The sequence below is a fragment of the Triplophysa rosa genome, linkage group LG6, assembly GCF_024868665.1.
Source record: "Triplophysa rosa linkage group LG6, Trosa_1v2, whole genome shotgun sequence".
Taxonomy (NCBI): Eukaryota; Metazoa; Chordata; class Actinopteri; order Cypriniformes; family Nemacheilidae; genus Triplophysa; species Triplophysa rosa.
Window position 1 is genome coordinate 18,323,927 of NC_079895.1, and position 72,089 is coordinate 18,396,015.

The 72,089-nt window shown below is 38.8% G+C and overlaps 1 long non-coding RNA gene across 1 annotated transcript; it reads left to right on the plus strand.

Moving 5' to 3' along the window:
- The first annotated feature begins 17,433 nt into the window (after positions 1-17,433).
- Positions 17,434-34,331, plus strand: LOC130555243 (uncharacterized). The gene is made up of 3 exons (XR_008963102.1): positions 17,434-17,570; positions 17,647-17,849; positions 33,861-34,331. It is a non-coding gene; the product is annotated as an uncharacterized LOC130555243 (long non-coding RNA).
- Positions 34,332-72,089: the final 37,758 nt, after the last annotated feature.

Consider the following 72,089-nt stretch of genomic DNA (forward strand, 5'->3'; position numbering starts at 1 on the left):
CCACGAGAACCGTGACAACAAACAATAATGAAAATGATTATCTTAGAATAGAAGATATGCTGTCTCTTGCGTCACATAAATTATCAATAGTTAAGTATGTGGTCTTGTAGTCATGATTTTTTTCTGTCTCTGTCTTGACTGTCTCAATTGGACTCGGTCTTGACTTGGACTCGAACCTCTCTGGACTTGGACTTGACTTGGACTCGAACCTCTCTGGTCTTGGACTTGTCTTGGACTCGACAATGGTGGACTTGACTACAGCCCTAGTGTGTGTGTGTGTGTGTGTGTGCGCGCCTGCCCGTGCTCGTGCGCATTTGACAGAGGAGCTGCCAGAAAGAGCAGAGGCCCCACGGCTCGTTTAAAAGCACGTTTCGGTGCCCATACTTAAATATCATGTTCATATCGCAATGACAATAAAAATACGATCAAACTTATCTTTAAGCCCTACTTTCTAAACTCCTAACTACTTTCTAAAAATACTCAAATGCAATGCTAACTCTGAAACATGGCATTAACTTACCTCTCTTTGTGATGCCTTTGCAGGTTTCTTACAAAATTGGATGTTGTCCCACAGGTTTCGGAGAAAGTTTTGTTGCAAAAAGTTTCCTTTTAAGCGCACTGTCGATAAATTCTTTATGGTTTGTAAAACCAAATTTTAATATGCCGCTGCTCGCTGACATCGTGCCTGATGAATGATTGATGCTGTTCAGTTCGCGCCGCGGACGAATCATTCATTTGAACTGGTTCATTCTTTTAAGTGAACCGGTCGAACCAGTTCACCTGAATTGTTCGCGTTTAGCGTCTCCCGTAAACGATTAATATTACCCACAAATTAATTCAGTTCTTCACTTTCTGGCGTGCATGACAGTCCCGAGGACTTGAACCAATATACAGGAGTTATTTAGTTACAGCAACAGCACACACTGAACTGAACTGCTGTGTGAAGAGAGAACTTATGAACACGCGCGACACTCGTTCTTGAGTCGAGAGTCGGCAACAGTTTTCGGATCACAAGAAGCATGCTCTGTCAATGTTTTGTTTTGAAGGAGAATATATATATATATATATATATATATATATATATCTGGACTCGGTCGAGGAAGTGCAGACCTATAGGGCACTAGGCACGAGTCCACAAGGGTACATGGGAGTGCATTTTGGGACAGACTTGAGGTCATCACACCGGAAAGAGCAACCGGTGCTGTCTAATCACTCTATCGCGGTACTTTGGTGTCATATGCTCACTGATCAGTCTGTGCAGCGCCGCGTGAAGTCGACCACACTTGTTGTCCTATTGCTGTTATTTGGGACTTTTTATAGTTCTATATTTCATATGTTGATATGCCACCCGAGCATAATGCAATACATACTAATGTTTGTAATGCAACTGCTTATGTATTTATTTGTATACACTATACTTAATGTGCATAATGTGTTCTTAATATGCATATATGTTGTTATTTAATATTTCTCTATAATACAGAAGCCGTGTTCTTCAGCTTTACAGAACCCAGAGACAACTAGATATAAATCTGTAACATGGCTTATTACCTTAAGTAAGAAAATGCACTGCATTAAAAGTTTGTATTCTTGAATAGCTGGCTTAATAGAAAATAAATAAGCAATAATTTGAATAAGAAAGTAATTAATTAATTCATTTAGAATTTTATCAAAACATACATTTAAAAATGTATCCGTCATGTTTACGTATATGTCTGACATCCACTACACTCCTCCCATCCGTTCTGTGATTAGGCGTTCGCAAGGATTCCTGGGTGGGTAACTTCAGTGGCATCTGCATCAATGCGTGCTTCGCCGAAGACCGCATCACGGGCACAGAGGAGGCACTCGCGAGCAGACTTCTGAGTGCCAAAAAGACAAATGGGACACTCTACGGACTCGTAGACTTGGCGAGCACTAGCAATTTAAGTCCATGAGACCGCAAGTCCACAGTGCACCATTTGAGACAGGGCCACTATCTTGAATACCGCTTCCGAGCAGTATTCAGGGATAAGTGTATCCCATCATGCATCACGTTCTGAATATATCATGAGACATTTTGTCCAGGTCTCGCGAGATGTTATGGAAAGCTTTCCAGTGAAAGTTCCACAAACACTTTTTAAGGTTATATCTATTTATTCTATGTTTGGGTAACATGTGTTTATCTTTTGTTTTTTTGGGTACAACTTTGACAAAATAAATAAAGCGCTATAAAAATAAATCTGAGTTGACTATATAATTAGATATTACATTTACATTTAGCAGACGCTTTTATCCAAAGGGACTTACAGAGAGTTCAGGGAGCAATAAAGCGATATATCATAAAGGAGCAATAATACAATAGGTGCTAATACCAAGTTACTTGTTTCCACAAAAGTCATACCTGTTGAGAGAAACAGAGGGCACATAGGCGGCACTCGCGAGCAGATTTATGAGTGACGAATGAGTATGGAGCGATTTTAGTCTCATTAATTATTCACGCGTAAAACAAGATACACACATGCGTAAACAGTTTCACATGAACAAAACCTAATTTACGTGCACAACGTATACATATACATTTACAAAAAGCAATTCACGTGCGTAAAACAAAACTATTTTCTCATAAAGTACGTTTCGCAAACATACGACTGTGCACAAATATTTCGAAAGTTTAAAATGTACACGTTTATTGTGTTATGTGAATGTGCAAATCGTCACTCACGTGTGAATCAGCTTGGATGTGTGTGTGTGTTTTTTGAGACTCTCCTGGCAGCGCAACCCCTCCCACGTGGGTTGTCGTACTCTTTAGCCAATCAGATTCAACCTTACCATTCAACGAATCATAAACGCGGAGAGAACAGGACTCAAGGAGCTCTAATGTTAGCACCCGTCAAGTCCCCCGGGGCCCAGCGCTCTTGGGTGCCACCCCGGACGGTTACTCCCTCTTGGTCTAAGACATTTCCCCCTATGAACTCTGGCTTGGCCCCACCCCCCCTCCCTTGTTTGTTATTTTTGTTATCCCATCCCAACCCTGTCATTGTGTTTTCCTGTTTGCCCTTGATATTATTTGCCATGTTTTGCCTTGTTTTGTCTGTCACCCAGTCTGTCTTGTCGCATCCGTCTACCGCTTGGTGAGCACCTGGAGGTAACTGAACAATACTAGGCAAATGCAAAATAACAGACTTACAAAACTCGACTTTGACTTGGAGGATATACTGAACACTGGTACGGACAGGAACAAGCACATACAATCCACGAGCACTGGACAAAGAAACATGAGGGCATTTATAGGAGAGACAAACGAGGGATAATGACACAGGGCAGGTGGGAAACATTAGACACGGCAGGGAAGCAATACATGAAACGAGAGGGGCGGGGCCAAAGACAAGACACGAGAAAACACATGGAGTGTCAAAAGATAAACACCCCATGGTTTTCTCACACAAAACCAAAGGCTTTGTCATGACTCTGCCACAGGACCAAGAAAAACATGACTAAGTGAGGCAGAGCCATGACATGAAATGGCTTATTTAATTCATTCAAATAAATAATATAAAACTACACAAAGTAGTATTATTAACTGGCAAATGTATAACAAAATGTGATAATTATACATTAAAGCACGGATTTTAAAGTTAGACTCTGAATTTTGATGCAAATTCCACTATTGCACAAACAGTACATATATTACACAAAGTATTTAGTTTAATTACATCATAAGTAACTGTAATTACATTACAGAAAAATAAGAGTAATCCCTTACTTTACTTTTTCAAGGGAAAAGTAATCAAATTACAGTAACTAATTACTTAGTAACTAGTTACACCCAACACTGGCCATATCTGCTTGTTATATGTTGTGTTTTATATTGCATAATACACAAACTATTAGGTTTAGGGGTGGGGTTGGGTTACGTGCTCAAACGAGTCTAAATTGAAATAATAAATGTGCACAAAATATGATGACCGATCAAAACAACAATCACATTACTTCATGATGGAAAAATTACACCACAATATAAATTTACAGTATCCAGGACGCTCAGTATGAGGAAGGACATTCATATGTTATACAGAGCATATTCATTGATTAACGTTCAAAGGCCACATTTTGTTAATAAAGTTAAAACGGGCTCATCTTGGATTAGGAGTAGATGCGTGTCCGGTGTGCTACTGTTTCACACTGGATGCATGAGCAGAGCCTTCGCGTTGCATGAGCACTAAGCACCTACCATCCACAATTGTTTTCCCCTCACATGATACATACAATATAAGCATATAACATGATATGTACTTTTATCTGTGTCTCTGCGGGTTATGGTGAGAGAGTGGCTGACAACATGACCCGATCATTTGTTTTCCCTTAATAAACTCAAGCTTATATCAAGACACACACAACTGTAGCTGTCTATTGTTTTTGTTTAATTAATTAGTTATTTTGATTCCAACTTTTATTTATCTAAAGATAACATTAAGTTTAAAATGGCAATGTTAGATTCATGTTAAAACTGTCTGTCATGTGTAGACGCTTCATTGACTTGTTGAAAAAAAAATTGTTGTTTTCTTGTGAATGATTTGTTCACACAATTTGGGCATGATTGGGCTCTATGGCTCAGTTCCGGGAGTTCTGGTTAAAATCTGGTATTAATATGGTTTACTTATGGCAGAGATAAACCTGTTCTGGCCCAGTTCAGTGCCAGTTACAGCTTATTAACTGGCTGAGTCTCGGCCCAGTAGTGGCCCATATGTGGCCCTCCACTGTAATACAGATTCTGGGCCACCCTAGGGCTGTCATTCTTTGTTGTATGTGGACCGAGGGAAAAGGATTTGTGTGGACCGGAGCTGGCCCAAAACAAAATTGCTATGTGGGCACCTGTGTCTCATTACAGTGAGTGGCGCAAGGAGAGCAGTGAAAAGCAGCAGGGAAACAGAGAGCGAACGGAGAGAGAGAGAGCTGCCTTGACGACTTGTGTTCCAAGGACTGTTTATTTCTTTTATTTTCATGAAGTGTTGCAGAGGCACCGTGGGCACGGATTTCTGTGTAGACCCTCGAGGTTAATTTAATTTTGTTTTATCAATAAATAAATGCACGAGCCTCATAAAGCCAATCCTGTCTTTCCCTTCATTAGTTCTAACCGGGTTACACTGGTGCCAAAACCCGGGATAAGGTGAAGAACAAATTCCGCCGCTGTTATGCAGTCCCCCTCCAGTTCGCCGTTTGCAGAGGTAATCCAGTCCCTCGTGGGACTTCACCAAGAACAGCATCAGGCGCTGTTGGACATGAGGGAAGATCACGAGCAGTGTTTCTGCGCCCTGGTCCAAACACAACAGGAGGACCGCTCTTTCGGAGCTGGTTAGACCGAGAGGCACTGGCGGGAGTAGCCCCATTGCTGGGCACAGGGACACCTACCCACATGCCGCTGATGAAAATGGGGATGCAGGACGACCCTGAGGCCTTCGTGGACTTATTTGAAAAAACGTTTTGAGTGGCCATGGGACCACTGGCCGGTGCGCCTCACTCCCTGCTGTCGGGGGAAGCCCAGGTTGCAGCTCAACAACTCCCCGTTCAGAATCTCCTGTCCTACGACAACCTGAAAAGAGCCATTCTGCAACGGGTCGGCCTGAGCCCAGAGCAGCATCGCCAGTGGCTTCGCTCGCTGGGTCTGGGCGAGATGGTGGCGTGCCCTGGAATCGATGAACCTCTCTCTGCTGTTTCTCTCTCCCTGATTTCGTCTCCTTCTCGTTCTGTCCCTTTACCTAGGTCCCATCCCAATGTTCCTCCACGTGTTCCGCCCCGAGGACGGGGTGGACCGCTTGCTGAATCCCCGTGGGCCCGAGAGCCCCACCCGGCTCTGGCACCGCCGTGAGCCTGTTTCCTCTGCCGGGGAAACCGGGGCCGGCCTGTTGCTGCTGTGGGGACCCAGGGCATTTTATGGATAGATGTCCGGACAGAAGGCAGTCGCGCTTTGCCGCATCTCCGCAAAAAAAGCGTGGTGGACGCCCTGTTTCGTTTAATATCCCGCGTGGGAATCCCGAAGGAAATCCTCATGGATCAAGGGACAGCGTTTATGTCACGAATGTTGCGCGAGCTCTACGAATTATTAGGCATTAAATCGATTCGTACCAGCATCTATCATCCGCAAACATACGGTTTGGTCGAACGTTTTAACCGAACGTTAAAAACATTGATTCAGAAATTTGTTCAAGACGCCAAAAATTGGGATTAATGGCTGGAATCTCTCCTGTTTGTGGTGCGCGGGGTCCCGCAAGCCTCCACAGGGTTTTCCCCCTTTGAGATTCTGTACGGTCGTCAACCCCGTGGGGTGTTGTACTTCCTGTGAGAAGCTTGGGAAGACAGGCCGTCAGATAGCCGTAAGGAAATTCAATATGTGCTGGACCTGAGAGCCAAATTCCATACTTTGGGGTGCCTATCGATGGAAAATTTGCTACAGGCCAAAGACAAACAGAGTAGCTTATATAACAGGGGAACTAAACTGTGTGAATTTGTACCAGGAGATAAAGTGCTCGTCTTATTTCCCATGTCTAGCTCTAAATTACTTGCTAAGTGGCAAGGACCCTTTGAGATCACAGGACGAGTGAGGGATCTCAATTATGAAGTAGTGCGTACGGACAGGAGCGGGACATGGCAAATATATCACCTCAAGGCAGAGCTGGTGATGTTGGCGACAATAACAAACGCAGAAGAAGATCTCGGGTCAGAGGTAAACACCAAAGTTCAACCCCTCGGCCGCGCAGCTCGCTGATATAGCTCAGTTACAAGCAGACATTGCAGACGTGTTCTCGCCCCTGCCCGGTCGAACAAATCTTATCCAACATCATATTGAGACTGAACCGGGTGTGGTGGTGAGTAGCCGGCCATATCGTCTGCCTAAACTCAAAAAAAGGTGGTTCAGGCAGAATTAGAAGCGATGCTAAACATGGGCGTAATAGAAGAATCCCACAGCGATTGGGCGAGCCTGATAGTGTTAGTGCCCAAGACGGACGGCTCAGTTCGATTCTGTGTGGATTATCGAAAAGTGAATGCGGTGTCCAAGTGTGAAGCATACCCAATGCCGCGAATTGCTGGATCGGTTGGGAGCGGCTCGGTTTTATTCTATGCTCGATTTAACCAAAGGGTACTGGCAGATCCCCTTTTTGCCGATGTCAAAACAAAAGACAGCCTTTACAACACCGTTTGGGCTACACCAATTTGTTACGCTCCCATTCGGGTTGTTCGGGGCTCCTGCCACGTTTCAGCACCTCATGGATATGCCGCAGCCTATTTGGATGACATCATTGTCTTTAGTAATGACTGGCAGCGTCATATGCAGCATGTGCGTATGGTTCTGGGAGCGCTGAGGTTGGCTGGGCTGACGGACAACCTGAAAAAGTGTGCAATCGGGCGTGTAGAGGTCCGGTATCTGGGCTTCCACTTGGGTCATGGTCAGGTACGTCTCCAAATTATTAAGACCGCAACAATTGCTACCCAATTGCAAGACTAAAAAGGAGGTAAGACAGTTCCTGGGGCTGGTGGTATATAACAGATGGTTCATGATGAGTTATTCAGATCTCACCAGCCCGCTGACTGACCTCACTAAGTAGGAGGCGCCGGAGCCACTCCAGTGGAAGGAGCTGTGACAACAAGCCTCCACACAGGTAATGGCTGCCCTGTGTGGTGGACCATTATTGCATTCCCCTGACTTTTCTCTTCCCTTTTTGTTGCAAACTGACGCATCGGACAGGGGCTTGGGAGCGGTTCTGTCTCAGGATATTGAGGGAGAACAGCAGCCAGTGCTGTACATCAGGCGTAAGCTCTCTAACAGGGAGACGAAGTACAGCACCATAGAAAATGAGTGTTTGGCAATTTGGTGGGCTGTTCTTTGGGGGGCTCGGCACTGGCCGGTTGGCTCCCCAGTCTGAGTCGGGCGGTGGGGGTATGTGGCGAGGCTCAACCAGGGGACGGGGATTTCTTTGTAGACCCTCTGGGTTAATTTTAAATAAATAAATAAACACACGAGCCTCTTTCCCTTCATTAGTTCGAACCGGGTTACACATAGTATTATTGTTGCTAGATTGTGAAGATTAACACGGTTAATTTTTCAACGAAAATATATACAAAATATATGTAGGGTATGGTCGGATCAAAGTTTACCATCTGTGATCGTAAAACACAGTAACCTCTCAGCAGGACTACGACCAGGCACCAACATGTCTGGTGTCCTATTCTCAACACCTTCATCACTGACTAGGACAGATTCGGATACTCTCCCCTAGACTTCAAAGGTGGTTCTTGGGGGAGAACAGGACTGTTCACCAAAGTGAGAAAAGCCATGTGGCCCCCAGGGACTGAGAGCCTCAAATTCTTCCAAAAGAATGTCTCTTTCTCTTTCCTTAGCCACAAAAGACTGGTTTAAAGTGTATACACATGAATCTCCACATTGTATGCTTGTCTCTATGTTATTCTCCTTCACCTGTAACCTCAAAGGCACATGTGCTTAGTGGTATTCTGTGTATATTTACATTCTTGTCCAAACTAAAGGTCAATGTAATTGTAACCCCTTTATGTTTCATATCTACGTGTTTCCCTTTTCATGTCTTAGAATATGGTGTATAGCACAGTAATGTATTTTATACCATACTCATTTTATTCTATTCTAAGTCTATTCCTTCTCCAAACTACCAGGCGACCATAAATGCAAATGAGTTAGTGTGCCGGACAAAGAAACATGTTTTCGCGCCCAAAACTATCTCATCACATTGGATCGCCCACCTTGGAGGGGCGTGACGCCCTCTGTGTTAAAACATCTGAACACGTATGTTCGTTCGCTCGTGCGCGTTCACTTGTTCGTGTTCTTTCAACCTCTCGAGACCTGTCTCTCCTCAGAGATAGCCTCTTCCTGCAGTTTGTGTCAGCTAAATCCAACGGACTCACGGCTCGCTCTGAACGCATCAGGACCCTTTGATACGTGCGCCAGCACGTGTCCCGAGAAACAAAGAAGCCAATGCAAGTATCTGAACTAATGCTAACCAGTTGCGTATAAGCTTTACCCCTTTTAAATAAGGAGATTTGTCCTTGATGGTTCGTGCAGATGTGAATAGCTGATTTAATACTGCCATTTTCTTTGCTTTATCTATTTCTTTCATTCTCTACTGTTTTACGTTTTTATGTTTGTTTGTTAATGTTTGGTTTGTGTTAGCTAGTTGATTTTAGTTCCCCCGTAGTGTAGATAAATAAACCGCATGTGTATCCACGCTCGATTTGTTTCTGTGTTTATTTATCACATATCAACGTCACTTAAACTGCTTGATTTCGTTAAGATTTCTGAAGTGGTACTGTACTACAGTAAGAATATTGTTTTTCCAGGCCAGGGGAGTAATATTTCTTAGAGTTGATATACGATCTGCTGATCACTCGGTGGACGAGTGTATTTAGTTTGTCACTGTTATTAGCTCTGCTGCATCAGGTAAAGTGTATAAAATAATTAATGGTTAATCACCATTAATTATTTGTAGGTTACTGCGTTTAAACTCATAGTTTTCCCCGAAATACACTACATATATAAAGCCTCGTCTCCGAGGAACACACAGCATGGTTTCGTTTCTAAATGAATACCTTTCTTGAGCGAATCAATTAATTAGTGGCTCATTCATAAAGACTCATTTACTGTATTCCTGAACAAATTAAGTGAATCTAATGAATTAATGGCATTTATTCACCACCTACTGGCAGTTTTTATTTCTTCAAAGAATTTTGACAGTATTAAAACGAAAAAGTTAAATAATAACAATTCTAAGAAATTGATGATAGTTTGCCCCCCATAAAATGCGTATTTACATTTACCCTTATGTCATTTCAAATTTGAATTACTATTTCTTTGGGGAAAAGGAAGATATTTCTTAAGAATGTTAGTAACCAAACTGTTTTGGTCTTTAATTATAATAATTCAGCTTCTTGAATAAAAATTATGGCCGTTTTAACTTCTGAACATCTGAAGCTAATTACTGTATTGTCTTATTATGGCTTTAAATTAATTTTGGCCCCAAATGTGATGTGTGATTAAGTTGCGATTAATTAGATTAATTAATTGCAAAATGTAATTTAGATACAAAATTTTAATCGCTTCACAGGCCTACGGAAACGCAATTCCGCTCAACATTTCAGTGTCGAGGAACACCTGATTGCTTTGTAAAAAACGCAAACCCCTGCTGCAAAGTTGGTCTCTGCGTTCCAACTCTGACCTGCGAATTTGCATCACGTGAAGACGTGGAACCAGATGGATTCGCCACGGCTTGACCTTTCTCTCCTCAGGGCGTAACCCTCCTCCATTTTGGCACTAGTTTCCTCCTAACCTGCTCCCCGACCATATTCACAGCTGCATACGACAAATGTTTGTGTGCTCAAACTGCAATATGACTGGGGCTTACTGTAAGTCGTAAGGTAGTTGTAAGGATCACGGTCGAGTCCAGCTGCTTGCAATTTCAGCAAATAATTGCGTTTTTGTCCCGGTTTCTTTGTTTCTCTTATTCTCCTCAGCCATTTTGCTGGGTGTTTTGCCATCCAGGGGAGCATGTCCCAGGGCGTGTTCCAACATGTTCAAGTGGGAAAGTGACGTCAATACACACAGAAGCGTTGTTAACCACTACGCAAACCACGCAAATGCGTAGGGCCCCGCAAGCTTGGGGCCCCCTAGTTGCTACAAGCTGTAAAATCATTTGACGCTTGATTTAGACACTCAGATATATGCAATGAAGTGCATGTATCAAAGCGGTGCTCAAAAACAAAAGAAAGCAAAAGAAAATAAATCTAATACTAATTTTACGAATATAGCCAAACAATGCTATGAAAAGAAGCATGAAAAGAAGAATCTTGCACCTACTTTCTTATACTGTATCTAAAAGAATTCTGTATTATTCTGAATAAAACAAATGACACTTTTTCATCCCAAAACCAAGAAGGTTTACTCTTATAACAAACTGTAGAGAATTTTGTGCTGTAATGTGGTTCAACGTAAAATAAATCCAGTTTATATATGTATGTTTATACACTCACCTAAAGGATTATTAGGAACACCTGTTCAATTTCTCATTAATGCAATTATCTAATCAACCAATCACATGGCAGTTGCTTCAATGCATTTAGGGGTGTGGTCCTGGTCAAGACAATCTCCTGAACTCCAAACTGAATGTCAGAATGGGAAAGAAAGGTGATTTAAGCAATTTTGAGCGTGGCATGGTTGTTGGTGCCAGACGGGCCGGTCTGAGTATTTCACAATCTGCTCAGTTACTGGGATTTTCACGCACAACCATTTCTAGGGTTTACAAAGAATGGTGTGAAAAGGGAAAAACATCCAGTATGCGGCAGTCCTGTGGGCGAAAATGCCTTGTTGATGCTAGAGGTCAGAGGAGAATGGGCCGACTGATTCAAGCTGATAGAAGAGCAACTTTGACTGAAATAACCACTCGTTACAACCGAGGTATGCAGCAAAGCATTTGTGAAGCCACAACACGCACAACCTTGAGGCAGATGGGCTACAACAGCAGAAGACCCCACCGGGTACCACTCATCTCCACTACAAATAGGAAAAAGAGGCTACAATTTGCACGAGCTCACCAAAATTGGACAGTTGAAGACTGGAAAAATGTTGCCTGGTCTGATGAGTCTCGATTTCTGTTGAGACATTCAAATGGTAGAGTCAGAATTTGGCGTAAACAGAATGAGAACATGGATCCATCATGCCTTGTTACCACTGTGCAGGCTGGTGGTGGTGGTGTAATGGTGTGGGGGATGTTTTCTTGGCACACTTTAGGCCCCTTAGTGCCAATTGGGCATCGTTTAAATGCCACGGCCTACCTGAGCATTGTTTCTGACCATGTCCATCCCTTTATGACCACCACGTACCCATCCTCTAATGGCTACTTCCAGCAGGATAATGCACCATGTCACAAAGCTCGAATCATTTCAAATTGGTTTCTTGAACATGACAATGAGTTCACTGTACTAGAATGGCCCCCACAGTCACCAGATCTCAACCCGATAGAACATCTTTGGGATGTGGTGGAACGGGAGCTTCGTGCCCTGGATGTGCATCCCACAAATCTCCATCAACTGCAAGATGCTATCCTATCAATATGGGCCAACATTTCTAAAGAATGCTTTCAGCACCTTGTTGAATCAATGCCACGTAGAATTAAGGCAGTTCTGAAGGCGAAAGGGGGTCAAACACCGTATTAGTATGGTGTTCCTAATAATCCTTTAGGTGAGTGTATGTCTCATTAATTCCATGTACTCAATACTGCTGTGCAATTCAAACAAAAATGTGCCTCAGGTCTTGACTTTGCTTATGGTCCCCAAAATGGTAAACACGCCCCTGAATGCATACCCTCTATAAATAAAACTGAATTGAATTGACCCTTCGCAAAACCCGTCCGGCAGGCGGGTTTTGCGAAGGGTCAATTGGATTGAATGTAAATTATCAACACTCTTAAAAAAGGTGCTTAAAAGCTTCTTCATATTGATGCTATAGAAAAACCGTTTTGGTTCCCCAAAGAATAATTTCCTCAAAGTTGCTTTAAGAACCATTTCTTTCTTATCTTTATCATTTATAAAACCAACTACAAAGAACCTTTTATGACCACATGAAAGGTTCATTGGATGTAAAAGGTTCTTTATTGAACCATTCAGCCAAAAATGTTTTTCTATGGCATCGTGAAGCACCTTTTTTAAGCGTGCTGTACAATATCTTATATGCTTTCACTTCACTCTACACCTGCTGGGAGAATGTCTGCATAACTTCTGGATTAAATTTCCCAAAGAAACACCAAATACACTTTTTTGTATTCTTAAATCTAAACAGCAACATCATTAATAAACACAACATGTCTACTTTAAGAAAGAAGGCCCTTGTTAGTTTGCCCAAACCATTGTGTGGTAATGAAACAATATTGTATATACTGTATGTATTATAAATCTGTGTAGTTTACAAAAACATTTTTGCACATGAGGAACTGAACCAACATCATCAAATTAATTGTCATGCAACACAAATTATTACCATCATGTCCATACAAAATGATTATGGGCAATTTTATGGGCAAGCCTTGGGTAACAACCAGGTTCAAAGGGCATTGAAATTGCTTTCGGAATGAACAAAATTGCATTTGATCACACTCCCTGTTCCTCGTACTTAAAACGTGCTGTTTACCCAAACATATGCAGAATTGGAACTCAGAGGCCAGCAATTGGAGTGTTCATGCACCCCTGTGATCCAGACACTATTACTCTATCTCTGAATGTAATGGGATATTTAATAACAACCGATCCCCCCACAGGCCGCCAATCACCCTCATCATTTGATTTTAAAATGTTTGCAATAACCTGTGGCCCAGAGGAGTAAACACGGGGAGTGTGGATGCAGAGCCACAATGTCATTATCTTAATGGAATTCCTCAGAGGGGCAAAGGGGGAGGCCTCCGAAAATAAATAGCCACGCTAGTCATATATCAGTCAGGCAGGCTATGAAAGGATATAATCCAAATACCTGTAAGAACCCAATAAGAGTTTGACGACGAGCTACAGAAAACATGGGTGACATAGACAAAGCTGCTTATAGTTTACCTAGAGCCGTCGTTTTGTTTTGTTGTGAAGTCAGCTGGAGTGGAAGAGCAGAGAGATGTCGGTGTTTCAGCGCAGAAAATGCGAGAGGCAGCCGTTATGCTTTATCAGACATGAATCGGTTATTTCCCTCACAAACGCTTAATGGGGTTTACAAATCTGAGTCCCCTGGGTATGACAGATGTGTAGAACATACCACCCTCTCCTTCTGCCTGAATCACTAACCAAATCTTGTAATGGTAATATTTAGCAGCCACATGGCTCTCAGCTTGAACGTGCTCAGATTGAAAGACCATCAGTCACTTTGATACTGAAAGGCTATATACCTCAGAATGTGTCCCTCCTGACATGCTATTACAAGCCAATACTAAGTTTATGTGTGTACATTTGTGTTGAGTGTTAATGGAGTGACGGGCCCACAGAGAACGTGCTCTCATTATCAGCTCCCCAGATATCAGCGCTGAGTCTTCTGATAGGACTTTGATATCCTTCTGCTGTATTCCTGAACTGGAAACTTTTCTTGCCATCCCCAGCTTTCACACTTTTACTAAAGGCCTGTTCAAACGAAGGATGATAACTATAACTACAACCATAAAGATAAAGTTTTAAAACCTTCCTAAATTTAAAGGTTCAGTTTGTGATATTTAGGATGATCTATTGACAGAAATTCAATGTAATATGCATAACTATGTCTTCAGCGGTGTATAAAGACCTTAATAGAACCCTTTTTTTTGCCTGTTTTTGTTACCTTAGAATGAGCTATTTCTATCTACATACACCACAGGTCCCCTTACATGGAATTTGCCCTAAATGGACAAACTGCTCTACAGAGCGCGTTTCATAAATATGTTATCTCCTTCGGCAAAGAAGCAAAAATGTGAGGACATATTTGTCCTTTGTCAGCAGACGTGGCGGAGGGGGAGGGGTGAGCGGTGGACTGATCCGTTGGTTGCAATTCGCAACCTCAACGCTAGATGCCGCTAAAATCCACACACAAGACCACAGCACAACTATAATAACAATACAAAGGTACAAATATACCGATACCGTTAAAAACACTTTCAGATCGTTTTTTAGCTGATGAATGACAAAACACTGACAGCAAATTAAAACCCTGTCATGAGACACAAGTTTTATTAAAGCATTGTATACATTGTTATCCTTAGCTATCGTTCATGGTTTAAATTGGCATTAAGGTACTGTTTATTTCAACAAAATTTAAAAAAATCATCATTTACTCACCCTCATGTCATTCCAGACCTGTTAATAAAATTCTTCTGTGGAACACAAAATAAGATATTTTGAGAAATGTCTCAGTGGTGTTATGTCCATACAATGGAAGTCAATGGTCCAATGATGTTTGGTTACCAATATTCTTAAAAATATATATTTTTAGTAATCAAAAGTGAAATGGCCTTCTTTTGTTCAAAATAGAAAATGTGAATTTCTGAAGACTATTCTATAGACATAGATGGCGCCAGAGAGGGGCTAGCAGGTGCTTTAGCTTCCCCAAGAAAGACCAAAGCTCCCTCATGGCACCCCTAAATATTTTTATAGCAATAATATAAAGACTGCGTTCTGATGTATAATTTAGTTAATAATTTAAAAGAATAAATGAAATTACGCGTGCGTAACGTAAAGTCACGTGACATGAGTTGCAGCTACGCTGGCAAAGACGTAATGTCATTACATTTAAAAAATGGAGCGGTTTCTTGTGCCAAATAAGCGACCTCATTATTCTAATTCAGATTTCGCTTCTAGTGAAAGTGAGAATATAAACATTCCTCAGCTCGAGGTAAAAGAACAAAGGAATATACGTCGAAAAACAGATGCCAGGGCAATACGGGGGCTTATCGGCCAACAATTTGTTTTGCACCTTGTTTTATTTGAGGATGTTTTCCGTGTATCCAAATTCGCTTCAGACCAGCTGCAGTCAGCTAACATTGACATGTCATCAGCAAGTGATTTGATCCAGTCTGTCATCACAGCACTATCCGAAAATGTTCAGAGGAATATTGGAGCGACATATAAAACCATGCAAAGGAACTGTGTGTCAATGTTGGCCTAGTTTCGGAGAGCCTACCACCACGGAGGAGAGATGCACTGCAACAAAGCGAGTGACTAAAGGACTTTATTGTCGAGGCTCCTCTACACTGCGCTCACACCTCTAATGATGACCTGCGCACCGAATGCTTTCATCAAGTGATTGACAGGCTGGTCAGTGAATTGACAAGACGTTTCTCTAAAGATGCCGACAGTGTGCTGATGGGGCTCTCAGCCCTTAGCCCACAACACAGGTCATTCTTAGACAAGCAGTGTCTGCTGCCCATGGCACAGTTCTACTACATCAGTGAAGAAAATTTGAACGCAGAGATTCACCAAGTCCGGCGATTGCTTGAAAGAAAAACAAAACAAGGACACTCCATTAAAAACACCGCAGATTTTTTGTTTCTTCTGGAACCATATAAAGATGCCTTTATGGACCTGTACAAACTTATGTCTATATCCCTGACACTTACCGTGACATCTGCCTCATGTGAGAGATCTTTCTCCTGATGAGCAACTTAGCACTTTTGGCCATAAATACTCGAAGAGCGAAGGCCCTGGATGCTGAACGCATTATTGATAAATTTGCCATCAACCACAACAGCCGTCGCATGTCCTGATTTGAGACATCAAATGGTAAGTGGTGTTAACCGATACTATAGGTGTTTTTATGTATACATGCAAAATGGTTGGAAGATTGTTTTATATGGTTATATGAGTGCTTCTTTAATTTCATAAAATGAAAATGTTGCACTGTTCTGCTGGTTTAAGACTAAAAATAGTATGGTAACTATTATTAAGTTATGAGACTGTAATTCTGAAGTGTTGAATTAATGTCTATGCGAAATAATTTCATTTTGTAATCTGAGTGCTTCTTTAATTTCATAAAAAGAAAATGTTGCACTGTTCTGCTAGTTTAAGACTCAAAATAGTAACTGCTAACTATTATTAAGTTATGAGACTGTAATTCTGAAGTGTTAAATTCATGTCTATGCGAAATAATTTCATTTTGTTATCTGAGTGCTTCTTTAATTTCATAAAATGAAAAAAAAAAACAAGCCCAAGACCAGTTTTGCAAATATTATTTTTAATGGCTCAACTCCCGCTGTAAATAACCTAGCGTGCCCTCAGCACCTGCATTCAAAATTCTCTGGCGCGGCCCCTGTCTATAGATATTCTTTCCCAGTGTGAAGCTGAGTTTTTAACTACTTTACCCAGATACAATGAGTTGGATCTTTTAATCAGATTTGTTTTCGTGACCTGGATCAACCAGGGGAATTTTGGAGTAGCCATTCTTCAAAGTATTAGGTTTTGATTGACTTGAGAATGAGTAAATCACGTTATGTTACTTTTTGGTTGAGATATTCTTTAAATGAAACATGGACGCTTCCCGTCACAACTACATATCAATCACCTCGAAATGCTGGTGGTGATATTAGCATTTCGACACTTTCGATAGGAACTCCAACACCATCACATTCTGGTACGATCGGACAGCATGATGGATGTTTCACTTATAAATCAACAAGGAGGGTTACGAGGGTTAAACGAGTCGCCGATCAGTATGCCTTTTCGATGGAACCGTCCTGTCTAGAATTAGACCCTAATGACAGTAAGGTGGTCCTTGGACCGAAAGCGGGATAGGTTCCCAAGGTTTTATCCACCCCATATAGGTGTAGCCAAGTCAGTGGGGGGCACTGTTGCACCTTGTCTTACTGACGACACCTGTAGAACAAGAACGGGCGATTTGCCTTTAAATACGGCACTCACTAAATCCTTGGTTCCCAGGGATGTGACAGGTGCTGTGTTCGCATCGTTTGGCGTCTTTGTGGTTGTCAGTCGCTGGAAGAACGTGCTGCTTGTTCTGTGTGTGCGTTGTGGAAATCGTTTCTGCTTGTGTTGGTGGATTCTGAAAGACTGGTACAGCACAGGTATGTGAGTTGAATGAGATTATGCGCCGTACATATTCTTTCCTTGGTTAATTGTATGTATGTGTGCTTGGAACAGTACGGTTACTCGTACTGACCATGAGTCGTAAAGGCTGAACGACTGATGCAACACGCGGTATCTGACGCTGTATACGAGTGCGGGGATACTGTTGCTGCTCATGCTGGCGATGAATGGGGAATACTGAGATACGCTTCACGGAATGAATGAAACGCGTTGGTGATCCCTTCGAGTTTCCAGGTGCAGTTGAAAGCTATTGGGAGGTATTCTTTTGTTTGTTTAATGATTTTAGTGATTGTTGAATGGCTACGAATTAAAATATGTTTTAAATGTTTAAGAAAAAGCTCAATAAAACGGAAGGAATGAGGCGGGAACCGGCGAACATTCAAACACTTTAATCAAAAATAAATAAACAATAAACAGCAGTAAAAACAGGCCGGCAGCCCCTCACGGACGACTGCCGGCCACACGAACATAAACAAAACTTAACACTTCCGGGCCCGGTCCTCTCTCGTCGGCGGTCCCGTCGCTCGTCCTCTTATGCTCCCGAGCTCCCCCGTGAGGCATGCGGGACCGGTGCGCGTACAGCTGATACTCATTATCACTCACGCCACCGGCCCCGCCTTTCTGCCCCATCTCTCTCGTCCCGCCTTCCTCGCTACATGTGTATTTTAAATCCTTGTTGCATGGGCCAATGTGTGGAGTATTCCTTTTATCTAAGATTGTTCTTTTGTTTTTGTAGAGTGCTTCCGTTTGGGCTGGATTGATCACTGTTTTATCCCTACCTTTATTTCTTTGAGATTTGTGTTTGTTTGTTTATTTTGTTTGTTTGTGTTTATTAATTTTGTTGTTGGCCCATGATTACATTTCTAATTCGGACTAGCAGGTCGGAGGATATCTGCTGTGCGTAATACCGTTTATCGCCACTAGAGGGGTAAATAGTCGCTCTCAAGTAGACGTGTGGGGGGTAATGAAGTGAGATTTTTTTTAGTTGTTTTGCACTTAAGTTTGATGGAAGGTTTGGTCATTGTATTTCTTTGAAGTGAGTTGTACTTTTTATTTATTTTCTTTTGAGAGTGTCTGTACCCTCTTCTATTTGACACTATTGTATGTGCCAGCTTTGGCCAAGTTCAGACTGATGTTGAATACAAAAAGAGAACCAACTTAATAAATGTGTTGATTGCATTATAGTACTGCTGGCCTAAAGTTCATTCGTTTATTTGGATAGTTGTGTGGGAACCCCCGCTGGGATCTCCTACCCATATAAATTGGAGTGGCATAGTCATAAATAACTGCACTATATATACACTATATGTATGTATGTATGTATGTATGTATAATGTATGTATAATATATATATATATATATCTAATATATAAATGATTATATATATATTATTTATATATTATATATATTAATTAAAAGTTAATATATAATAGTATTATATATATATATATATATGACTTATATAGTCGAGCGGTGCTGCCCAAAATGGAGGGCTCAAACGCCATTGGTCTGTGATTTTAACAGACATTAACCAATAGGCCTTTTTCATGCTTCCGTGTTTTTGACTTCCGCGTCGTTCGACGCAGGGTAAACGATGTTCCGGTTACAGAATTATCCAAGTCTAACAAGAGTGTCTGGATTAAATGTCTTCGTATAAATAATGTAAACGAGTATAATACCTTATTACCGCCTGTTTAAATTTAAGATCTTAATTTAAAAACACCTAGCAGCTAAGAGGGGGTTCTAGCTCCCTAGTACTGCTGTTTTGGTAATCTAAAATTTGAACTATGGGACAGCAACCTGATGGTACTTGCTGATTTTAACTACTGAACTGCATATAATAAATCCAGTGTTGATGTTCTCTGCATCATTTTTTTTGTATGTCTGTCTGGTTTGGTCCTGCATTATATCGGTAAAGGCAGCGGGTTGTGCTGGAAAGACATCACCCAATCCTTTCTGTCAGACTCGCCTCACACTTTCTGTTTCAGAAAATTTCAAAAAAATTGTCTTCTGTTGTCTGTTCTCGCTAGTGCTTCTGACATTATCAAAAATATTTTAATAATGTAAAATGTATAATAATAAGACGTTTTACTCGCAGGTGCATTGGATCATTGCCACGCATTATGCGTGTTTTATTATGTCTGCTCTGTGTTACTGTGATAGGGGAGTGAATAATTGTTTATGTATACTGTACAGTATATTAAAATAAACGGAAGACCATGATTATTCAGGAACATTCGAATCTTATGTGCAGTATTGAAAGCGACCCATTAAAACATTGGAAAAGGACAATACAGCTGTTTATTGTAAGTATTTTATAATAAGGTCTAATTTATTAATATTGGTTACAGTGCAATGTAACACTTTCTTAAACTTGGTCAATTTTAAAGTTCTACATTTATTACATTTTCACAAATTAAGTTTTAACATTTTACATTTGGTATTATGAATGAACAAAGAATCATATTTTCATTACAATAAAAAAAGAAACCTTACCTTAGCAGTTTATGATATCTTATTTACTAACAAACATTAACGAGTTACATGTAAACAGTGTACCAGCATTTTAAAGTAATTTCTTATAATATAGTGATGACATCATGTTTAAATAACACGTGAGCTAGGGTGTATAAACTCAAAACACTTAAATTAATATTAGCAGTCTGAGTGCACAAAACAGATAAACGCACAGATATTAATTTTTATGTTTAATATAGATTAAAGTCGCAAAAAAAACCAGTACAGATAAACATAATAGCTTTAAAAGACACAAGCACATTCTTTTACAATGGGATTTAATCTGTAGGGGAAGTTGCTTTACCCTGCGGTCACGTAGTTTCCGACTCATGTGAAAGAGGCTTACAGGCTTCAGTATCGAATAAAACAGGAGTTTGCTAAATGCAATGCTCATTTACGTGAGTAACCTTATCATTTTCACCACAGGGGGACTTTTACAAAATGCAAGTGCAGATAACGTGCCTTTAATTTAAATTATACCACGGGGCTGGTGAATGCTTAAATCTGATTGTTTGACAAACGTTCTATGGGTATGCATTAACTTTCGGTAAATGCACACCTATGAATGTGTTCCAGGTCTGCTGACCGCATTACAGTTACATATCACTTCGCCAAGTTTAAACAACATAAAGGTTATACTATAACCAGGGATGCACATAAGCGGTGCGCAGGTGCGCATGCGCGACCAAAATTAAAAATGCGCTCTGTAAATAAGTTTAGAACGCTCATTTGCGTACTGCATGGTTGAAACCTTTTGATGCACAATCACCGCATTTTATACCGACTAAATGTAATACTGGATAAGATTTCCGTTTGTACTGAATGCTGCTAAAACTACTGATATCTCGTTTGTTCCCGGTGTTAAATGGGACCTGGGTGTAAATTATGAAAATCGGAGTATTGGTAGCTCCGCCTAGGGATGGGCGATACCACTTTTTTTTATTCGATACGATACCGATACTTTTTCTTGAAATGTTTCCGATACCGATGTTTTTTTTTAAATAAAAATTGAATTACATTTAAAAAACAAATTACATACTTGTACTGGCTACTAATAACAAATTTATTAAAAAAGCAATTTAAACAAATAAATAAAATGTTTAAACAACCTTCTTACAAAAATATTGATTAAATAACATAAATCTTAATAAAATGAACTTAAATAACATAAATCTTAATAAAATGAACAAAAATACCAATAACAAAAAATGTGCATATTTTCACTGTCTTCTTATTTTTAAACAGGCAATCTTACTTAGGCTTTAACAATCTTTTTGTACTATTACATACAGTATTTAAAAATATATATATATTGATTAACTAACAAAAATCTTAATACAATTAACAAAATTACAAACAACATAAACTGTGCATACTTTCACTTGTGTTTCACTTCAATTGCTGATTAAGAATTCCTAATCTTTAAATTGTAGATAGGAGTTTAAGAAAAGCAACATGTCAACATCTCCTCTGTTTGATGTGGTAGTGTGTAATGCATGCATGCGTGTTGTGTATGTGTACGTGCCTGAATATCACGTGACCACGTCGCTCACGCTGCGCAGCCGGAGACCATATGGCAAGCCGATGGTGTCACAATTACGCCATAGATTAAGCGCGTTTATATCCGAACGCTGTTTTTTAAGGCGTTTTAAACAGTATTTGCACAGCAAAATACGGTGTTGCGATTCCAAACGCCGTAAAAAACGTGCGAAAAGTCGTCCATAACGCCGTATTTAATGCCGTTCTAAGGCGCTTGAAAAGCGCTGCCTTTTGCTTTAATTGTCTTGCCATATGACGGCGTTAAAAACGCCATTTTGGTTGCACAGAGCGCGCGTTATTTACGGCGTTTTGTCTGTTGTATAACAACTCCTTTTGTAGATACAAATGAGTCTCCATTTGTAGATTGTTTGCCAAACTGTAGACTGGTGAATTTCTAAAGTCTTTGAAGTAACTTTGTAACCCTTGCCAGCTTTATGTAAATCAACAATTCTTGATCGTAGATCCTCTGCAAGCTCTTTTTGTCGAGGCATGGCTCACATAAGCGTGTTGTTCTTGTGCAGAGCAAACTCCAAAAGTTTGAGGGGTTTTTATCAGTCAAAGTAGCTGTAGTCCACACCTCCAAATTTATTATCTTAACGAGACTCCAGGTGTGCCTGACTCCAATTAGCTTTTTTTGAGGTCATTAACTTAGCCATTAAGGGTTCGCATACTTTTTCCACAAGCACTATGAGGTTTTTTGGTTGTTCTCAATAGACGTGAAAGATCAAAAAAATGTTGTGTTATTATTTTAGACACATTATGTTTATCAATACCCTTGACTTAGATGAAGATCAGATCACATTTTATGACAAATTTATTCCGAAAACCATGAAATTCCAAAAGGTTCACATACTTTTTTATGCCACTGTACATACACTGTAAAAAAATCCTGTTAAAACAGATAAAGTACTGGCAGAAAATTACCAGTACATTTTCCTTTATTTTATGGACATTTCCGTTAATGCTAAAATGTAATTTAATTCAGTGCAAAATGTAAAATACAGGTGAAACAACTGTAAAAAATGAATACGCAAAATTCCTTCATATTAATACAGTATATTGTGCCCTGTTTTTACGGATTTTTTTTAGTGTAGGCGATGTTTATGTTGCACCTGCTGATGAGAACGATTCTGCATGATGCATTTAAAAAAAGAATAGACTTTTAAAATCATAATTAAAAAGCATATCATACATGCTAACACACAGCTTTATTGGAGGCTAAATAAAGTGCACTCATTATTACTGCAAAAGCTGCATATCAAGTAGAGCGAGTCTGACTATTGCATTAAAGGAATTAACATACTGTACTAGAGAAAATAAAGTGCGGGACTTGATTGGTGTTAAGGGTTATTCAAAGATGTTGAGACACAACAATGATCTTACTCTGACTGAAACATCCAAATTGTGCACATCAGAATGTATGTGTCTCGAAACATAATTATGTCTCAAGTGAATGCTTGGTGAAATGCCAGGGGAAATATTTGATCCGTCCAGGTCTTAAGGCCTTAACTCTCGATGTCAATCAATCAAATAAATAAAATAAAATAAACATAAATAAAAAACATAGACTTTACCTATAGATAAGGGTTTTTGTGTTGGTGTGTGCCAAATTTGCTTCAATTGGATGCAGTGATTTTTTAAATAAAATTCACTTGATTTTCATAAAAATTAAACTGCCATTTAGGGCAGTTGTGGCCTAATGGTTAGAGAGTCGGACTCATGACCAGAAGGTTGCCGGTTCGATTCCCAGGGCCGGCAGGTAACAACTGAGGTGCCCTTGAGCAAGGCACCTTACCCCTACTTGCTCCCCGGGCGCTGCAGTGATAGCTGCCCACTGCTCCGGGTGTACGTGTGTTCACTACTCTCTGGATGGGTTAAATGCAGAGGTCACATTTCGTTGCCTTGTACTTGTACATGTGCAATGACAATAAATTGAATCTAAATCTAAAAAAAAATGGTGAATTAGATCCTGGCTCAGCTCATCAGTGATTGGGTGAGAGCAGTTCAAACTTATTGGCTGTGGAAATCAGTGGGAGGGGCTCATTATACAACAGACAAGACGCCGTAAATGACGCGCGCTCTGTGCAACCAAAACAGCGTTTTTTACGCCGTCATATGGCCAGACAGCGGCGCAAAAGGTGGCGCTTTTCGGGGCGCCTTAAAACGCCATTAAATACGACGTTATGGATGGCTTTTCGCCCGTTTTTTACGGCATTTGGATGTAAACGTGTTGTGTAATTCTGAACCATTTTGCTTTTTTCTTCCTGCTTGCATAATAAAATTCTAATTTATTTATATAGCACTTTTCGCAATGTGCATTGTTCAAAAGCAGCTTTACAGAAGAAAATCTATTAAAAAACAAACAAACAGAAAAACACTTAAGGTAAAACACAGTGTTTGTAGAACAAGCAAGGTCGTTCTAATTAAGCTAATGTTAACAGAATTTACCGAACCTTTAAGATAATCTAATAACATAATATATTATTCATTTATTACCTATAATAAAGGTAACATAAATAGGTAAGAGAACAAGAGTTAGAAGAGTAATTTATTCGTAACAGAAAACAGTATTTACCTATAATGCAGCTGAACCAAACTGAAACTGAGATATCATCCCATATAAATTAAATTATATGAGAGAATGCGGCGTCATACGTCTAAATGCAGTTTAAAGGTCGAAAATTACTTTAATCAAAATAATCATTACAAATAAACTTGATTGCTTAGCAACCTTAAACTGTATTATTTATCTGTCCAATGCCGTGGAGGAGGAGCACATTTCTCCGCAGCCGGCCTCAACAGACTGAAAACGGACGTTCACCGAAGCATTTAGATATAATTGGTTTTACTCGACAAAGCATATGAAACAAAAATAAATAATGACCATGACTCACTCGAGTATGCATGTTCTCTATTTTACATTTTGCACTGAATTAAATTACATTTTAGCATTAACGGAAATGTCCGTAAAATAAAGGAAAATGTACTGGTAATTTTCTGCCAGTACTTTATCCGTTTTAACAGGATTTATTTTACAGTGTATGTACAGTAATTACGTTTAATTAGGCCTACTATTCGGAGCAATGGGATCAGTAGGCTTAACCACCATGTTTGTGCATCCAACTTTTAAAAATTGTTTTGCCTGTAGCTTGTAAGTAGTATGCCTGCATCCCGACTCATTTTGCCATGTTCTCGCCAGGCTAGGCTGCATGAGTGGGTTGCCGGGCCTGAATCCCGCACTTATTTCTATGTGCTGAATAATATTTTTTTCCATTTCAAAAGGAAACGTGGCTGTTTATTGTAAGTTTCTTTGCAGTTCCACGCACGATAGCGTCAGTCTCTTCACGGAGGTAAATGGCAAGGCATTTGGCATTGACTTGGGCTGTGTTATATTTTAGTTAATAAGTTCATGCTTGTTACATTACAATCATTGCGCAACATTATTGCGTCTGTTATAGTCAATCAATTTTTGTAATATGGAAACTAAAATCACATGGGCTACTGATAAAAGACAGACTAAAAGGCCCCTGTAAGTCGCTTTGGATAAAAGTGTCTGCTAAATGCGTAAATGTAAAATCTATTACTGTTCGTTCGTCCTGTTTATAGCATGAAAGTCCACTGATGTGTGAGTTCAGCAGCAAAAATCACGGTTTATAAAAAGATCTCTCATTCCAGACTTTCTTTTCATACTGTCCACACATTAAGTACTGAAATATAAATCTAAAAACTAACCAGCGATACAGATAAACAGAACAAGACCAACAACGTAAAAAACGCCTGTTGGTTCGAGCGTGATGCCGTCAGCGATTGCAAGTCAATCACGCTAACCAGCAGACTACCACTCACAGTCCTCAACCTCTGCTTAAAGGGAATGCAGTTTACTTTTGACTCTGGCTGACCTCGCTTATACCAGGAATGATTTCTGGTGTTGGAAATGAGCTAATACAATATTTCAACCGATTGCTTTTTTGCTTTTCACGTAGGCAATACGCGCTATATGTAATAAGCAGGATAGATTACAAAGGGATGGGTTGGCCTTTATACAATTGCTGACCACGTTGTGTAACTTTACATTTCCAAAGAGAAGAAGTTGCTTCTTCGGAAAGCAAGCAATGATTTGTTTAATGTTAGCAAAGGTAATACTGCTCACATAATAAAATCCTGTAAAATGATCAGTGGTAAATTGTTCTGGTCTGGCTCAGTTCATCAGTGATTGGGTGAGAACAGTTCAAATTTACTGGCTGCGGAAATCAGCGGGAGGGGCTCATTATACAACAGACAAAACGCCGTAAATAACGCGGGTGTGCTCTGTGCAACCAAAACATATGGCAAGACAATTAAAGCAAAAGGCGGCGCTTTTCAAGCGCCTTAGAACGCTGTTAAATACGGCGTTATGGACGACTTTTCGCACGTTTTTTACGGCGTTTGGAATCGCGACGCCGTATTTTGCGTTTAATGGCGTAATTGTGACACCATCGGCTTGCCATAGAGACCAATCCGTGTGTGACGTCAAACTGCTGCGAGAGCTACTTTCATAACATAGCGTCACTGATGGCATGCGCAGAGCTAACAACATTTAGTTATGCTGAAACTATTAATGTAATTAACACGATAATCGATACTTTTCAGAAAATATCGATACCTAAATAGCAGCTTTTGAGTATGTATCGATACTGCAGCATCGATGTGCACATCCCTAGGCTCCGCCTTTATTGGTTCTGCTTTCGTTACTAGAGAAGCACGCGGCACACGCTGCCTCTGTGAATGTCTGGAGCTGCGATGCACGTCTACCAAAACACCGCTTCTCTTAAACTTTCTAAAAGGACAAGCTGTTTAAACTTGACACTTGCACGCAGCTTGTGTTTCTCTATGCTATACTCGATCCTAGCTCCGCACCGCAAGTCTCCATGTGCGTTCGCAAGTGCACTTCCCAGCAACCTGCCAAAAACCAAAAAGGTTGTTTTAGGTTTCAAAATTGGTGTTGAAAATTAATATTTACTAATGTAAAAAGAAAAACAAGAAGAAATACATTATCGTTGTATTTTAAGTGTACTTTAAAGTAATATAACTTTATTGTTTTGTTTATTGTTCTTTAAAAAGTAACTACTTTTTTACTTTTATTTGTTAATAGGTAAATATAATTTGTGACATTATGTGCAATGTGAGCACCAAACCGAATCTCCAGGTGCTCTCTTGAGAACCAGATAGAAAAACTTATGTGCACCCCTGACTATAACCCTGTGGTTCTCAACCCTGGCCCGCGGGATCCATTTTCCTGCCGAGTTAGTTTAGCCCCAGCTCTGATAAAACACACCTGAACAAGCTAATCAGCGGCACCATTAACAGATGCGTTCAACTTAATACGGGGATGCGCAAATTGCTTGGCGTGTCGCATTAAAGTACCGCGACAGCTATTCAGATGCATACGGAGCAATCGGCACTTTAATCGCTCTCGCGGTACTTTAATGACATACTGTACACCGACAGATTAGCGCAGCATGGCATTAAATTGAATGCGTCTCTAAACACGTTGATTAGCTTGTTCAGGTGTGTTTCATCAGAGTTGGGGCTCGGCAGGAAAATGGATCTCGCTTCTCGCGGGCCGGAGTTGAGAACCACAGGGTTATAGTGTAGCCTACAGGACACCACCTCATACAGCACCCTGCTCTTGATCTGACGTTTATAATGTCAAACTTTACTGTTAAATGGAAACGTGCGCAGGTTCGTTTCAATAAACAAAGCATTTCAAAAACAAGAAATACATATACTGAAATCGAATAAATAAAATAACTAAATAGAAAAACAAAATGCATTAATAAACACTGATAGCCTACTGATTCGTTTTCCTCTTCAAGCTGCTTATAACTGATAGCAAATATATTTTGATCGACCTACTCTAAAAAGTTTTTTTAGTGCTGAAGACAAACAATACGAGGAACAAATAATTTATTATCACTGGCTTTTCTGTCACATTACCGCAAACACGCAGGTGTGCGCACGATCTCTCGCTCTCACTCACACGCACCACGTGGCTCAAGCTTCCGAGTCCGTTCTAACGGAAATGAGATGCACAAGAAAGTAGTCCATCAACAGCATTTTAAAGACGATAACATGAAAAACATTGAAATTAAACATTTGAACAATGTCCTGTGGTGTGGTAACCGTGGTATAAACGGAATAATTGACTCCGGGCAGTTATTCAGCTTATACCACACTTCGCCTCGTGGCCGCATTACCACCTCGGGGGTGTGCATTAACTTTCGAATAATTGAACGGCCTGGTCAATTATTCCTTACATAATGTTCTGAGTCTGTCTTATATGTGACATACCAACCTCATGTGAACGGAATGTATGAGTCAAAAAATCACCTTTGTATGAGGTGAAACATATGATTATTAGGAAAAAGTAATAATGAAACCCCTCCCTAAGTATTATTGGTGCAAAAGTAGTACTAAAAAGTATAAATGAAGAGTTTTTGGAAAACTTTGTTTTTATTTTGTTTTATTGTGTTAGTTAGCTGTATTTTTTTGTTATTATTAGCCTACTTAATCAAATCAACCCAATTGTAGTTTAAATAATGCATGATAAAAAACATGATTTTTAAATAAAAAACGGGGTTATCTGTTTTTGCAAATTAACTCTTCAAATGAATTCTTAAAAGTTAGCCACTTTGAATTTTTTTACGAATTGCCATGAAATTGTATCGGACATGTTATCAGTTTCCACGGACATAATTTTTAAACATTAATTTGTTAAAACAAAATGAAAAAGGGAAAATAGCAATGCTCTTACAGTTAAAGCTAAAATACACACTGTTTTGAAAGCAATGAAATTTAAACAATATATTTATTTGCAATAAACTAATATAATCCATTGCCTTAAGGCCAGTTAACAATATAAAGTAGCCTGTAAGAAAGGATGTGACATGCACTGTCTGCAATATCCTGTTTACAATCACTGATGACAGAGCTTACATTGTTTTTGAATGTTCGTTTAACAATATTAAAAGCATTTGGTAAGAATATCTACATAACTACATATACAAGGCTCATTTGTGAGCAATTTACAGCTAATGCATTACTTCGCTGATGTGATAAATACACACAAAGGTACTGCACCTGTGCTTATAGCTGTCTTTTTATGAATGAGTGTGCGCGGATGTGCCTGGCAGCTCTTTGGCTGCGACTATCTTATGGAGCCATGCCAAAGCAAGGTAGTTACACCCGCCACCACGCATGCCACATCGACCCCCTGCTCACTGGGTTCGCGAGGGCAGGAGATGAGGAGCGCTGCCACAACGTCTCCCTTTCTGCTTGCTGAGCATATTCAGCTAGACAGGCGTCCCCGCAGTGGGCCAAGAAGCAGATGGCTGGGGACTCGATCTCCCATCAGCGTGAAAACATGAGCGCTTCTGCCTGTCCTCCAGAGCTTCATCAGCCACCCTGTCACACACGCGCACACCCCTCCTCCTCCACACCTTTTAATTTGTTGTTTTAAAGATTTGCCTGAGGATAATCTGAGGCTTATTGATGTTCCTCCTCCCTGCGGCGATACAGCAGAGCTGTTAACAGGTGTTTCAGAGACACCCCAGCTCTGTTAGAGCTCCACTCACTTGATTGGATGTGGAAGTGCACGAGAATGAAAGTACATAGCTAGAATGACTGGTAACAAAAATCTTTGAAAACCTTTTTTAAGTAAGTTTTTAAAGCCAATTCCACTGCAGAAGCATGCATTAAATTATAAATGTTGCTTTCTGTAAACCATATGCACCAAATACAAATCCTGGCATTGGATCTTTTATGGTTTAATATAATTGTGACAGTCATGCCCTTCAACCACAATAAACCTGCCACAATGGGAAAATACGGTAGCATACGTGCTTTGGATTAATGGAAATATGGTTCCGTAATTCACCTGAGAGGGCTGATGGAAGATATGTTCATTTTTATTTACTTGCACAGAATGTTAGCTGAAGGCCATGGCTTGGAAAGGATCTCAGTAAAACATAAAACAGAGAAAAGCAGAACGTCAATAACATAGAATGAAATTGAGAGAGCCCTTACAACAAAGTTGACTATTATTTTCACCCAAAATAAACAAGCTCCTTTATTTTTTTTAAATAAAGATTTTTAATCTAAAATAAAGACTGTATTACTTGTGTAAAACTAAATTGATAAAGTAAAATATTCTTTGTTTCATGATGTTTTTTATATCAGTCAGTCCAGGCCACAATGTTGGCAGCTACTCTTCTGCATTTTTAAACACAATATCGAAAAAATACTTATGATAGTGCAATGTATTGGCAGAAAACAACACCAGATAAATATGATTACTTTGTGTAGATATCAAGGTTGTGTTGTACATACTTGTCTGCCACGGTGTTCAGACAGAACCCAAACGCAGGCAGTAGGTGGAAAAAACAATGAATTTAATGAATAAACACAAAACAACAACCCACGAGGGGGTAAAACCAATACTGACAGAGATAAAATAAAACAGACTCTATAGAAACAATACACTAGACTGGACTAAACTAATATAACACTTGACTATGACTATGGGTGCTTCTCAATATACCTCCTCGTTTCCTCGCTCCTCCGTCCTCCATCCTATGACCCGGAAACCGATCGAGCTCAGCCATCATTAAGGACGTCTCAATTCTCTAATTGCACTGAGAGGAGGCGAGGATCAAGGAGAGAGGAGGCTTTCTGAGGAGTCATGAGCGAGGATACACGTGTTTCCTTTGCGGAAGTGTTTTATCCACTAAACCTGTATTATTCTCCTCCCCCTGCACATCGTCACATCTTCATATTCAAACATGCATAAATGTGATAATTATGCTTTTTTGTAAATGTATACTTATAGACAGTATAGTTAATTTTCATAAAGTTAATATATTAATATAGTTAATATCTATGTATAACATATATTTGATAAACCTTATATACATTTCTGACCAATTTTAAGCATGTTTTTAATTAATTTTATTGTAGTGGAGATTATGAAATCTGCCTAAAGTATGTATTTAACTGTATTTGTTATATTTTCAATGTGCAATGTGTACAGTCATCATTAATTGACGACGCTTTGAAGTGACGCTAAAGGGAGCGAGGATATGCCATTTCACTTCTTTTAATTCCTCGGTCCTTCCGTCTTTTCCTTGTTCCCTTCCCTCGCATCCTGAAGGGGTGGAGCTAAGACGCGAGGAAAGGAAACGAGGATGCACAAATAAGAATTGAGATGGACCCTATGACTATGACTATGACTATGAGCTGAAGACGCAATGTCTTAGAACATGACCAACTGGCGAACAAAACGAACGAGCACAGGACAGAAAACACAAGGGCATTAAATAAGGAACGACTTGGCAAGACAAGGCAGAACCATGACATTGTCAGTGGTCCAAAATGCACTCTCCTGTCCTCTCATAATATCAGTGTGCCAAACTGATTCATAATGCATTTGTTTTGTTCTAGATGCAAAAAGAAACCTTGTGTTCATCGGGTTGAGCTGTAATAAAATCTGAAAAATGTGCCAAGTTATGTTTACTTCAGTACAGCTTCGAAAACAATATCCTCCTCTTTACATTATTTTCAAAGTTCAGGATTTCCAAATCAACCATAAAAATATCACCACAGTGCACAGGTAAACACTGTGAAGCGGACAGTGCTTCTGCACCAAAATCATAATTTCTCCATTATTTATACACACACTCTTTGAAAAGGCTGGCAAGTGTTCTAAACTGACAAGACGATTCAACCATGCAGTCCTCAGCCTTTATTGTCCATCCACGCTGGAACATTCTGTCAGTTATAGCATATGTCCTGATCGCTCACAATGTTATTTATTTGTGAGATTTCCAGCAGTCCTTCCCAGAACTCCTCTAAACAAGCCTGGCTTGTCCTAGTTCAGTCAAACATCATCTTTCAGAGGGGAATACATTTATATATATATAAAAGAAACCGTATGGCATGCCGCACTTCTGCTAGTGATAATAACGGAGATTCTGCGGAGATAACGCTAAATAAGTTTTCATACAGCAGTTGTTACAGTGTGGAAATAATGAGCTTAAATCACTAATTTGTGTGGTTTTTTTTAGAAATGTTTATTGATGTTTTGTTGGTCCCTAAATAACATTGTCATGGTACAACAAGGCAGCAGACTCAGGTGCGGGGAAAAACATCGATGTTTATTAATAGACACACAGAATATAGTAGACAAAAAGTCCAAGTTAGGCACAACCAGCGGGACGACAATCGGCAGGGAGATCCTCAACCCGCCGGTGAGATGGCGAAGGCGTAGAGCAAAGCGCTGGACCAACGGGAGAGCACACCACGGCAGGAGGACAGAGAGCGGGGAGAATACTCGACCCGTCGCAACTCACAGGGAGAGAGATGTGGATCCTAGACCCGCCGAAACTCACTGTGAGAGAGATGTGGTGGACCCTTTAAATTTGTGAGAAATAGTTGGTTGAAATGTTGTGAATTTCAAAACATTCTTGATTTAAACTTTATTTTACCTCACATAATAACGGTCAAAAAATGATTAACTATATCTATCATGAATAACATATTTCAAATTAGATTAATAAACAAATTTACATTTAGTCATTTAGCAGACGCTTTTATCCAAAGCGACTTACAAAGAGTTTAGGGAGCAATAAGCAATATGTCATACAGGAGCAATAATACAGTACAATAGGTGCCAATACAAAGTTACTGGTTTCAACAAAAGCCAGACAATACCTGTTGAGAAAGAGAGAAGGTTAGTGTTTTTTTTTTTAATTTTATTTGTCTCAAGTATTCACAGAAGAGATGGGTTTTAAGTCGTTTTTTGAATGTTGTGAGATGTGGTTGACCGGACCGAGTTAGGAAGAATGTTCCACCAGGAAGGAGTTGTGAATGAGAATGAGCGGGAAAGCGATTTACTGCCCTTATGGGAAGGCAATACAAGACGCCGCTGGTTTGCGGAACGCAGGGATCTTGATGGGGTGTAGGAGTGTTTGAAAGTATGCCGGTGCAGATCCAGTGATAGTCCTGTAGGCAAGCATTAGTGACTTTAATCTGATACGGGCTTCAACCGGTAGCCAGTGGAGAGAGATGAAAAGGGGTGTCACATGAGCCCTTTTGGGCTGTTGGAAGACGAGGCGCGCTGCTGATTAAAAACAGTACAGCCTAATTAACGCAATAATAAATTACAAGCAATATTTACTGCCAAACGCCAATGAAATAAAAAGATGATTTTATTTTGAGTGCACAACACAGGCAGATATCCATGGACAAGCATGTGCGCTCGACAAAACAACACACACACCGGTGTCAGACAACGCACTGACGTGACCGAGATCACGACAAACATTCCTAAGTAAATCGCTTCAGATTAAAGTATCTGCTAAATAAATGTAAATGAAACCCAAACTCCAAATTGCTTCATATGACTGTTGTTAGAGGATATTAATCCATAATGTGTCCTATTGGGAAAATAAAGGTAAGCAGCAAGAAGACAGATATATATTATACCATCAGACAGAGCACACATGACAGTTGAGTAACCCATGGCAAACATTTGGATACACATTTGGATACTGTGCTATTCTTAGCACAGTAAATTATATATTTGCCATTCAACAAATGACCACCACGACCTTTCAATGAATTCCAGATTTATGCTCTTAATCATTATAGCTCAGTTTAAAATAGTCAATGGATTCCTAGGCTTTTACACAAGCACTGTCTTTATCCATCACCATAATGCTTTATAGACTAATCTTTATCCCTTTACAACCTGAACCGTGTGATCCCAATTAAAAAGTGCTAATTATTAGGATTAAAAATTAAGGCACTGCAGTTGCTGATAATCTCTAAAGAGCCAGCGAAATATTTTCAGTAAGGCGGACAGTTACATTCATTATGCCTTATTTTCACGATTTAAGCGCATGGTCAAGCGCATGGTGCAGGTGGCCGTTTCCGAATCCACTTTTGCTAGTTTAAGGATGGGAAAACGGTCAGCGTGTCAGGGGCATGGTCTTAAATATGGGAAGCCATTCAGAAAATAATTTTGTGAGGGTTCTTGTTAAGTGTGTCTGGTTCTTGTTAAGTGTGTCTCGGTTTCCTCTAATGTTGATGTTTTGTTTCTTTGAGCACATGGTGTAGTTACAGCCTGTCCTGTGTTTTCTTGTGTGATTTCATTTTCCAATTTCATTTTCCAACAGGACTTGGCACCTGCACACAGTGCCAAAGCTACCAGTACCTGGTTTAAGGACCATGGTATCCCTGTTCTTAATTGGCCAGCAAACTCGCCTGACCTTAACCTCATAGAAAATGTATGGGGTATTGTGAAGAGGAAGATGTGATATGCCAGACCCAACAATGCAGAAGAGCTGAAGGCCACTATCAGAGCAACCTGGGCTCTCATAACACCTGAGCAGTGCCACAGACTGATCGACGCCATGCCATGCACTCCAAGTATGAGTGCTGTACATGCTCATACTTTTCATGTTCATACTTTTCAGTTGGCCAAGATTTCTAAAAATCCTTTCTTTGTATTGGTCTTAAGTAATATTCTAATTTTCTGAGATACTGAATTTGGGATTTTCATTAGTTGTCAGTTATAATCATCAAATTAAAAGAAATAAACATTTGAAATATATCAGTCTGTGTGTAATGAATGAATATAATATACAAGTTTCACTTTTTGAATGGAATTTTCATTAGTTGTCAGTTATAATCAACAAATTAAAAGAAATAAACATTTGAAATATATCAGTCTGTGTGTAATGAATGAATATAATATACAAGTTTCATTTTTTGAATGGAATTAGTGAAATAAATCAACTTTTTGATGATATTCTAATTATATGACCAGCACCTGTATATGGGTTTGGTTCACTGCATATTGGTTTAGGTACATTGGTTTGTTTAGCTATATATTGGTTTAGATACTTGTTTGGTTATATATTGGTTTAGATACAATTGTTTGTTCAATGGTAAGTTTAGGTTGTATTTATTTTAGTGTTGTCAAAAATATCGATATTTCGATACGTATCGATACTGAAAAAATCTGAAACGGTTCCAATACGCATGTCCCACGTATCGATACCAGCTGCGCGTTCCCGCTCTCTCTCTTTTTTCCGACAGTGAGTTGACACACACTGCACGTGAACGCTCTGTCAACAGAGCCCCGCCTCCTCTCACAGACTTGACTCGTTTGCGGCAGTTAAAAAGTGTTATGTTAGAAAAGATGGCCAGTGCAGAGTCTCAGTAACACATCTGGCGCTTGGTGAACGCTCGTTTACTCTTCCCATGTTTACCATCGCGCTCTATGTATGTGCGCTGATCAATCATTTCATCCACTCGTTTTATTCGCTCTGGTTATATGTTGTTTATGTTTTTACAGAGTCTCCGCAACAGTTCTCATGTTTAATGCACGCGTTTCTGTCTTTATGTGCGCTCATCAATGATTTCATCCACTCGTCTCGTTCACTCTGGTTAAATTGATGTTTGAAATGATGCTGGTGTGGGTAAAGTCTCCGCAACAGTTCTCGCGTGTGATACACGTTTGCACTTCCGTGTTTACCATAGCGCTCTATGTGTGTGCGCGCTGTTCAATGATTTCATCCACTCGTCTCATTTGCTCCGGTTAAACGTTGTTAATGTTAGAAAGATGGCCAGTGCGGAGTCTGCAACAGTTCTTACGTTAAAAGTTTGCGTTTCTGTCTATATGTATGATCAATGATTATATGTGAATAAAAGCCAAATAAAAAAATTGTAATCATATAAATGTAGGCTATTAACTAACATTAACGAACAAAGAATGAGCAATACATTTGTTCAAGTTTTTTTTATCTCTTTTAAATGTTAGTTAAAATACAACTATTTATGTAAGCTCTGGTCCATTAATACTGACAAATACAAGTTTGATTTTAAATAATAAATGTATTAGTAAAATGAACATTAGATTAACAATTAATAAATAATGTAAAAATATACCTCCTTGTCTAATCTTGTTCAATTTAACTTTAAATAAAATGTAAAAAATTTAGGGCCTTATTGTTATGGATTTTTTCCCCCGTGGTATCGAATATCGATATTTTTTTAGGTATTGTATCGAAGTTAGAAATTCCAGTATCGTGACAACACTAATTTATTTATAACGCATATTTGTTTTACAGCAGTCAGACAAAGCAGAAGCCTTTGCCTAATTGTTCTGATACATTTATAATATCGGTCGTTCTTTCGCCTCTTGAGTACGAACTGAAATATTGTAATGTTTAAACGGTGTAGGCTTAAATATAGGATACATTGTGTTTGCTTAGTGGATTTAAAGGGGGCAGTTTTTGAATTAGTCTCTCTTCTCACCTAGCTGTATTCACAACGGGTGAATTTTAACAACTGATTTCGCAAGCAACAATGAGGGGTTTCTAAGTCACACAATTGCAACATTATTACTTGCAGCTGTTAGTTCATGCTCTCTTTTACCTAGTATATAATTATTTTTAAGTATGTAAATGCATTAATTTATTATTTTATATAGAGAAGTAGAGCAGAACAGATATCCCCACTAATAGTTCTGATACATTTGCAATAGTTATAATATTGTTCATTCCTTCGTCTATTAGAAGTGCAATTTGAAGTATTATAATGATGTCTTAAACAGTAAAGGCTTAAATATAGGCTTCAGTATTTAGCAGTTTTAGAATGAGTCGATTCGAAGCGATAAGACAATTCAGAAGCCTCTTATATTTTTGGCCCGCTGTCAGCTTGTTGGCTATTTCAAATAAAATAATCAAATCTACAAAAATAAATTGTCTTATTGGAAGTGCAGAAAAACAGAAATAAAATGTTTTTGTTTTGCATTTTAGTAACATTCAGCGTTGTACAAAAGTACAACTAGGCCTACTGATATATTTGTTTATAATACAATTAAACAGGAAGGTACTTTAAATTACCTTAAAATACATAACAAAAGCATATAAGACTAATTTCCTTATACTTCATTATCGCCACCATCTGGACTGGAGTGTTAAATATTATTTACATGTTATATAACATTATTATTAATCTAATTAGGTGAATTTCATATAAATTATGTTATTACATTTGGGCAAAAATGTCTCATAAGGTAAAACCGGCATTCAAGTGAATGCATATCATGTAGGCATATATGTTGCCTGTTATCTGCTCCAACTAAAGACTAGGAATGATTTAAAATTAGTTGATATTGTTGTCTTTTGTATGGCAAATATGTTTCTTATTTTGTAAGTAACTTTGGGTTACTGATGTTTGGTAATTGACAAAATGTAATGCATACTTTCAATTCACTAAAGAAATTTCCATGTCTAAAGGGGTAAAACAGACCCAATACGGTTTTATTTTTAGAATATTTTTGAAAAAGAAATGAACTTTTAATAAAGCCACTTTTATACTTTTGCTCACGGCTTCCCCATGTGGTTGATAAGGGCAATTGTCTGTTACCAGTGTCGTAAATAATGTTGCTGTATAAGCTTCCCTGTGGGCAGTGCAATACGTGTGAATTTGTTTAATAAGCTCATGAAACCAGCGAATGCAGAAACGTCATTTGGAAACCATTTTGCACTCTTCCGCAGGCAGGGGATGGGCGGGGCTGTGTGTGCCGACCCAAACACAGAATTTACAGAGTGTGGTTGTAGCCGCTATGAGGCTGCTCAGGTAGCAGCGTCAGTAGAATATATCCGGTTAAGAGTTGTTCTACCACTGAAATAATTTTAGAGACATTATTTTAAGGCAAAAAAAACTACAAAGTGTTGCTTTAATACAGCTTGTAGGTCCTACCATTTACCTAACATAATTAATATGTTTTTTATTCATAAGATAAAAACAAAATAAATATATATCATTTTTTATCATTTCCGCTGGTACTTATTTGGGGGATTTATCATCATCATCATTTTTTCTTATTTTACAGGTCATTTGAAATGGACAGAGGCAAAGTAGAAAATTTATTGTCGTCAGATAAATCAAAATGTGAAATTTATTTTGGGAACTGTGTACATTGCATTCTCCTGACTAAAGAGATGATGGACCGATTGGCCTTTTATCACTGCTCAGTTCAAAAGTCTGCATCTCAGATGGTACTGGGGTGTATTACCTGTATAGCAACATAAATGTTGAAAGGTATATATAGTTTTTAGAACATTCCATGCATACACAGTAGGTCTTTTTCATGGAAAGCCTCATTATGTCTTTTTCATGGAAGGCTTGCATATTTTACAAGACAATACCATGTCTCCATCCAGGGGTTGAAATGACCTGCCTACAGTCAAGACCTTTCACCATTTAATAACATTTTGTGCATCATAAACAACAAATATGAAAAAGACGACATGACAACCTGTTCACATCAATAAATAACACGCTGTTGCAATATCAATAAATACGTATGCATGCGTGTTTGCATGCACCTCACTGGAGAGCAGCCATTTTGAAACGTACATGAAGAGGAAACACTGAAATAATTAAAATAATACTGTTAGGTTTAGGGTTTGGGTAGAGGTTATAATATGCACGCACACTAATATTAGGTTTAGGGTTTGGGTAAGGGGACAGGTTAATAAGACAAAATGCCGGTTAATATGCACGTAATATGGTGTAACATATGCATGCAAAAATAGGTGTATTTATGCACGCAAAATCAAACTTTGGCGTACGTATTACATGATATTGCAACAGCGCGTGTTATTTATACGCAGTTCATGAGAATCGGCTGGCTAAGCAGTTAGACTACGTTCACACTGGCACCAAAATCCGATTTTTATGCTCATATGTGACCCAGATCTCTTTACTGCATGTCAGTGTGAACAGGACAAACCACATGGAATCCGATCTTTTTAAATCTGATCTGAGCCACTTCCATATGTGGTCCTAAATCAGATACAGGTTTGATGTTTCGCAATGCGACCTCAGTCTGAACGGTCATATCGGAATTCATGCGACTTTTACGTCATTCTACATCGACCCGAGTCATAATTCTGGGCCGGTGCGACCTACCGTGTCACGTGTTTAATCGTAACAACATGGAGGAGAGCAGTGAGTTTAGTCAGTGGAGGGACGCGTTAACACAAACTTCCGTGGCCTCCATGTTTACTCTGAGCGTGATGCATGTGATGTATTGTTATTGTGTTTGTGCGCATGCGATTCAGTTCAGGACCGCGACCAGTTCACACTGCAATCTGATATGGGCCACATTCCCTAACATAATGTGAACAGCCAAACAGAAAATCGGATTTGAGCAAAAAATCAGAATTGGGCATTAAGGCTGGCAGTGTGAACGTAGTCTTTGAATCCTGTATCTGACATGAATGGGGACAACAACCATCTCCCAACATTTCAGCAACAGCTGTCCTCAATTACAAAATTTCGATTGTAAACAGTGGCCTTGTCCTTTTTCAGCACCTGTTGCTACCATCAAATTCTATGAAATTTCATATCATTGCATTCTTTTTTTATTTGGGTAGTTGACAAACAAATATGCAAATGTGTCCTATGGTGTGACACAGAAAAAATCCACGAAAAATAATATTTCTACATTTCTACGTGCACAGAATATTTGTCAACTACACATTTACAATTTACAAAGTGTCTTAACTTCTATGGAAATGGAATTTGAACTTATAATCATAGCCTATTTCAGCTTTATAAAAAAGTGATTTCCTCACTTTATAAGCATCATTGCTACATACAATTCCAAATCATAAATTGGGATTGAAAGCGCATTTCTAATGATCTAAAGGACCATGATGAGTAGGAGTGTCCAAAGTTTTAACGGGTACTGTTCTCATTCCCTTGAACTTAAATGTCATGGGCTGAAAGGTGAACCCTTTATGTGAAGGATGATTAAAGCTAAATAGTCAGCAAAAGTTTCAAATTTCTCACCAAAAAGTATGTTATTTATAGTAGTTACTGTATTGGTATATTTAGATGCTTGAAAAAAAAAACAATTATGTATAATCCTATATGATTTCATTACGTTGAAACAACTGAATCAAACATGGGTCATTTAACCTCTTTAATGTAGGTTTCCTGGTTCATGCATTCAGTAATTTGCATTTCAAAATAACCTGACATTTACAATTTTTCTAAAACCTTAGAAACCTCTGACTTCACCTTTCTTTGGGATGCGTTGTTTAGTTAGCAATATTCTGTCTACTTTTGTCTTTTCTGGACAACTTTGAGACTTTTTAACATTAATGTCTACATTCACTTCTCATCCACAATGCAAAGTTAATTTGTAAGGGCTGCAACATGTCACTTCTGTGTTAATTTGAAGACTCGGTGGCCGCTACCGCTACCACCGAGTCGGTTGCGGCTGGCTTGGTCCCCGGAGTGCGCTCAGGAGAAGGTTGAGGCTCCTGGACTGCAGCTCTCCTCCTCCTCTTCCTACCTCCTGAGCTGGACTACCGGGACTGTGGCTGGAAGCAGGGTGGCGACAGGAAGCACGGCAGGTCCTGACGTGGACTTATCCGATGCCGACTCCCAGTATTTCCTTCTACCCCGCTTGCCATATATACTCACCTGCAGGGCAGGATCGACGGAGGTTGAGGCGGACAGAACAGGGTCCTCGAGGGTGGTGACCCTCTGGGATCGGGAACAAGGGAGCAGGTGGACTTGCTGTGACCTCAGCATCCTCAACTTGGAGGGCTTGAGTGGTTCGTTGAGGCAGCCACTGAAGATCACTTTGAGTTCTGCCTCATTGAACCCTGACTCTCCAGCCGCCGCCAGGAACTCCAGAGCGAAACCCGCACGCCCACCCGCATCGGCTTGATGGCTTCGCTCTGGACTTGAAGTCCGTGCACACCATTATTTTTTTTAATTCGTTTGCACTTGTATTCTTTAATAAAAAAAGTTAAGCTCCTCTCCCCCTCTCAACAACAACTCTTCACCACATGACTTCAGCAACAAAAAAGAGGTAGGACTACACTGACTGTCCAATGGCCAGACATTTTTAGCCCCCTCAAGGCCCAACTTACAACAAACCAATCAAAAAGGGAAGGGCAAAATAAAGCCCCGCCCTACATTATTTTCTCATTTCAGAAGCCATTTCACTCAGTCTATTTCAGCTGCCTCAAAATAGCAACACCCGCCAAAAACGCAGGCCAGCATGCCCATGGGCGCGAAATGCATTTTCTATTCATACAACGTGGCGCAGGATGTGTAAATGAAAACTGCGTCGGGCTGAAACTAGCAAAAACCATTTGCGTTGCGCGGCTTGTGCCTGGCGCCGCATTGCACCAAATGTATGATAGAGCCAATTAATGTGTAGGTCATGAAGCTAAATTAAGTCTTCAACACAATAGCGTAAAAGGGTTGCCAGATCTGCGTGACAAAACCAAGTCAAGTCAAGCGTATTATTGTTGAGCTTTTTACAATCTTAATTGTATCAAAGCAGATAAAAGCACTTTAAACAGAAAAACACAGGTTACACATAGAATAAACAAATAACTTTAAAAGAAATATGAAATAGAGAAAGTAAAGAAAACTAAATACAAATACAATCACAATACACCGTGTCTACACCCCAAGTGAACCCATCATAATTAAAAATTTTGTCCACATTGGACATGCGGCGTGATGTGACAAATAACCTAATGGGTTTGTCAAATTCAATTCAATTCAATTTTATTTATATAGCGCTTTTCACAATGTGCATTGTTCCAAAGCAGCTTTCTCAAATAAGAAAAACTGAAAAACACAAAAAAGGTAAAAAAACAGCACAGTGCATGGTGTTTATAGAACAATCAAGATTATTCTAGTAAATAATATCTAATAAATGCATTCCCTGTTGGTTTATTTAGCATATTTTGCATTAAGTGAATACTTTGCTGAAAAGATGTGTCTTTAATCTAGATTTAAATTGGGAGAGTGTGTCTGACCCTCAAATAGTATCGGGAAGGCTATTCCAGAGTTTAGGTGCTATGTATGAGAAAGCTCTACCCCTTTTGGTGGATTTAGTTATTCTAGGTGTTATCAAAAGTCTGGAGTTTTGAGATCTTGTTGCGTTGCTCGTGTCTGGTATAGACAGAGTCACACACCGCTCAATGGCCAATGAAAACTAACCTAAAACTAGCTCAACAACCCTAGCCCAAATACCAAAACTGACCCTATACTATATTTTACAAAAACTGTTATGCATTTCACACAATTTCTTCTTGAAAATCACTAGTAGTTATCATAAACACACTCTGTCTTCATAAATAACCAGTTTTAACAGTTTAAAAGCAGCTCAATTCTACAGGAAAATCAGAGACTTGGCAACCCTGCAGATGACTTAAGTTGTGCTTAATACTAATATTGCCATGCCATGCCAGGAGCCATGCCAGGAATGTGCATAGTGATAAAATGTGCTGCTTAACTAGCATGTAAATTGCTCTGGATAAATTGTTTGTCAAACACATAACTGTAAATGTATTCAATGACTAGTCAGATGCAGTTGTTGTACAGTGAATTACTAAAGTGCCTTGTTGCACAGACAATCTGAGACGTGGCATATGTGTTTTGACAGAGCATGTATATACCTGTCAATAAAACTAAAACAAATCACACCTTTTAAACTGCAATCCTTTCGCTGATCACAAGAATCAGAAATTCTGTGAGAGAATCCGATGAAACGTAACACTTGCTGAGAGGTTGGTTTAAAGATGACAGTGATCAAACATAGGGATTGTTTGACAGCATGGGAACCGAGGCCGTGGAAAACAGCAGGAGAATCTTGTGTTCTTCTAATTCAAGTTTGTTCCTCTCAGCGCTGTAATCAGACCCTTTAATCTCTGTTTGAATCGCCTCTGACAATGGCTGGCGGGCACACGTCAGCAGCGTTGGTTTAGGGCCTCTGATTTATCAAACAGACCACTAGTGGCACTTCCGCAATTTCCCCCGAGGCATTGCCTCAGAGAAGTTGTCAGCTGTGATCTCGCGGCTCGCTCCTGATACCTCTCCGTTTTTTTGAGGAATCCTTTCCCAGGCTTCCTCAAACACTGCTGTAAATACAAAACGTTTTAACGCCAACCCCCCCTCCCCTCGATGTCTTTGGCTACAGTTATCTCATGCCTCCCCAACCGTAACATTAACACTGAGTATGGGTTTGGAGCAAAGCCACCGTGTTCGCACTGGCAGAAGTCATAAACTCCACAAATGTCAGGGGTTTATTAGCCATTTTACACACTACTTGTTGCAACTATTTCTGTGGTTCTTGCAGGTAGCCTAGCCTAACATTATACAAAAGTCAAGAGGATTAAACTGTTTACGATCAGCTACAGTCCATGTTTGGTGCCATTTTTCGTGCTATCCACTGTACGAGTGAATTTCATTTCATTACGCATATTGAGAATCAAATGAAAAGCAAATTGCTGCTTGAGGAAGTGCAAGTGTCTCGTAAGCTTCAAACACAATCTTCTTTAATGTAAATGTTTACATGGAGGGAAGAACATATAGTGGAGGGAAGTCAGGATTTAAAGACAACTCATTTAATAAAGGTATAATGTGTAATCGTATACTAAAAAGTATAGTTCACACAAAATAGAAAATGTCTTTCATCATTTACTTAACCTCGTGTGTGACTTTCTTTTCTTTTGTGAAACACCAATAGAGATATTTAGCAGATTGTCTGGGTTGGTTTCTCAAGTGGATGGGGACTAGGAGTGGTCAGTCTTCAAAATAGTGCCGTCAAAGAATCATAAAAGAAAATTGCATGACTTGTGTGCTGTTAGTGTTCTGAAGCCAGACGAAAGCTTTGTGAGAGGAATCGGCTAAAATTGATAGTATTCACTTAATATCTTGTTCAGAAAATCCTTGTGGTCACCATTTACTTTTATTGTCCAAAACAAAGTAAGACATTCTTCTGCATGAATATGAATCTCTCTGTTGTACAGCTTAACAATGATGTTAAATGATTTAACAGGTATGGGAGGCTAGATATTTCTGGGGTTAAAAATAAAGATTTTCTGCTGAATGAAACCAAGCTTCTGTGTTAGAGCTTAGTGCCATGAATTAAAGCAAGACTCCAGTCAAGCAGGAAGGATTACTTATGCATACCAACATTTTTGTAGATTTGGGACAATTTGAGAGAGGCATGCATAATAAAGAAATATGCCAGATGTCACAGGAGTTGTCTAACCTGCGTAATTTAAGAGACTGTGTGATTTTAAATGGCACACATCTTTAGCACAAGCAAGAGAGATCAATCCGGCTCTGTGAGTAAAATTTCATCAATTGTTAGGCAGATGGTCCTGAACATATTTAATGTGAGGAGATCAATGAAATGCTCTGTAACGCTTGGCCTGGTGGAGTTCTTCTGTGACAAGCTCATGAATTAACCAGCTCAAAGCCCTGACAGTTTCTGAAACACTTCCAATTTTATAGCAGTCTTCAAAATAAGGACAATGACTGAGCCCTCTAATAATCAGTGACAAAACATATACTGTATAATAATTATCTTTTACTTCTATCTTTTTATTTTCAAACTACTTAAATATTATCTGGTATTATGTTTGCTTCACTGGCCTACGGCTGCAAATAAAACTCCTTGTTACAAATATGGTAGAACAATAACTTCAACTACCAAAGATGCGTTTCTCGATAAGCTGTCTGAATTGTCTCAAATCTCTAGCATGAGAAAAACGTTGAAGATCTTGACATTACCATTGAAAATGTTAACTCCATTTTCTCGGAAACGCTAGACACAGTTGCTCCTCTACGTTTAAAGAAGATTAAAAATGGCAGCCCAACACTGTGGTATAATGGACACACTCAGGCTCTAAAGAAAGCGACCCGAAAAATGGAGCGCAACTTTAAGAAAACTAAATTAGAGGTATTTCGGACAGCATGGAAGGATAGTATTCGAAAATACAGGAAAGCCCTAAAAACGTCTAGATCCGCCTACTTTTCATCACTAATAGAAGAAAACCAGCACAACCCTAGGTTTTTATTTAACACAGTGGCTAAATTAACAAAAAATAAATCGTCAGCGACTTCAGATTCTGGATATCAGCATAACAGTGATAAATTTATGAACTACTTCACAAATAAAATCCAAGATATTAGAGAAAAAATTATAACAATGCAACCAGAAGTGAAACCCGCTGAACAAACTAACTACAGCGCCCTTAAGGAGAAATTGCAATTATTTTCTACCATAGATCACGATGAACTGTCTAAAATCATTAGATCACCTAAATCAACAACATGCATGCTAGACCCTATACCTACAAATCTACTGAAAGAGATGCTCCCAGAAATTATAGATCCTCTTCTTGGTATTATTAACTCATCTCTGACATTAGGACATGTGCCTAAAGCATATAAGGTGGCTGTTATAAGTTATAAGTCCCCTTGTCAAAAAACCCAACTCGACCCTAGAGAACTAAGGAACTACAGGCCTATATCGAATCTACCTTTCATATCTAAAGATCTGGAAAAAGTAGTTTCAACTCAATTATGCTCATTCCTCCAAAGGAATGACATCAATGAAGAATTCCAGTACAGAGACTGCTTTGATCAGAGTTACAAATGATCTGCTATTGGAGTCTGACCGAGATTGTATCTCGTTATTGGTGCTGCTAGACCTTAGTGCTGCATTTGACACCATTGACCACAGCACATAGACTTGAAAATTATGTTGGCATTAAGGGAATAGCTTTGAAATGGTTTAAATCGTATTTATCCAACTGTTTTCAATTTGTAGCAATAAACAATGAGGTGTCACGCAAATAGCAAGTCCAGTACGGTGTACCACAGGGCTCAGTCTTAGGGGCTCTGCTCTTCGCATTATACATGCTACCTCTAGGAGATATAATAAAGGAACATGGAGTTAGCTTTCACTGTTATGCTGATGATACTCAACTTTATATTTCCTCGAAGCCTCATGAAACACAGCAGTTCCATTGAATAATGGAATGCATAGGCGATATAAAAAAACTGGATGAGTAACAACTTTTTATTACTGATCTCGGACAAAACAGAAATGGTACTTATTGGACTGAAAACCGCCATACGTAACAACCAAGAATACTGCTTAACTATTGATGGATGTTCCATAAAACCCTTGTCGTCAGCTAAGAATCTTGGCGTTCTATTCGATAGTAATCTGTCATTTGAGAGCCACGTCGCCAACACCTGAAAAATTGCATTTTTTCATTTTAAGAATATATCTAAACTACGTCATATGCTGTCAATGTCAGATGCAGAGAAGTTAATTCATGCATTCATGACATCAAGACTAGATTACTGTAATGCACTGTTAGGTGGTTGCCCTGCAGGCTTATTACAAAAACTCCAACTGGTCCAAAAGGTGGCAGCTCGAGTTCTTACACGTACAAAAAAGTATGAACATATTAGCCCGGTTCTGTCAACCTTGCACTGGTTACCTATAAAGCATCGCATTAACTTTAAAGTCTTGCTTATTACCTATAAAGCCCTACATGGTTTAGCTCCTCAGTACTTGAGTGAACTCCTCTTGTATTACAGTCGTTCACAAGCATTACGCTCTCAGGCGTAATACCTAGAATTTCAAAATCAAGTGCAGGTGGTAGATCCTTTTCCTATCTAGCGCCTAAACTTTGGAATAGTCTTCCCTGCACTGTCCGGTAGGCAGACACACTCTGTCAGTTTAAATCTAGACTAAAGACGCATCTTTTTAATCTTGCATACACTACACTTCCATAATACAAATCCTCTGAGGGTTTAGGCTGCATTAGTTAGATCAACCGGAACCAGGAACACAACTGATGTACTTGTTGCATCGAAGAGTGCAGAACAGTACTCTACTCTCAGCCAGTCTTATCTCATTGTTCCAAGGTTACCACAACGAGCAGGATGCAGTTCATGCCCAGTCCTGATGGTAGAGCGGAGAATGGGAAGCGGCGACCTGACAAGACCTGAGATGATAGAGCTGGAGAAAGTAGGAGGCGGTGACTTGACACGTCTTCACTACAAAATTTTAAATGCTATTAGATTATTAATGATAATCTTAAATCTATAATTTACCTTATTAGTAAGTTTATTTATTTTTATTTAGCCTTGTTGTGCAAGCACTGTCGAGTATGGAATGATACTGCGGACTATATTAAAAAGGAATTGCAAACTGCATTTGCAAATGCGTTTTCTATTTGTTCGTGTCAAAATTGTGACATAATTCAAACGCAATTGCAAACCGTTTGCATTTGCATTTACGCAAACGTACAATGTTTGCCAAATTTCAAAACGAAAAGCAAAGTCTATTTGCAAATGAATTACCTCTGTCTTACGAGTTACGACCCTGCCAAATTTAAATCGCAATAGCAATTCCCCATATGCTATTTCACTTCCTCTGGCGTCGCGTATTAAGCCTGCCAAAACTCAAATGAAATCGCAAATTCCTTTGCATTTGCGTTTCCTCTGACTTGTACAGAAACCTGTCAATCAATGGCGGGGGTGGGCTTATTCAACGGGGTGTGTTTGTATCGGGAAGTGACATCCTTCACCGTCGACTGGAACTTAAGTAGATACATACATGTGATACAGCTAAACACATTAGGAGTGAAGTTACAACTGCACTCACAATCGGCATTGAAAACAGTGCAGTTTTCAGTTTTTTTTGTTTGGAAATAACTCGCGCTGGAACTCTGGGCTCAGAGCGGCATCACTTAGCATGTGAAACTTCGGTGCAGGATGGATAATCATCACCTTCTGCAACATTCCTCTAAACATGTTTGTTTATGATATTCGTTTTCACAGTACTCAGAGGACATGCCATTTCTTGACAACACTGTGACCTTATTTTGCATCATGATTAATACGTGCTGTAAACCATAACAAAACATGTTCATTTTGTATGAATAAACAGCATCCTGCATTATCATTGTTGTTCATTATGCATATAACAAGTTAATAATAAATTACAAAAGTACGTGAATTCTACATCTCTTTATTTGTGTATCATAACGTAGCGAGACAAAGACAAACTTGTGCTCCAGTGTTTTAGTGAGTTTGCTGGACACAGAAGTAGCTGTCATCTACAAATTACTGCATGGAGTTGTTGCTGTATTTAAAATTTAATTTCCGAACAGCCTTTTCAACAACATGTGCTATAAATGAGCCCATCAGCTGATGCACCAACCTGAGAAATGAATGTAATTATGATGAATCCACACGGCTTCAATATGACTTTTATTGGTAGCTCATTGAAATCACCAGACCACTGTTTGTGTTCATCTGTTTATCGAGCCCGTTGAACTTCTTTAAATTATACTTGTTAAATACCGCAATTGTGATTCATTGTAAAGATTTTCTCTATATGAAACTTTGCATCTGATCCTCATTTGTTCCATTATTGTTATTTTGGCTTTTAGCTGTAGCTGAAACCCTTTTAGCCACAACCGGTGTCACCTTAGTGGACTGACTGCCACCACTGCGACGGTGAATGACGTCACTTCCCGATACAAACACACCCCGTTGAATAAGCCCACCCCCGCCATTGATTAACAGGTTTCTGTACAAGTCAGAGGAAACGCAAATCCAAAGGGATTTGCGATTTCATTTGAGTTTTGGCAGGCTTAATACGCGACACCAGAGGAAGTGAAATGGCATGTGGGGAATTGCTATTGCGATTTAAATTTGGCAGGGTCGTAACTCGTAAGACAGAGGTAATTCATTTGCAAATAGACTTTGCTTTTCCTTTTGAAATTTGGCAGACATTGTACGTTCGCGTAAATGCAAATGAAAATGGTTTGCATTTGCGTTTGAATTATGTCACAATTTTGACACGACAAAAAGAAAACGCATTTGCAAATGCAGTTTGCAATTCCTTTTTAATATAGTCCGCAGAATAACTCCATAGTCGAGCTTGTGCAGAGGCAGCAGCTTTTGCCAGAGGGGAACTGGAATCCCCTGGTTGGGCCTGGGTTCTCCTGGGTTTTTTCTCGATTGGAGTTTTGGGTTCCTCGCCACTATTTGCATACTGTTTTGCACTATTTGCCTGGCCGAGGGGCTGCTTTAGAATTTTAAAAGTTTTACTTAATTAATATTGCATATAGGAATTTATAGTCTGTTTAATATTTGACCTCTGTTTCTCTCTCCTTTATCTTAAATTTGTGCTTTCACTGTGCATGCGTGTGTGTCTGTGTGTGTGCGTGCGTGCGTGTGTCTGCGCATCCGTGTGTGTGTCTGCGCGTCCGTGTGTGTGTCTATGCCTGTGTGTTAGTACGTGTGCATATTGTGTGTGTGGAGTGTTTTGTATGTGGGTATGTCTGTCTTCTGTGTTTTCACCTTTTTCTTGTTTTTACAGGTATAACTTTAATTGTTTTGCTTATAGTCAATATGTCTCGTGTACAGCTGCTTTGTAACAATGAAAATGGTAAAAAAGCGCTATATAAATAAAGTTGAGTTGAGTTAAATATTTTTTTTGTCCCAAAAGACCTTGCATTTATTAATATTATTATTCATATTATTAATATTAATTTCTACAGTATTTTATTTGTATAATCTAGCAAATGTGTATTATGAAGTGTTTGTTTTTCAGACGGAGATTCAGTGCCATGGTTTATCAAAAGAGAGCCAGATGGTGACCAGCATGTAAATTCTCCTATGACTATGTTAATGTTGTTCAACCAACACATTTTAGGAACTATTCATGTAAAATTATTGCAAAGTGCTTGCTGCTTAAAAAAATGCAATTTTACTGAATTTGTTGTATTACTCAAGGTTATTTTATAAATAGGCTAACAATTAGACATTTTCAAACTTATTTCCTTTTTTGTTATTTGAGAGCACTTTAAGTTTTTTTCAACTTTATGTTTAGAAACATCTTATAATTTGTTTTAAGAGCTTTCTTAGTGATTCCTCAAAAATTTTGTGAATCTGACCCCATATATCTTATTTGTAGAAACCCTATGGCAATAGTGAAAAGACTATGAGAACACAGATACAGATAGGAGAAACAGAAAATGACATACAGTAATGCAAAATACCAATTACAGGTATAGTAACTAAAAGACATGACAGACCGTAAACAGATGCAATTGACTGTGGATTGTTTACAAGAATATTACCCATCCATATGAATTATTCAATTCACAATGCAGAATCTGAATGTGGAATGCTCCTCTACAGCAAGCTTCCAAAAGTGTGCCTTTGTTTGGAGATTGAATAAACTGTGTAAAAGATATGGATTCATTTGATTACTCTAAACAAGTTATTTCCAAACAAGATTTACGTAACCATAAATAAGATACCAGTCAAAGCTTTATAAAACTGATGTGGAAAAACATAAACTGCTAACAATTTCCATGAGAACCAATTTGTGAGATAGAGTAGTGTATAGAGCACATTTACCAATGTGTTGTTAAATGCGTTTGAGCAGTAAGCACTTCCACCATAATATTGCTGACAGATAAGAAAGTTTTACATATATCTGTTGAAAATATGCAATCCTGAGATTCTGTTCAGAACACTTACAATTGAACTTTCATGGTCTATTCATTGAAATGGAAAACAACACAGGATTGCGTTTGATTGCCTTTGGGTTTGTTGCAGTTGGACAAATCTTATAATTAGACTTTGTAGTTGACAATTTAGACTTCAAACGCAGCCATTAAGAGATGTTTTTTCTTCACGCAAATTGAGGTTGACTGAAGCAGTATGGTCCTTCCATTTTTTTTTCAATTTTATGTGAAGATAACACAGTTTTAGAAAAGAACAGCTCAGGTAATGGGCCTTCCATCACGGCCGATTCCCCCACTCTGATCTCTGTCTGGCATTGTGTTTGATGATAAAGTGCATTCATGCGCAGCTCACAATATTGGATTCAAAGAAATGACTACAAAATTTCTATCAAACTATCTGCCATGTACAAACCACTCACCTCTCGGCTGCTCGAGCTTTCAGTGCATTTTCCTGTGTTGTCATTCCGTTTGACTTTCTGTTGAAATCTCCAAATTGCTTTAACTGTGGGGCTGAGACAACTTCACTCGTATAGCAAATTTCAGGTACGCTTGGACAGAATTGCCAAGAAAAGCAAAGCAGAGCCGTCTTCAATTTATGAGACATGAATGCACTATGAATCTATAACATCAGGAAAGACGGAAAAGCTGTAAGATCTAAAATATGTCTCGGTAGGGATTCCAAAGGAGATAACATCTCCCAGGCTCAGTTTAACGACACAGGCAGTTTATTGATAAAGAACGGATTGCAAACCATTGTCCTATCTGGCTATGATAATTTAACTGGTTTCGTTTTTATCACTCACCTTCCAGCAACTACTGAGATCATTTTAAGAGCACTCTGGGCTGTGGGCTAATTGCTTTCAGGGGACAGAGGGAAACACTTAAAAATGAACCAGATCCTTTCATTCAACATCAGTTTAATAAAGCCATGAGATCATGCTTTAGGTGTACGATGAATGAGGATGAGAGTTGTGCACCCTAAAGACACATGCAAATGAGGCATGCACAAAATGTCAAGACAATACAAATTCTTTTTCAAATGTCACTCTCATACTACACTGTAAAAATTAAAGGTTCTTTGAGGAACCATTTGGGGTTCTTCACATTGCCACGCCGGCGGTACCTTCAGGGGAAACTCAAGGCACCACTTAATGAAGGGCGGTTCTCTGAGGAACCCTCAAGGCTTCTTGGGATCCCTTTTATTAAAATGGTCTGGAACCATCTTGGGTGATTCAAGGCACCATTTCACAGTTTATATTTGCTATTCACATATTTTAATAAGTATAAATACTAAAACCAAATACAAAGCAAACAGTTTATTGATAAACAACAACAATTTACATTGAATAAATAGTCACAGAATAGTCAATATTGTACAATTCTAAATTCATGAAATCAAATGTATAATTAATACTGTGTTGGTGATATTGTTATAAATTCATCTTAACATAACTAACCAAATAATTTGCCTTAACTCGAAATATAAATACAGAAATATTTCAGGTACTTTGTACAAAAGTACAATAGTAAAAAAGTCCAGCAAAAACAGTGTCTCATAGCAAAGCCTACACCAATGGTAAAGTCGTAATTTGCCAAAAAGCACATCCTTGCGAGCAAGAAAAAAATAATGCTGTTTTCTCCAAATGGGTTTCCTGCTATTACTAGGTGATGTGAGGATCAAATATAGCGTCAAAATAATTTCTAATCATCTTCACAATTTTGTATTGCTAAAGTAGATATGCATTTATGGCAAAAAGAGAACAGGAGCTGCGGCTGTTGGCTTTCAGGTGTCCCAGGCAGGATGAGCATCAGGGTGGGCTGGAGCTGGGTCTGTTGGCTTGGGTGTCCCTGGGAATAAGACATTGAGACAAAAAGAGGAATTTAGATAAAGTCTCATAAAACGTTACATTTAATCATTTAGGACATCACAAATTGGTTTACAAATGTAACAAACAAAATATTAAAATGCCTGGAAGTCACTGCTTTGGTCTATGGTTAAGGTGTCATGACCGTGGGTGAGAGACACGGATACACGGACAGAGGACCCAAGTGCAGACAGCGGGTAAGGGGTTAAACAAGACTTTTAATAATAATAATAATAATAATAATAATAACTAAATACAAAACAAAGACCCACGTGGGGGTAAACAAAAACAAGACTAACTAAACTAACAAGATTAGACTAATAACACATCACATAGCAACACAATAAACTAGACTTACTAACACGACAGAAACTCACCCACCCACACGACAGGAACTCACCCACCCACACGACAAACACAACACAGTGCAATGATCCGACACAAGACAGAGAACACAGGGGCATTAAATAAGGGGACAAATCAAAGGGGAACAGGTGTGGGGCATGAACTAATTAATAACCAATAACGAGGGATACAAAAGGGCGGGAACACAGACAAGGACCGGAGAGAGTATCGAAGGCCGAAAGGGTCAAAATGACTCTCTCCACACATAACAAGGGATCCTGCCGTGATTCTGCCACAAGATCAAGACAGACATGACAAGATGAGGCAGAATCACGACATAAGGAGTACAATAAAATAACATAATAATATCATAATAAATATAATACTTAATTTTTTTGTCTGCTCAACTGGAAAATACTGAAAATTCTGAGGAAAAAGGATAAAAATAATTACAGACAATTTATATAACATGGGTGGGGAACCCATTCAACACAAACAACAATAAGTAAAAAAAGAGCTATGCATTCACTAGAAGTGGCTAAAAGTCATTGTTTGTCATTTAACACTAACATTACGTTACCCATTTAACGTTAGCCCCACAAGCTTCATAATTAACTTATATTCGTTAGCATCTCGGCTAAAACAAGCGCTGCCTTCACTGTGTAAATAAACGGTTTACTTTAAACAGCCAACAACGGCCATACAATTAGACGTGTCAGAGTATCAGTGGAGTTAGTATATTTAAGTTATTTATATATTTTGACTTTACTTACCTCCAATGGGACAGTCGAGAGGTTGTTGCGATCCGTTATTTTGAATTCCCGCCTGTGGCTGGATGTTTGATCGCAGACGAATCGGCGTATGACATCAAAGCACAGTGAGATCTATTTGTGAACTGACTGCTCTGTATGCTTTAGAGATGCTATTCTAATGCCGTATGCTTTTTGTCATAAGGTGATTGGTCTGCGCAGAGCTGGAAAAAGTTAAACACACATTCCAACGAAAGTGCCACATGCATTGACGCTGCGACATTGGACCAACAGTATCACAGTACTGTGGAGGGCCAGACTGCACAATAAACACTCAGAGCAGCTACAGTTTGTTTGAATGGAAAGCACAACGTTTACATTTTCAAAAGATTTCAGTGACTTAGGATCCACTTATAGAATAAAAATATCCTCCAATTTAGTCTCCAATTAATATAATATCAATAGTAACTAATATAAAATATTTTTTGGGGTTCCTATAGATACTGTCTTGTACAAGAGAGATTCTCCAGGAACCACTTACAAGTTTACAGATCTTACAAGAACCATTTTTTAGAATTTGAGTTCCTTCAATAACCCGCAAAGCACTTTGAGGTCCCAGTTCAGAACTGAATATGGGGTTATTCAAGAATCTTATAAGTTCCTGGAAGAACCACAAAGACTACAGATGGTTCCACCAATAACCCCATTATGAGAAAAGGAGCTTTGAAGCACTTAAAATACAGTTTAAGGTTATTTGATTACACAACAGGATATTTGAGGCGCCTTTTATTTTTACAGTGTAGGTTGTATTCACTAAGTGTGAACTCAAAAAGTGATTCAGTGTGAAGTTCTGCATTTACAATAAAATTTAGAGTCAGCTGAGACAACAAAAATCTTTCAGCTGTTTTAAGGAATGGAGACATGAGAAATTTTTGTCAATGTGTTCATGTGGATGCTCTTAGGTATTGCTACCAGTTTTGGTTGTAAAGATTACTAACATGCCTTTCCAAGACATTCCAGTTTAACAAAGAAAGGTAAGACTACAATAGAATTCTTTTCATGAATATATAAGTAAATGCATTTTTGTAGCTAACATGAATTAACAATAGCAATATTTTTTTTCACATTTATTAACCCTCTTGTTAGTTAATACCATTACAATTGTGCATGTTGATTTATCGTGCATTAACTATTATTTCAATATTGTGAAATGAAAACTTATTGTAAAGTTAAATTCAATTCAGTTGTATTTTTACACAGTGGTTTACATATTTGCATTGTTGCAAAGAGAATTTACATGAAAATGTATCAGAGAATATGTAGAAAATCTACAGAAAATCTACATCGGTCTCGCATCTCTCACGAATGAGATCGGAAGCATAAAGGGACGAGCGACAGGAGTGTACGACGAGAGAGGACCAGGCCTGGACATTGGTTAAGTTTTATTTATGTTTATGTCTGCCTTTTATTTCCGTGTTATTGTTTATTTATTTTATTGAAGTTATTGAATGTTCGCCGGTTCCCGCCTTCTTCCTCCCGGGTTTCGGCACCAATGTAACAATGTTCGCATCAGACTGATGCATTTACTGCAATGCATTTCTTGAAAACTTTAATACCAGGGTTAAATCTTATGCTCCATATAGAAGGTGACTGTAGCAAGTGGAATCCATGTTACAATTATTAATTCTCTGCTGGTCAGGGGCTTACAGCATCAGTATCTGCTGAGAAAAGCATTCTGAGATGCGGCTCATGGTTTTCAATTATGTAGCGCTGTGTTGCGCACATCATGAATGACAGCAGGGGGGAGCGGAATTGAAATGTAACGAAACTCACATCTTACTGGGAGAGGCCATAAAACCAACTCGGTTGAATTTTATTAATTAGATTTCTAATAGCTCACAGTAGGATTGTCCTTGATTCATTCTGAATGAATAGAGTTTTCTATAGCAGATGTTTGCAAAGCAATACATGTCCAAAAAGTGCTTGACATTCATGCGAGGAAAACGAGCATGCTGCCACTTATCCGCATGCCGGATATGGAAGTTCATTATTCTTGAGCATATAAGAAAGTCAATCTGCCACACACAGCAGGGGAAATCATATTTCCCCATTTTATCGTACCTAGCGTGCTTGAGCTGAAAGGAAAAAACTGCTGTAAAATATCCAGGGTTAGTAAATCATGGGAAAAGACTGGCAGGTGAATGCTACGTGGTAAATAGAATTACACTCATTCTGACAAAACACTTGTTTACATTTCTGAGTGATTTAAATGCATGTCCTTGACCTCAGCTTGCACACGGATTGCAAAATAAATGCACACTACTTATCTGGTGCTCACAAGTGTTTAGGTTCAGTGTATCCCACAAATCATTATAAATGGTTTGTATAGATGTTTCAGAGCGGAAATTATGCTTCACAGCAGGACTTCTTTACTGGAACAAGCTGGAACTGCTTGTGAACTGCCCACTGTCTCTCCCTCAAAGATGAGTCATATCTTGACATAATTACAAGGAGAGTACCAGAAATACTATTATAAATTTGATAGCTAAAACAGACCAAGGAAGATAGAGTCATTATGATGACATAATGTGGTTTTGTGCCATAAACAGAAAAATGTGTTCCCCTTCCAATCTGCTGCATGTGAGTATTGCAGTTCATGGATCAGCCAACAGAGAGCGCTGCAATCTATGGTACGCAGGCTTTAGCAACCCCGAGTTACACATCTTTTCCCTCCAACTACTTCATCTCTTTGAGAATTGGAATATGGCATACAGGGATTGCATGAACAATTAAGTTTCAGATGTGAAAATTGAGCTGGCGTTAAAAATCGATAGAAGGAAAATGACTTAAAAAAAAGCTGATTCTCTTTAGATTCCTACATGCTCTGGGAAAATGCGACCCAGAAAAATAGGCACATGTCTCTGAAAATGAGAAAAATGTGAATTTTAGAATAGAACAACCCGTTGCCATGTGCCATGTGTGATGCAATAAATGTTGCATCCAGAAAGTTCCATCATTTGCCAAATTTTAAAAATAATGTTGACAGATAATTTCAATTAGTGTCTGTTATTATGACGGATAAATACAACAGTGAAATTCATACAAGAAATGCACAAAATGCATTAAGATTCACCTAAGTTTTCATTCTTTGACACTAATGATGTCACATAATTAGTTATTTTTCTACTCTATGTGCATATGAAACATGTGCATCACATTGTAATTTTATTCTGCTGGATCTGATCTGTTTCCCCTGGGCACTTTGATTCTCTGCTGTCTCTAGTCTGTCCATGCATGACTGCATGAATAGGCAAAAGTTTGCCCGGAACATTCTTGTTCCGGTCATGTTTGACTTGTTGTTATAGACCTAAAAAAAAGACTACACCTTAAAAATGATAGAGGCATTTTCACAGCAAGCATACATAACAAAGCATGCTTGTTAGCTGGTTTACCTCTTAATGTAAGCCACTCCCAGGTAAAACCGTCTTTGAACTGGTCAAAATGACAGTATTGGTTGTATCATAACAATAGACCACTTTGCAAGATGAAAACACTGGCCCAGAAGCACTTCTGGGTTTTTTACATTTTATTGTTTTAAATAAGGAGAAAGTTGTGTCTTTTTATCCGCCATTAGAGGCCGCACAGTGCTATGTGTGTGCGAGCCTGTGTGCGGGGAGAGATTTGAGAGACTGGGGAGAAATGGTTGTTGTTGACCAGTAATCTCTCAGCGCCTGATCAATTTAGGGAAACCTCAGCTGATGTCCCCTGACAGCAGTGGCACCAAAGCGGCTTGGAAACTCTCTGAACGCAAAGCCTGTTACAGTAGAGCTGCATATCAGACGCGGCAGACGGAGGAAAAGCCTTATCTTTAGTGAAGGCTCAGGTCTGTACCTTCAACACAGCAAGTTTTCTCAATGCGTCTGTCTGCTGTTAAAAACACCCACTGCGTGAAATGGAGTCTGGAGTCTTCTATTCCTTCAAATATGTGAATCATTCAACAACATGACCAACATCAAACAAGCAAATCAATCTTGCGTATATTCACCAAGCCCAGCAATGACGCATATGTTGGAAACGGCCATGAATTCAACTCCCCATGGAGTTATTAACAAAGCTATGTTGGGTCACAATCTATGTACACTGTTGAAGGGCCATTTTATAATGCAGATGCTATTTGTATACCTCATATAGGCTACAGCATAATAGTAATAAAAATAACTAACAATTGATCGCTGGTTCTACGGAACACGCATACTACACACTTAAAGAACTGTGAGTCACTTCGGAAAAACATCTAAATGCTTCATCCTTTTTTATCCTTTATCATTTTCTATTATTTTCTGTATTAGCAAATATGCACCCATTGATAAGGCCTAAATATGTGGAAGTTGTGCCGACAATGCAGATAAGCACCAAAAACTTTGTACTTTTTTAAATGCCCTTGAAACAACTGTGTTGTGATCTGTCATATTCCTGTGAGTCTGAATTCAAATAAATGCTCCTGAGATCTGGGACAGTTTTGACATAAGTACAAGAAACCTGTCAACACCAACAATCAGAAACATGTAAATGAAGGTTGCAAAACAGAGCATCAGCATGTGTTAAGAGACAAAAAGAGCATATGCTTCTCTCGTAGGCAGAAACGTGAGGAGGCACCAATGCCTCTCTAGTAACCTCTGTGCCTCCAGCCCTCGCTTTGCCACTAGCGCAGAGTGGGCGGGGTGTGAACGGCGTGTGTCACTTCCTGTGGAACCCGTCCCTCCTCACAGCAGACATTTGTAATCCCTGTGTCGAGTCCAGACGGTCATGCCATGACACCATGACATACACAGATAGCACAGAATGAGCCACAATGCATGAGCGCACTCCCCACACTTCCTGCCATTTGGCCACATACAGTATCTTTGTTACATAATGGCATATTTAGGGAAGGTATGTTTGCAAGCATCACAATTTTTGATTATTTTTACAACACTAGAATGTTTCATGAGTATACAATAATGCACTGTAACAAAATGACTACCTCAATATTGGTATGTATGAGCTGGCTTGTGTTTAAGTGTCTTTTAGAAGACTCAAAGAGTTTTGCAACTATGCGCTTGCGCGATAATTTCTAATGACATGCTTGGCGCCCCGCACCCCATGGCTCGCGGCCGGATCGCATGGAACAGCAATGGCGGTGGCATTATTTCTGCAGCGTGACGAAGTGCTTCTGCCACGCTCGCTAATGCTTCCCTGTGAAGTGCTGATGACAGGGGCAGCTCCCATTCCTCTGTCGCCGGCCAAAATTCTGCCGGTCAGTCATGCTTTTCTCTCTGGCACTTTCTGCTGCTCTTGCATTAATAAAGCAAGCAGCGAAGGTTTTCAAAAGCTTCCACTTCTGCTTGTGAATGCACGATTTCATAAGCATTTTTTTGCCACTGGCCTGAGAGGGAAGCTCGGGTCAGTCTTTTAATACTGCAGCCCACAGATGCAGAGCTGCTGAGGAGGCCAGATATATGATATAACTACTAAATACATTTATGGTGTGGAGGTGTTACAGTGATCCACATGCCAAAATTGAACAAAACTATCTAATAACAAAGAAAAGTCACAGATGAGATCACTAATAACTCTCTCAACTAAACAGCTACTAAATGTAGACTTCATGCTTTAAGCTACAATCTGAAACTTATTTTGGTTAAAAATAAACCGAAATCCATTATTTAGCAAATACACAAAGAGATCAGTGTTCAAAACAATTGCCTCAAATTACCGCAACAACTGTCAGCTCATAGTCGTTCCTGAAAGCTGTTCAGCCGTGATTTATTCATGATAAAGCACCAACCTCGAGTACCTTTTTGCTTTTATAAAATGGTTACCACACAATTCAAATATTAAAAGTGAAAAAACATTATATATTTTGTGGCATTTTTATGAAATATAGAAATTTATCATAGATTTTATGCAATCAAATATCAGAAAAATAAGACCACCAACCAAAAGAATTGACGTTCCAGCATTGTATAACTGAATATGTTTTTGGTTTATTTAAAATTCAAAGTTCAAGATTACACGTCTTTATTGGGGGGTTGGGCGCTAAACGATGCAATCTACACATTGGAGGCCTTACAACGAAAAAGTTTGGAAAACAACTGCTTTAGATTACATTTTATTTTCTAATGCAGTGAGCACAGACATCAGATTCATCCGCGAAGTGCGGCAGTGCCAAAGCACAACCCACATAAATAAAATTATTCTTCATCTAATGCAATTTTATGTTTTAAACAGAGATGACGATAAAGAGACTATTCCTCCACACTACAGCTTTAAGTCTCCTGCATCTCAAAATATCTTTTTTAGAATAGATTTTAAACATTGCTCTTTCAATAACAAATGGTCTGGCCAGTGTCCACCCATTTCTGTACTTTTAATGTATCTCAGTTACTGTCTCATTTGTATCTAAACGTTTTTCTTCTAAGGAAAGAAACACTTGAGACGAAGATGAAGTTGATGCTTGAAATATACCCAAGAATTCCATTGAGTTTTCTGTGCTATAAAAGAGTAAACTCATAACATTTTCCTTTCAGCTTGTATAACAGACAACACTTTAAATCCCCTTTTTATCTAAAATCTGGGACAGTGAGCTTTTCACCATCTGGGACAAAAGAGTCAGCATCATGGCTGGGAGTGAATGACCGGTTTATGATTATCACACTAGTAATTAACAGCATTCCATGTGGATTAATAAGAGGTACTTAGTGGAGGTTAATTAATTGCACTGTTCTAATTAAAATGTAAATTAAAACTACAAAAAACAATGAGTATTACCCTGAGAGGGCAATCAGTCAAAAACCACACTCAGCAAGTACTTTACAGGGTACTATTTGGTACTTACAGTGGGGCGAAAGAACCTTACCATAGCAAATAGTTCACAGTAGTTGTGCAATCTAACAAATTACATGTGCATGTGGGTGTATTGAAGATAATTTGATATGAATAATTCTGCAAATCGAGTCGACAAAAGGTTGGAAACAGACATATTTAAAGCAACAAGTCCTCCAACTCATATGACCACATTGGTCGTTTACAACGTTCCCCAAATACTGTCATGATTTGGCGTGGAAAGAACCCAAATGCAGGCAGGCAGTGACAAGCAAGACTTTAATTTACACAAAACAGAAACCAAAACACCCACAATGGGGAAAAAACTAAACTGAGGCTAATACAATAAAACAAAAACTTCCCACGAAGGGGGCAAGACAAAACAAGGTCCAAATAATAAGAATAATATAATAACGAATACAAACACTAGACGGAGAGCAGGAGCAGGAACAGGAACAAAGCACGAGACTGGGAAAGAACAGCAAGCACGAGCAGGGTACAAGAACACGTACAAGGCACATAGCACACATCGAACGTAATACACGAGCAACAAGACAATGAAACATGAGGACTATTTAAAGGGTAGACAAACGAAGGATAATTGGAGGTCGGCAGAAGAAAAGAGGCAAACGGCACGGCTGGTTCTGGCTGGGACTCCTCGGCGGAGGTCCCCCAAGACTCTCGTCTCCCCCGCTTGCCACCCAGGCTGACTGGTGGAGACGAGACTGCAGGGGCTGAGGCGGAAGGTGTGGCGGTGCCCAGAACCCCGATCTGCAGGGCCCGACCTTCTGGGATCGCGGCCAGCGGAGACGAGTAGCTGGATTGGGCTGAGACCCTGGACCCCGAACGGTACGTGGCGTACTGCCACACAGCGTTAAAGTCCAGCGGTCTCAGCGCCCTCATCTCCACTCGCGAAAGGGGGCTCCTGAGACCGGCGTTAAAGAGCACCGCCAGTTCCGCCTCCCCGAAGACACCCTCCTCTGCGGCGCCTAGGAATCTGTCCAAGTATTGCTCAAGGTCCATGTTCTCCTGGCGAACGCCGCAGAGGAGGCGGGCTTGGCGGGACCGCCCAGCGTCCATGGTAGCCTGCTGGGTTTGTTTCTGGCTCATGTATTCTGTCACGATTTGGTGTGGAAAGAACCCAAATGCAGGCAGGCAGTGAAGGGGTTAACAAGCAAGACTTTAGTTTACACAAAACAGAAACCAAAACACCAAAACACACAATGGGGAAAAAACTAAACTGAGGCTAATACAATAAAACAAAAACTTCCCACGAGGGGGCAAGACAAAACAAGGTCCAAATAATAAGAATAATGTAATAACGAATACAAACACTAGACAGGGAGCAGGAGCAGGAGCAGGAGCAGGAGCAGGAGCAGGAACAGGAACAGGAATGAGACTGGGAAAGAACAGCAAGCATGAGCAGGGTAAAAGAACACGTACAAGGCACATAGCACACATCGAATGTAATACACGAGAAACAAGACAATGAAACATGAGGACTATTTAAAGGGTAGACAAATGAAGGATAATTAACGAGGGCAGGTGGGAAACATTAGACACGGCAGGAAAGCAATACATGAGATGAGAGGTGCGGGGCCAATGACAAGACACAGGAAAACACATGAGATATCAGAAGATAAACATCCTATGGTCTTCTCACACAAAACCTAAGGCTTTGCCATGGCTCTGCTACAGGACCAAGAAAAACATGACTACATGAAGCAGAGCCATGACAAATACGACCCCGTGGAGCGTTTCCTAAAATAGCGCTTCTACCGGCAGCAGGAGAAGCTTTTGTCTACCATAATTATAAAATTATATATTGCGCTATTATTTTGCAATGATGACACGTATTGGAGTGTGATTTTCACTTTAAACTGTCAGGATGAACTGTATTTACATTACAAATGACACCTTTCACGCAATTTGAGCAAGCAACATAACTATTTATTTATTGTATAACTTAAAACACAGCATATAAAACAGTCATGATTGTTTTTCAAAACCGACAAATATTCCAAGTGTACCGAGGTCAAACGATCGATTTTTATGAAGAAAATATGCTGAAATGGGCACCATCTGCAGTAAATCTTCACATCCTGTGAACTTCCGGGTTTAACACACATTTAAAATTACCGCCAGGCGAAGTGATAGGTCAGCTGTGATTGTGAGAAAGTATTGGTGCTCGTGTATCTTGTGACCGATTGTGTCATTACGGCTGCACTGAATTTGAAGTCTTAAGCCCATTGCACATTGAGTCCGAAATTTCCGCACGTTAAAAAATAAATACGACCTCACGTTGTGTCAATCACATTTACACACTGCCTCCGATATTTTCGTCCGTCATAAAACCATTCGATTTTATGCGTTTTTCGCATCCATCAAGCATTTTGAGTGGCCTTTTTTAACAATTCAGAGACACCGTACAAACAAGAGCCAAATACGAAAAACGCATACGAAAATTTCGGACTGTATGTGCAAAGACCTTTAGGCTTGTTCGACTTGATGCGGCGCCACAAGATCCGACAGGCGGATGACATCAAAGTACCGCGAGAGCAATTCGAAACCAAACATTTTATGGTTTTTCGAATGGCTCTCGCGGTACTTTGATGTCATCTGCCTGTCGGATCTTGTGGCGCCGCATCAAGCCACAAGCCTATTGGCTCTCGATTGCTTCATGACGTCTGAACGAGCTCTGCCTACATGCGTTGCATACATGGATAATCTTCGTCTAAATTTATTTTTGGCTTCAATTCAGAAGGTTTGCAACGCGATTTGTTTTGTAATTTACGGTTTGTTTGTCAATTTATGCAATAAATACCTGTGACTGTACATTCACATGTGTTGCATTTTGTATGGTTGAGTAGTATTTAGGTTTAGGGTGGGGGTTGGGTTAGGGGTTCAAAAATATCTTTAATACTATAAATATTGATGACATTATTGATACTATAACAAATACGAAGAATTAAATCCATAAAAAGTGAACAAGCTAAAGCAATGGAATGACTGTACTTCATAATAAACTGCTGGTGCGAGAGGGCGCTAATCCTTAATACGTAACTGTTGGTCGTAATAAGGTGCTTGTACAAACAACCGACAGGGTCGTTCTTTGTGGAGGTTTTTGATAGAGGTATCACCTCACCTGCAGGTCTCACTACAAAACAGAGGTTTTGAATACGATGATTTTCTTCATTTCTGTAATGTACAGTATATACTATAATTGACCGGAATAACTGGGTACAACACTCTTGAACTGCTTTCAGAAAGACTGGAGAGCAGACTACAATTTCACATGAAGTCACAGCTGAAAATGTTATATAATTTACTCATTAAAGACATTGTGCTACAGATTTATACTGAAAAAAATCTAGCTTTCAAAATACAAACTACACTAAATACTGGGTTTGTACAACCCATGGTTGAGTACAAAACCTACCATTAATTTATAACCCACTGGTTAGTTTTGTCCATATTTTACCCAACCATGAGCTAAAAACAAGCCAATTTTTCTTTGTATTATTCACTCTATTTGCATTGAAATTACTTTTTTCAGTATTTTTGTGGAGAATTATATATTTAATGGAAGATATAAAGATGTAAAAACAAAATATGGAAACTTTTCCATACACAATGATTTTATAAACCAAACCCTCATATAAACATTTCTGAATTTTTACATTTTTAAATAAACTTAATTTAGTTTGATTTATAAGCCATTTCAATGGTTGGGTTTCTATGTTTTATGGGGACATTCCATAGACATAATGATTTTTATACTTTACAAATAGCATATTCTATCCCCTAACCCTCACCCTCACCCTCAATCTAACCTTCAAACAAACCTAGGTGGTTAAAACATCTTCCATCTCTCTGTAGAGTGAGCTAAAAGAATATTTTCTCTCTATCTGTCCCCAGATCACTGAGTTACGGTCACTTCCTGTTTACTGCTCTCTTGTGGGCAGCTTATGGGCTTGCTGGAGCTTTAACTATTTACTACATAAAGACACAGCTAGATATGATGATGGAGCTTTAAACCTGTTCTTTCTAGATCCTGCACTTCAGATGGTTTCATTTATCATTTGCTCGGGTTGTCCCTATTCGGGTTGTCGCATGAAAGCGAGAGCAGATTCAGACCACAGAGGAGCGGTATGGAAGAGGTTAACCAGAGAAGTGAAGCCAGGCGCCACCTGTGATTTCCATGCAGTACTCCACCGCACATGGAAATTTGGGGCCTGTCATCAGCGCTATTCATGAAAGCTGGCTTGCCATGGAAAAGAGCCTTTTATAAGGAACTCATCAAGGCTTGGCAAAGAGAGTGGGTACATACTTAGCCCCCTTCTGTATCTCTATCTGTCTGTTTCTCCATCTCTCTCGTTCTTTACTTTGAGGTTTTATGAAGAATATTCTTGCAGTAAAGGAAAACAGCTAATTAAATCTTGTGAATATTTCAGTTTCTTCTAGACCAGTGGTTATTAACTTTTCAGATCAAGTACCACCTTTAATAAAATTAGTTGTTCCACGTACCACCTAATGACCGCTATAGAAAACCATATGAATAAACACTTAAATGAATAGTAGAGCTGTGAATCTTTATCTTTACACCCCATATTCCAATTCTAATGTATTATTAATAATACAAACACGTATTTATTTACCAGCTGTTTTCAAACTGTAGAACATGTTTTTTCCATGTTTTTCAAGCTAGTCAGTGGACACAAAACCCTTTTCTGTGTGAATTTAATGTGAATCATGAACCTGATAAAAAAAACTTTGTGTGTGTGTGTGTGCGTGCGTGTGTGATAATTAAGCTTTTTGAAGTGAGGCTGAGGATGGAAGCAAGAAAAAGAAAAGTAGACATTCGGAGCCATTTTAAAACCAACCAAAGTAAGCCAAGCCCCAGAACATTTTCTCAATTGCCAATGTTTAATGATGGCATTTTTAATAATTTTATTAATCTATACATGTCTAAACCATGTTTTCCTCAGTGTTCATATGAAATGCATTAATGCATTATTTTGTCAGGTCAGGTGACAGAAGCAGTCCTGTCATGTTGTGGTGAGGCAGGGTCACAGGTGCGGTCAATAGTGATGATAATAATGACATAGCAGTATGTTAGTTGTGAAATTCAGTACTGTGACAAATGTTGGGTTGACAACCTACAGTATAATTTCTAAGTGTGTGAAGACCTGTTGTATATTGTGTGAAGACCTGTTGTAGACCTGTTGTATATTTGTTGTTGTTACTTGTGTAACATTAATAAGGTTAAATATAAAACAAGTTTTAAAATATTATATTGTTTAAATAAGTCAAGTAAACTGCACTAAACTTTTGTGATAATGCGGCTCTGCAGACCAATTTTATTTATGTCCCCACCAATGTCAAAATCAATATTTCGCCCTTGGCTGATAGACATGACGATGTTGAGCTGCAGGCATCGTGATTTCAACAAATGTTTCACTTTTCGTCACGTGGGTTGTAAACAAATATGAACAAGTCTAAGAGGCATAAAACCTCGCACTGTACAGATCAGACTAGCCTGACTTTATAAAAGTGTGGCTCGCGCTGTATAAAGAAGACGCGTGTCTGCGCTATGGAAGACCAAGTGGTTCAAATATACGTGAATTTTAACACGTTAAGTACACGTCAACAACGTGTATTTCACACATACTCAACGTGTACTTAACGTGTTGTTTACGTGTGAAATAATAAAGTGTACTTGACGTGTATATAACACGTACTTAACATGTTAAATACATGTCAAGTACATGTAGAATATATGTTTCTCTTGTTTGGTGCGTGTGTCAAGAATGTCAGCCCAATCAGCAGCAACATGTATATAACCCACGCAGTGTTAATGAGACAGCTCGCACAATGGGTCCAAGTAAAGTCGTTTAAATGTGTCCGCTGCAGCTCGGTATACGCAACAATTGAAGATATTAGAAGAGATGTATTTTGCAGTATTCAACACGTATTTATACCGATTTCATCAGGCTCCGAAAATTCTTCAAAAAGAACACAAAGAATGGCCTTCTCAGCTGCCATAGTTCAACTCTTGCGTCATCACAACAGGGTGTTCAAACGCACCACCGTTTACGTTTAAAAAACGTTTTGCAACGTTTTGTCGAGGCTGAAAGCAGCCCAGTTTCCAGTTTAAACGGATCAATATCATTGGCTGCCTAAGAATTGGGTCAAACTATTTCTGCAAACCTGGGAGGTGTTATAGACTCTGTGCTACCAACATTTAGCATGCTATGGATCCTTCTATTTATTTGTCTTTTCTTGTCTTTTATTTATTATTGTTATGTAGATAAACTAATAGGATTGCTGTTTTATGAAAAACTGTATAAAAATAAAATGACCACCTTTTACTCCACTCATGCCTTTTTCTTAAATAAGCACAGTAGTAGACATTCTACCTTTACCATTTATCAAACTATTTGTGTGGGAAAACACTTACAGCAGAGGTACTCAATTAAGACAGGTTTAGGGTACATAGCATTATAATAAATAGGTCTCTGGAAAACAATGTGAGATTTTTTGTTCAGAGATTATGCACTTAAACACACGATATTATAATTTAAAATTAATTTAAAGGCTTTCAGGATTAGGATGAGCGCTTGTACCTAATTCTTATTAAACACTTATTTGTGAAAGGAGTGAACAATAACATGAAAGAGTGACGTCTGCGCCTAACAACCAAATCCTAACTCAAAGTGGTACTGGCAGGTGATCAAGACAAAATATAATTCAAAGTTTTTTCAACCTTTATAAGGGTGAAACAAATAAAGAAGGAACACTTTCTGCTGTGACAGAATTTATGAGGTAAATGCATGGAGCTATTCTTTATTGCACACATTTAAATGTGAACATAAATTACTGTCCCCTTCCCGAGAAACTGAAGCCTCTACATCCAGTTGGTACAAGAGAAATATAAACAAAACAATCTTTAATTGCTTTATATAAATTAAATTCAGTCCTATGTTAGTTCGAATGAATTTCACTTTCTCTGATTCAAATAATTTACCTAATCTAACCTAAAACAGATACTATTTGTTTATAAAACTTGGTCAGGGCCTTTTAAGAACCCTGCAACCCTCTCTCTGCACACTTAAGGAGCTGGATTGTTAAATAATGAAACAAATTGGAGATAAAACAGATGTCAGTATGTATACTCATAAAATTAAGCAACAGTATGAACACTATACATATTTATTCATGTAGACTTTACTTCCTCTATTTAGCCATATGACAAACAATCTAAAAATTTGAGATTCAGTATGCATTTAAAGTGACATATAGCATATTGATGTCATCTTCATGGATTAAAGTTCTCCGTCGCTACGACGGATTTCCGTTAATTGCAGCGAGTCTACGACGGATTTCCGTCAATTGCAGAGTTCCAGCCTGTCCTTAATGACTTAAATTCACTTTTCATAATGTTGTTAACCCTTTGACGCGTACGATCACACTGGCGTGATTAGAACGTTCGGCGCTTTGGCTGGCACTGAGCCAGAGACAGACTCAATCCTGTCACATATCACAACTGTACAGTGCTTTCAACCACATCATGTTTAATTTAGCCTTCAGACATATGCACGTGCCTACAAGCACAAAATACATTTAGAGATTGTATAATACACACTGATGTCTATGGAAGGCAATAACAATCTCCTCAAATGTAATTTGATGGATGTGTTTTATTCAGATCAGACACAGCATCTGCAATTTAAGCAATTGTTAAGATCACTCAATTCTTCTACCAGTTCACCAGGCACTTACGTTTGTGTTTTTAAGATAAGTGGATGAATTCACGTGATGTAAATCCGACAGATCTCAGACCACGGCAGAAACAAACATGGCGGCGCCCGTTTATAGCTCACCTAACGCTATCATTATAGAAGTGTTTAAACAACAAAACACATTCACATGCACATATTTGACAATCGGAATGTCAGATAATTTATGACATAGTTAACAGTTTGTGAATTTTTTGAGTAAAAAATAAAAATGATGTAAAATCAATTAATCAGTCATACAGCTGCTGTGGCTCTGCGGTGTGTCACATGATAAGCAGTGCCGCGTCACCATGGAAATGTTAAAGTGATAGGCTACCTTCTTAACGGTCGCCTTGGAAAACCTAGTCAAACACTGTAACTAGTCACTGTAGCTAGTCAAATAATGAAAATAGTCATGTAGCTTGTCAAACACTGCAACGAGTGTCAGGTGTGGCCAAGCTTCAGGAATATGGTTTCACAGCCAAAAGGCAGAAAAAGTGAAAAGCACTCTGGAGACAAATACAAACAAAATGTTTGGTCTTAAGTGGTGCTTTTATTTTGTTCTTTTTTTCTATTAATTATTAAGAGTTTCAGAAAACATTGTTTGGTCTTATAAGATAAATTACAAAATGCACTGAAAAGTTATAGATGGTTGATTATTTGTCTAGGTAAGAATAGCTTTTTCATAGATTAAAAATACGCAAACTGGCAATACTACGTAAAGTGGTTCAAAACATCTCCCTTTAAAACGCTATTGGTTTCTACTATTTAGATAAAGTGTTGGTTAAAGGAATATGACTTGGCCTGAAAAAAAATCAGTCAGAAGATTTTTTTTCACTTTAATCCATGCATCTTTGATGGCTGGTCCCAGCTGAGTGGTCATCACCATCCTGACACCGATTTGAGTGAGGGCCACACTAAAGTGGTTCTGTGGTCATATAGCAGAGACCTCTGCAGAAAGATCTGCATATGACGTGCATAACCCCTGTCCGCCACCAACAGGCCATCAATCGCCCTGTCATTGTACAGAAAAGTTGTATATAGGGTTTCTTTGCCACAATGCAAGTGTTCTGTTTTGTTCCCTACATACTTTACCTTCCTCAAGCACTGACAGAACACAGATCATGCACTGAGCATTGTATAAATGTAAATTATACATTTATACAAATTATTTGCATTATTAAATGTACAGTTGGTCATTATCAACATTACTATTCTTTACAATTTTAAATCAAAACTGATGTCAAAGACAGCTCACATGCACAATAGATGTATAAGTGTCACGGTTTTCATTAGTTTTGGTTGTTCTGTTTTGGTTTTGTCTTCTGTGCCTGATTTCCTTATTAGTTAATTAGTCCCTCACCTGATTCTGTTTAGACTGATTATGTTCCGCTATGTATTTAAGCCTGTCTGTTCATTTAGTTCATTGTCCGGTATTGTTCTTACATGTTTATGGATGGCTGTATGTGGCTGCTCCTGGTTATTATACTTGTTCTATTATTATTATTAAAGTATATTTGGAATTCTAATTCGTCGTGCGCTTTGATTATTCAATTCAATTCAATTCAATTCAATTCAATTCAATTCAATTCAATTTTATTTATATAGCGCTTTTCACAATGTGCATTGTTCCAAAGCAGCTTTACAGGAGCAAATAAGAAAAACACAGAAAGGTAAAACACAGCACAATGCATGGTGTTTATAGACCAAGCAAGATCATTATAATAAATAATATCTAATAAATAAATGAATAAATAAATGCAGTCTCCCGGTGAGCAAGCCAACACTGCACTGCTCTGCTGTGGCGAGGAACCCAAACTCCAATGATGAATAATGGAGAAAAAAAAACCTCGGGAGAAACCAGGCTCAGCCGGGAGGGCCAGATCTCCTCTGACGTGTCATAGCTGCACTCAGTGACCCCGACCAAAGCCACCAAGCAACGTCCCAGGAACAGGGAGAGCCCACGAGCCACGACCCAGGAAGCCCCACCCGCCGAAACCGTGCAGGTCCAACCCGGTCCCATTCCGCGATCAACAACAGACAACAGAGGAACAACCAAGATTATACAGCTTCCGCGACAATAAGAGACTTTCTTTTCACAAAACCAGAGCTGATTGTAGCGTATATGCAGAATATTGCTCTTATGACTTTATGACTCTAGCTAATGCTTCCAAAGGATAACAGCAGAAAAAAAAATTATTGATCTTTTTAATGTGTACTGTATTGTTTGATGCATTATTTAGTGAAACCTACTTTTTAGAACAAAATGAATATAAAGGGTTATAATAGCAGCGTAAAAAAGGAGTCAATTTAATGTCACCTGTCAATGTCTTTCTAATGTGTTTTTTTAAACAAAAAATAGAACAATGTCCAGGTGACACAACGAAACTGTGAATGTAGCCTCACAAGACACCTTGATATATGGCAGCATGCAAGACTGTACCAAGTACTGCACACAAGTTTACTTTGTTCTTTGTAGTAATACGGTTTTAGTATTAAAACCATGGACACAACAAACTGGCCATATCTTGCACATGGGAACCACAGTAACTATTATAATAATAGTTTAACCACTGATAGATCATAGGATCTGAATTTCTTAAAAGCAACTTGTGTGTGTATTTCTTAGAAATTATTGACTTGAGAGTACTGACATATAGGGATGCACCGATACCACATTTTCCTTTGCCGATCCGATTCCGATACCTGAATTCTGAGTATCGGCCAATACCGATCCTGATCCGATACTATACTGTTTTTCTTGATCAACGTAGAATTGCATATTTTTATCTTTTATTGCCAGAGGTGGATAGTACTTAAGCATTTTTACTTTCAGGTACATTTGAAAATATCTACTTCATCAGAGTGTTTTTACTTACAAAAAATACTTCCCTACATTATAACGCACATCATACTTTTTACTCCACTACATTTCATAAATAGATGTTGTTTTTAACCTTTTAATCCTTGAGTACATTAAAATCTACTACTTTCTTTGACTTAAGTATTTTTACTTTTAAAAGTAAACTTAAACTTTTAGGATTTTTTAAATGTAATTAAGTACTGTATTAAAGGTAAAAACCATATAAAAATGAATTTATAAATTCTACAATAGTATGATATATGCTTTACAATATGGTCTCATAAAGTAAAAATACTTAAAAAATGTTTAACAAATAAAACTATCACTGTATAAAAGTCTCCAATGCACACTGTAAAAATTAAAGGACATTTGAGGAACCATTTGGGGTTCTTCACAATGCCACGCCGGCGGAACCCTCAGGGGAAACTCAAGGCACCGCTTAATGAAGGGTGGTTCTCTGAGGAACCCTCAAGGCTTCTTGGGGATCCCTTTTATTAAAATGGTCTGGAACCATCTTGGGTGCTTCAAGGCACCATTTCACAGTTTATATTTGCTATTCACAATATTTTAATAAGCAGAAATACTAAATCAAATACAACAGTTTATTGATAAACAACAACAATTTACATTGAATAAATATTTACAGATTGGTCAATATTGAACATTACCATTCTAAATTCATTAAATCACATGTATAATTAATATTGTGTTGGTGATGTTGTTATAAATGAAAAGTCTTTATCTTAACAAAACTAACCAAATAATTTGCCTTAATTTTAAATATACTGTACATACAGAAATATTTCAGGTACTTAGTTTGTACAAATGTACAATTGTAAAAAAGTCCAGCAAAAAAGTAGTCTCTCATAGCAAGGCCTACACCCATGGTAAAGTTGTAATTTGCCAAATAGCAAATCCGTGCGAGCTAGAGAAAACAATGCTGTTCTCTCCAAATGGGTTTCCTGCTATTACCAGGTGGTGTGAGGATCCATGTAGTTAAAGTAAAAATTATTTCTATAGTACATTTCACAATTTTGCATTGCTAAAGTAGATATGTATTTATGGCAAAAAGAGAACAGGAGCTGCGCCTGTTGGCCTTAGGTGTCCCAGGCAGTGCAAGGATGAGCATCAGGGTGGGCTGGGTCTGTTGGCCTTGGTTGCCCCTGCGAATAAGACATATGGAGGCCAAAAAGAGGGATTTAGATAACGTCTCATAAAACATTAAATTTAATCATTTAGCACGTCACAAATTGATTTACAAATGTAACAATAAACAAAATATTACAATGCTTGGAAGTCACTGTTTTGGTCTATGGTTAAGGAGTACAATAGGCTATTTATAGCAACAACTCTAATAATCCACTTTATTCAGATTTTCCATTTTCAATGAGTATTTTTACATGTGCAAATATAACAAATAACATAATAATGAAAAATCATAATAAATATAATACTCACATTTTTTTGCTGCTCAACTGGAAAATACTGAAAATTCTGAGTTAAAAGGATAAAAACAGAACTGAATGATA